Genomic DNA, 63,202 nt, shown 5'->3' with positions numbered 1-63,202 from the left:
GAAGATAATAAGGTGATAAGTAACAGTCAGCATGGATTTGTCAAGAACAAATCATGTCAAACCAACCTAAGAGCTTTCTTTGACAGGGTAACAAGGCTTGTGGATGGGGGGAAGCAGTAGATGTGGTATATCTTGACTTTAGTAAGACTTTTGATATTGTCTCGCATCTCCATCTCATAAACAAACTAAGGAAATACAGCCTAGATGGAACAACTATAAGGTGGGTGCAAAACTGGTTGGAAAACCGTTCCCATTCTTCTACTGTACTCTGTGCGGATTTAGGCCTCAGACAGAGTATTGTGTCCACTTCTGGGCACCACATTTCAGAAAAGATGTGGACAAATTGGCAAGAGTCCAGAGAAGAGGAACAAAAATGATTAAAGGTCTAGAGCAGGGGCTCTCAAACTGGGGGTCGGGACTCCTCAGGGGGTCACGAGGTTATTACATGGGGGGTTGTGAGCTGCCAGTCTCTGGCCCTCAAGCAGGACGGAACAGTCAATAGTCTGGGAGCCCTGGCCCTCCAGCAAGGCAGGGAACCAAAATGTCTAAGGTCTCTGGCCCTCAGGCAAGGCAGAGCAGTAATCAGTCTAGGAGCTTTGACATCCTGGCTCTGCCCAATAGTCAGATAAACGCAGGCCTCTTGGCTTAAGGTTGAGAGGTGGCCACCCAGTGGTGGGGTTCCCAGCAGGGGGATAGGGGGACCTGGGCATACCCTACTCCATCGGGTCCCAGCCCAGGGCACTAACCGTGGTGGAGTGTTCTGCTACTGGGTCAGCAGGGAATCCAGCCACAATATGCTGACCTGGATTCAGGCAGCAATGCAGCCGGACTACAGTCAGCTGTCCCTGGGCTACTTCCTCCCCTCCCCTCAGGGTGTGACTGGATCCTGGGATCATCCTCCATCTCACTGGGATATACGGCCAATGGTAGTCCCAGCAGCTCCTCAGTGGCTGGCAGCTCAGGCGAGTCCTCGATGCAACACAAGTCCTCCTCAGTGGAGGAGACGTATCTGTCTCCCTCAGGAGCTCCAGCCCAAATGAGCTGCAGGGCCCGACTTTTGTACTTCTTGTCCCGCCCCCATGCTTCCGGCAGGGTGGGTGTGGTCTTCCTGGCTCTGCCCACTAGGGAGCAGATGGTGGTTCCTCCTTGTCAATCTTAGAGGGAGGCCGTGTCCCCTTGCTATACGATGATTCTATGCAGGATAAGTCCATCGATGGCTGTTAGCCAAGATGGTCATAGATGCTACCCCATGCTCTGAGTGTCCCTAAGCCTCTAACTGCCTGATGCTGGGACTGGATGACTAGGGATGGATCACTTGATAATTGCCCTGTTCTGTTCATTCCCTATGAAGAATCTGGCATCGGCCACTGTTGGAAGCCAGGACACTGGGCTAGATGCACCATGGGTCTGACCCAGTATGGCCGTTCTTCTGTTCTTACATTGTTTAGTCCATGTTAAAAAAAATATGTGTACAGCTGTTTTGCTGAAAAGCGCTAGCGCCCCCACGCTTTGGAGCAGGGGTTTGCAAAATGGAAGGTGAGGTGGCCCTTGTATCTTTTGCCATTCCCGTGAAAATCCACCTACATTCGGCCCAGTTATAAGCATCGACTGTATTTATGTCTGTTCAGTCTCTGTGCTGCCCATCTGTAGTTCTAATCTGTCTGCGGTCTCTCTCTCCCAGCCGCTCCAGCCGCATGTGGACCAACGGACTGGAATTCCTGAGACCTGCTTTCTATTTCAGGTTCCTGCTGCATCACCTTGGGTAAATCACGTCCCTGCTCCGTGCCTCAGTTTCCCCTCTCTCTGTCTTGTGCCAGGCAATGTTTCTCACTAGGTGTGGGTGCAGCACCCAGCACAGGGGGGACGCCAGACCTTATAGTCAGATGAACGGGAAGAATCTTGGTTGATCAACACTAAATGCTCTGCCAGCTGAGCTGAATTTTCCACACACTTCTGGGGAGTGGGGCTGAGGACCCTCAAACACCCAAGACACTCAAGTCTCTCCAAGCTGAGCTAAATTGCGTGCCTACCTGGAGGAACCAGGAATGGGAGTGTGGGCTTTCACGCAGCCTCCTGCTTGCTGAGCTAATGGAAAAGCTCCTTTCAGCTTCTCTCAGGGAACTGCAGCCACTAGAGGGCGACACTGTGGAAAACGGATGGACGGGGCACAGGCCTCTAGGGGAGTGACATGGATCCAAGCGGGGAGCCCCAGCTCATTCTGGTTAGAGCCACAGTCGCTCGGTCAGTGGGCTCGGTGTGGAGAGAGGGGAACACCGGGCTCCAGCCAGCCGGGAGCTGCTGGGGTGCCTCTTCCCAGCCTGGAACTGGCTGCTCCCCACCCCAATCTCTGTCGCTCTCCTTGCTCCCCCTCCTATCCCTCCCCCCAAATCACAGGAAGGGGTCTCTGGCCTGAGCTCTGCTGAAGGTCTCGCTGGATGGACTGTGTGACCCCTTCTGGCCTCAGCCGTCTATGAAATGTATTTTATTTATTTTAGCCACCTGGGGGAAAGAAAGTCTCTGTCCACATCAAAGGGTCGGCTTTTTACACAAACATAAGGTTGCTCTTGTTAAAAGCTAGGATCTGTACCCCCCAAATCTCCAGCTTTAAACACCAAACATGCAGAGATTTGTTTTCATTGAAAAAAATAATCATGAAGGTGGCATGTTTCGCATATGCCAGTAGGTTGCCCGGGGAATGAATCTCTCTGTGTGTGCCCAGCTCAGGCAATGCCAAAGAGAGCTGCCCCCAGTCACACCCACCCAATCCATTGCCAATCAGCCTCCCCTGCCCTGGAGTCTGCCTCCGTGTGTCCCCAGGGCGGGGGCAGCCTGGGCAGCCCCCCAACATCCGCCCAGCCTACAATTGGCACCCTGCCAATGTGCCCCTCCGGCCCTGTGGGGAGACAGCACAACGGTTTCTGTGCTGGGTGCTGGGGCGCAGGCTCGCTGCGGAAGGAGCCGGCTCTGGGGACTAAGGACTGAACAAGGGACTGAGGAGAGGCCCGGTGGGGAGTTGTTCAGTGCGGGCTGCTGGACGCAGGAGGCTCCCTGAACTGCGACAAAAGAGGGGGTCAGAGGGCCCTGTGCTCCGGGCTGATCACGGGGTTTCTATGCTGTGTCCAGACATCTAAGAACCCTGCTGCTTTTGCAGTGCTGGCTGAGAGTCACTGCGGATGCTGAAGCTGGGGGTCAGGGCATTGCGCCGTTTGAGGGTACAGGTCTCTCCCCGGTGTCCAACTCTGGCAGACTCGCTGCAGGGAGCTCACGGTGTGTAGCAGGGGTGCTGAAGGCTCCACGGTTCAGACCAGGAGGTGGTGAAGCCAAGTGGCTGACCCCAGTTAGAGCCGTGTGAGAGCACCAGGCCTGTGGATCTGTGACACCCCAGGCGCCAGCTTCCTCCGGGCCCCAGGGGTGCTCAACCTCCTGCTCCGCCCCAGGCCCTGCCCCCACCCAACCCCTTCCCCACAAGTCCCTGCCCTGCCCCATGCCCACCCCCACCCCAGCCCTTCTCCCACCCCATCCGACCTCTTCCCCACCTCTTCCCACTCCTGCCCCACCCCTGCCGCGCACCCGCCCCAGCCCTTCTCCCAAGCCCCCACCCTGCCTCTTCCTGCCCAGTTCTGCCCCCTTCCCCGAGCGTGCCCCATCCCCACTCCTCCCCCTCCCACCTAGTGCCTCCTGCATGCCGCGGAACAGCTGATGGCCGAGGGCGAGAGGCGCTGGGAGGGAGGGGGAGGAGTTGATCCGTGGGGCCACCAGCAGACAGGAGGTGCTGGGGGGAAGGGAGGGAGCTGGCTGCCGGTGGGCGCTAAGCACCTGCTCATTTTCTTCCATGGAGCACCCACGGAGTCGGTGCCTATGCGTGACACCTTTGTTTTGACGAGGCTGTTTGATGTCACTGGTTTCAGACACAGGGCCCAGTCCCTGAAGGGAAGAATGGCAGGGCATGAGGGATAAACGGGAATCGTGAGTAGGAGCAGAGAGGTTATTGTACCTCTGCATTTGGCCTTGGGGTAACCCTTGCTGGAATCCCGTGTGACGGACTCAAGGAGCTCAATGTATTTAGTTTAACAAAGAACAAGTTAAGGGGAGACTTAATCCATAGGGAACAGAAATTTCATAACAGGGGCTCTTCAGTCTAGCAGAGAAAGTTCTAACAAGAGCCAGTGGCTGGAAGTTGAAGCCAGACCAATTCCAACTGGAAATAACTGGAGTGTTGCAGGGCTGGTTTTGTTCAACATCTTCATTAATGATGTGGATGATGGGATGGATTCCACCCGCAGCAAGTTCATGGATGACACTAAGCTGTGGGGAGAGGTAGATACGCTGGAGGGTAGGGATAGGGTCCAGAGTGACCTAGGCAAATTATTGGGCCAAAAGAAATCTGATGAGGTTCAACAAGGACAAGTGCAGAGTCCTGCCCTTAGGACGGAAGAATCCCATGCACCACTACAGGCTGGGGACCGACTGGCAAAGCATCCGTTCTGCCGAAAAGGACCTGGGGATTACAGTGGATGAGAAGCTGGATATGAGTCAGCAGTGTGCCCTCGTTTCCAAGAAGGCTAACAGCATATTAGGCTGTATTAGTCGGAGCAGATCGAGGGAAGTGATTATTCCCCTCCATTCAGCACTGGTGAAGACACATCTGGAGCACTGTGTCCAGTTTTGGGCCCCCGACTACAAGAAGGATGTGGACAAATTGGAGATAGTCCAGCGGAGAGCAACGAAAATGATCAGGGGGCTGGAGGACATGATTTATGAGGAGAGACTGAGGGAACTGGGATTATTTAGTCTGCAGAAGAGAAGAATGAGGGGGGATTTGATAGCTGCTTTCAACTACCTGAAAGGGGGTTCCAAAGAGGATGGATCTAGACTATTCTCAGTGGTGGCAGATGACAGAACAAGTAATGGTCTCAGATTGCAGTAAGGGAGGTCTAGGTTGGCTATTAGGAAAAACTTTTTCACTAGGAGGGTGGTGAAGCACTGGAATGGGTTCCTAGGAGGTGGTGGAATCTCCATCCTTAGAGGTTTTTAAGGCCTGGCTTGACAAAGCCCTGGCTGGATGATTTAGTTGTGGTTGGTCCTGCTTTGAGCAGAGGGTTGGACTAGATACCTCCTGAGGTTCCAACCCTAATCTTCTATGATTCTATGATCGTGTGTAACATTCTTAACAGGGAGGGTAAATAACTTTTGGAACAATTTACTAAGGGCCACAGTGAATTCTCTATCACTGGCGATTTGTAACTCAAGACTGGGTGCTCTTTTCTCAAAGATCCACTGCTCTGCTTCAAACCAGGATGAATTCAAGGCAGTCCTATGGCCCGTGTTAGGTCAGGCTAGATCAGGGGTTCTCGCAGCAAATGTTTTGGTGGCCTCAGAGTGCAGCCACCAACTCTTGCTGGTGGCTGCTCTGACAGTTTTTCCTAATATACTTAATTAACTTTAGGAAAATCAAATCAATATGCGCATTCCCATGTCCAAATCACTGTAATTTATTTACATTTTTTGCAGACTCAGTAATAAAAATAATGTACAGTTGTCTCTATTCTTTACTGGACCTAAACAGAACAGAATCACAAATAATGTGCTTTCCAAGTTTTGCTTGTTGGGTAGATATTTTTTTCAGACTTGCTAGCTCATAAGTCTGCTACTGTGAAATCTGATAGCTGTATATGCGTTAATATCACTTTTCACAGCAGACTTACTCAGCCCCGGCAAGCTGGGGGACAAATTAAGCCCTAGATGGGGAAGTGGAGGGGGAGCAGGGAGGTGGAGGGCTGAAGCAAGCAGCGGTGGGCGGGGCAATGGTGTGGGGGGGTGCCTGTGGCTGGAGCCTGGGGTCTGGCTGCGCAGCTGGGAGCTGGAGTGGTGTCAGGGGCATAGTGCGGGGTAAGCCCAGGGCCAGAACTCTTTAGAACGTGGGATTTTCTCCTAACACCACAACCAAGTCACCTCTCGATCTTTCTTTCAATAAGCCGACCAGACTGATCGCTAGCTGCCATCACTTCCTGCTAGGGCTTGCAGCTCCTAAGAACTGACCTCACACAGCTCGGGGTCCGTACCAACCTCTCATTCTCTCTAGCCACAGCGCTTGGCCTCCTCACCTCATGTGACAGGGAGTTCCACAGGGTAAATCTGCTGGGGGAGGGAATTTATTTTGTCCTTTTCAATCAGGGTGAAGGGACTTACTCCCACACCGGCCCTGAGCGGGTTGACTTAGGCCAGGCAGACCCAATTAAGCGGCAAACGGGAGAGATTTAGGCTATGAGGCGGCTGCTAATTGGATGCAAGTTCATTTGTGAGGGACCAGGGCAGGGGTTTACATCAAGCCAAGAGACTGGTACCAGGGAGAGGGCTGCAGGGTGAGGAAAGGAAGGGCAGGAATCCATGAGACCTAGGAGAGAGGGGGCTGACTAGGATGAGGGGAAGCAAGGTAGGGAGTGGTCCAGGGGTGAGAGCAGTGAAGTTAGGAAGATGCAGACCTTGACTGCTTGGTAAAGGGCCCTGGGGTGGAATCCAGAGAAGAGGATTCCCCTGCCGGGGGTACTGCAAGGAGAGGCCAGCTATCAGGCTGTCTGGGTCAAGGCAGGAGGGACAGGATCAGGGCAGAGGGTGTGAGAACAGTTGAGTGTGGTTTCTCTGGAGAGATTTGGAATGTATCCCACCCTGGCAGAGGAACCCGCTTAGTGAGCTGGCCGGAGGAGCAAGTCATGAAGAGGTAGCAGCCAGCGAGAGAGGGGCCACGGACTGAGAGTGCCAGAGAGTAACAGGATGCAACCACTGGAAGGGGTGTCAGCCAGGCAGAGGTAATCCCCAGAGTGGCCAGGAGGAGGCGCTGTCGAGCGGCGAGCAGAACGCCCCATGACAATAAATTGTGCAAGTGATTTCATCCCCTCACGAGGCCTGAAAGCCTGGCCCCGAACCACACCCCAACTCCCTTTCCTGCCCACAAACGCACCCGCTGTATTTGGGGACGGTTTGAAATGCCCCGAGACCTCAGGCAAGGCAGGCGAATGACTCCGAGAGCTTGGCTTTATTAGATGTTACCCAGCAGCACCTCGAGGCCCTGACTGAGACGGGGACCCTGGTGCCGCACGGAGCCCAGCTGAGATCAAGGCGCCTCATGACTCTGGGAGTGCCACCTTCACAGTGAGAGTCAAGCCGTGCACCAAACGGCTCCCAGTAGAAATAGAAAATGGCAGGATAGTTATCCCCACGTTACAAGTGGGGAAACTGAGGTGGAGAGAGACTCAGCCCTTCTCACTCTAATGCACTAGATCCCACCCCTTCCCGCTGCTGGGAGAGAACCCAGGAGTCCTGGCTCCTGCCCCCTTGCTCTAACCCCAATCCCTTCCCGCTGCTGGGATAGAACCCAGGAGTCCTGGCTCCCGTCCCTGCTGCTGTAACCCACTAGACCCGACTCCCCTTCCACCACTGGGGATAGAACCCAGGCATCCTGGCTCCCGCCCCCCTGCTCTAACTCACTAGACACCACTCCCCTGCCACTGCTGGGAGAGAACCCAGGAGTCCTGGCTCCCATCCCCCGTCCTGTAACCCACTAGACCCCACTCCCCTCCCACCACTGGGGATAGAACCCAGGCGTCCTGGTCCTAGCCCCACACGGATACTCTGAAGGGATGTTCCAAGTCCAGATTGTCATGTGGTGTGTAGATCTGGAGCAGTCCATGGGGAGGGGATGTGGGCGGGGCTATTGTTTGGGGGCATCGGGGGGAGGGGAGGCATCGGTCTGGGCCGGCTCGGCCCCATCACCCTCCATCCTCTGCTTGTACTGGCGCTTGAAGAAGCCGAACTGGAAAGAGACAGAGTGGAGAGATGGTGAGAGCCAGCCGGACAGAAGCAGATGGACTCACACCTGGTGGGGGGATGGGATGTGGGAGCCCCCCAAGTAAATACCCTCTCCCCTCCCCCACCAGCTGGGAGGGCCAGAGGCCCCGCCCCCAGGGTGATGGGCAGTGGGGGAGGGGTCCAAGCCCTGCCCCTCTCACCTTGTAGAGGGCTGCGGTGATGAGAGCCAGCAGGATCAGGCCCCCCACGCTGCTGCCCACAATGATGGGCAGGTAGTTATAGACCTCGGAGCGCTCCACCACCGTCTGCACCTGGGGGAGAGGGACTGTGAGATGGGGACCCAGGAGTCCTGGCACCATCACCCACCTCTGCTCTAACACACCAGACCCAGAGCAGGGACAGGACCCAGGAGTCCTGGCTCCCAGCTCTAATCACTAGCCAATGCTCTCTCTATCCCGGGCGCAGTCACTCTGGTACCTGGCGCTGGACGAATCCCTCCTTCTGGGTGTATTTCTCCTCCTCGTATTCAATCCGGGCCTCACTCACCAGACTCACTTTCTGCTGCTGAGTCTGGAACAGAGAAGTATCAGAGGGGTAGTCGTGTTAGTCTGGATCTGTAAAAAGTGACAAAGAGTCCTGTGGCACCTTATAGATTAACAGACATATTGGAGCATAAGCTTTTGTGGGTGAATACCTGTGGGATTGTTGTGCATGAGAGTGTGAGAAACTGACATGCAAGTTTCTAGGATGAGGCTAGTTCTTATCTGCTGGTAGGCAGTAACGGGATAATAAATTAGAAGGTTAGACAGAATGGCAATTACCCAATGAAGTTACAGTTGTGCCTGTGTGTACCTTATTAACCAATTAGCAACTGCTTGATTGCTTGAGCTTAATTGTATATAAGAGCATGCTGGAGAGAAATAAAGGACTTTGCTGCCAATCACACTGATTGTTGAGTTTTGTTCATGTACGCCTGCGATGCAACAAATGGTGACCCCGACGTGATTCGTATCGAATGAAAGTGTCGGTGGCCTGACCCAGGCGGAGAAGCCCTGAGCCCAGAGGTGAACGGCCAGGAGCCTGAGCCCAGAGGCGGGCAGTGCTTATCCGACGTGATTCGTATCGAGTGATGATAGTGTCAGGAGCCTGAGCCCAGAGGCGAACGGCCAGGAGCCTGAGCCCAGAGGCGGGCAGCTGGGAGCCGCGGCGGGGAGTGCTGGAGAAGCCCCCGGGCGTCCGAAAAGAGAGGCGCACCTGAGCCCTGAGGAGAGCGGCTATAAGCCGCGGAGGAGAGGGGCGGCTATAAGTCGCGGAGGAAAGCGGCGGCTATAAGCCGCGGAGGAGAAGGGCGGCTATAAGCCGCGGTGGAGAAGGGCAGAGCAGCTAACGTGAGTACCGCTGTATCAGCTGAAGAAAAGATAACACAGAAGCCTTTATTGCACATTATGAAGCGGCAGGGAGAAAGGCTCCCCTTTGATATGTTATCCCGCCTGCTGCGGTGGGGACAGAGAAGGGAACCTTTTGTTAAGCCGAGTACAATTTTTAATAAAACTGTGTGGGAGCGGCTAGGCTCCAAGCTTTGGAAGTCGGTGGCTCAGGGCGATAAGGAAGCCTTTTCCCTGAGTCCAGTATGGAATAAGACAAAGAAGATAGTAAAAACTCTCGTGGCCGAGTCAGGAGTCCAGGCGGCCCTTTTTAAGCTTTTCCGCCCAACGCCCGAAATGCCTTCTGTGTTGTCGGTTGGAGCCAGGGAGTTTTTCGGTGGCAAGGACACGGTGATACCTTTGGCTTCCGACCTGGATAATGGTGCCCCTGTTATGGTTCCACTACCCTCCAATACGCCCGAGCCTATGAAAACAGCTTTGCCGTATGCACCCTCCCAAGCCATGCCGTGTCCACGGGACCTGGGGTGTCACGAATGCGGGAAATAAAGGAGGCTCGGGTGAGACACGTGCCATCACAGGTCTATCCCAATTTGATTACGCCTATTCAGTTTACCCAGTTTAATGCCCTTTATAAGAAAATGGAGCGCCGGGGTCAACAGCTGCAGGCCATTAATAATAAGTTAGATCAAATGCAAGGTCTTCCAGGATCATCGTGGAAAGAGGGGGAGCTGGAGAGGCTCCGGACCGCCCTTCGGGCACTCGATGAGGACGGGAAAACTTTGGAGTGCATGGCGCAGGCAGAGGCTCATGCCCGTGGCCCCGGAGGTCGTTCGGACCTACAAGCAAGTAAGTTGTTTTGGCAGCAGCCCGGAGAAGGCGTCCTACGCTGGCTGGTCTGAGCCGGGGACAGTGCCGGGAAAACCGTTATGCTTCTCCGGTATGAGCAGCAACAGCTGGGTGTTCTGACACAGGCTGCACAGATTAAAAGAAGCCAAGCAGGGAAGGAGAGAGAACAAAATGATTTAACCGAAGAAAAGCTCATTTTTTTCTCGCCCCAGTCAAGGACGCACATTGCTAACAGCTAAGACTTGGCGAACAGCCCAGACTAAAGAGAGCTTGACTGGGCCCAAAAAAGCTAATGAGAGCTGCAAAATTCTGCCAGGCACTAATGGAATGTGTTAGCTGTCTCCTTTCACAGGTATGGAAGAGCTGCTCAAAGATCTTAGCAGCCCTGGAACCAGGAGTCTTGGAACCAGGAGACTGACTGCTTGGACCCATGATTTTTATTGCAAAAAGACCCCTTTATATTAGGAGGATTCTACTATTGATGATTGGCCTATTTTTTTTTTATTATTAATTTTATTTGGCTTTATTGTGCTTCTAAACAGCAGGAAAAAAGGACAAAGTGATGTGCTGGCTAACCTCTCCCTTGTCCGCTGCAGGGTAGCCCCCATTGTGTTATTGGATTTTTTTTGTTGTTTTTTGAAAGAAGCAAAATTACTACAGGATGATGTTCTGGTAAATTTCCCCCGTAGAAGCTGAACCACGACGGTGGTGGAAAAGAAGAAAAAACATTCACGTTGTTGATATTGTCAAAGTCCAGAAATTCCTGACTAAAAAGACATTGAGAACTGACCCTGGTGAAGAAACAAAGAATTGTATGCTGGCAGGAAGAAATTTGGGACTCCTGCTGAGCAATGTGATATTAATTGGATTTTGGGTTTTATTTTACAGGCTGCGTCCTGTGTTTTGGATACATTTTTTTTTTAGCATGTATTGCCCCCCCCTATTTTGGTAGCCCTCCCTAATTGGATTGTAAATGATATGCCCTTATTTTGTTTTATTGTTGAAGCTCCGCTAAGCCCAGTATAGGTTGGAGTTGGTGAGTTACATGTTGTTTTTCATTAGTTTCATGACCCAGAAGCTATTGGCAGAAATGGTATGGGCTATTACTGAGGCTGCGGAAGCGTTGCCGTGGGAGCTAGTATGTTTGACATTTTGAATGACCAGCTGATGGCCATTCGGAGTGATTTTGAGCACCAGGATAGCCCACTGCCCTTACAGATACATTAGGAGTACCATCTGATCTGGGGCTGTAAAGATATACCTGGACACTATCTGGGTGGAAGTGTGATTATTTGCAGTGCTCCTCCCCAGCATGTGGACCGGTTGGGTTGGGGGGTGAGGGCTCTTACATACCGAACCCTGCCGGGTTCATGGGGAGGATGATTGTGGAATTAATTACCCCAGCTTTCTAGAGTTTCATTGTTTGTTGTTTTTCAAGTTTGAGAAAACTCAGCCAAAGGGTTTGTTGAGTATTCTCAAGGGGGGAGTTGTGGGTTATTTAGGAATAAATTTAGGTAACATGGGAGAATGGCTTTGAATTTATGTGACCCGAAGTACCTTTATGTAAAGTGCTTTTGTTAGCCTTATTAGATTTTTGTTAATTTTGTGTTATGTGCTGATTATTGGCCGTTGTAGATTGCTTGATATTAGATGTAGCCCCCATGGTGGGAAAGTACAGATAATTGCTTGCTGTAGAGACTAGAAGGGTGGGGGCTAGTTAAGAAGTACACCCTCCTAGCTAAATTGATAGTGGAATAAGTTGGTGTTCATGTAAGGAACGGTTTAGCAAGAGGAAAGAGGGATTGGGCCCAGGTGGGTAGGCAACAGACAGAGAATCTGAAGAGGAAAAAAGGATCGGGCCCAGGCGGCCAGGCTACAGACAAAAGCTTGGGAATTTCAAATATTCAGGGGGATACTTGGAATGGTGATTTAAGTTGAGAAAGGTTGTTGTTGGAGTACAAGCGAGTAATTTAAGGCAGAGTAAAAGTTAATTTTGTGGTTGCTAAAGGGAATAATAGCTGAATTTTGTAAAAATGCTAAGAGAAAGGTTTTTGGTGTTTTGAAATGTTTGTAAATAATTTTAGGCAAAGAAATTAGTTTGCAATTGTTTGGCCATAAATAATTTTGTTGCATTAGCTGAAGAATGTATATAGTGCTATGTAATTGAGATTGTATTAGGTTTTATGGGCATATAAGTGGTGATGTTTTTGTTCTTTAGTGTTTAAAAGCAGAAGTTAATAGTAAGAAATTTTAAGCTGTGATTAGCTTTGGATTTTAGAGGTAAGCTAGGAAGCAATTGTATTATTGTAAATGATTTAATTGATGATGTAATTTCCTTTTTTTTTTGCCTGATAGTAATGAGGGTATTTGTATATTGTATGTAATGATTGCTTGCCCAGTAGGGGTAGTTTTGTTTTTGTTTTTTAGATATTAAAGAAAATTGGTGTTAGCTGCATAGCATTTAATGTACCATGCATTTATTTATAGAGTTTACATTTATGTTTTATGTTTTATGTTTGTTTGTGATATGTGTTTTCTGGCCAGAATTGTTGTGGTGTTGTTGAGATGTTTATGTGGTTTATGTTGTGTTTTCTGCTGTGAACCCCCCCCCCCCCTCAGTGTCAGTTTGATCACCTGACACATGAGGATGGATTAATAATAGAAATTTTGTCACAATTTGGTGTGCAATAGAGAATGGGGGAACCCTGCAGAATTTATATTATTTATTTGTTTTACCCTTGTTGTTTTATGTTTGTTTTGTTTGGTGTTGTTGGTGTTATATGTTGAGAATTGCATGGTTACAGGTGAGCCCTACAGCATAAGATAGATTATTTGTTTTGGTTTTGTTTTGCATGCCTTTTGCTATAAAGTTTGGTGTAGTTTATTGGATGTTTTTAATTTTTTTTTGTGTTTAAGAATAGGGGGGAGATGTCCGGTTGCATCTTCCCTATGCTGCCTTGGTGGAAAATTACAGCAGCGTGGTTACAAGAACAGAGGGATGAGATAAAGTTGTTATGCCAGAGCGAGGCAAATGCCAGGCGGCCTAGCTGAGATTGTTTTCAAGGTCCCAGGTGGATTCCGGCGAAGTGGGCCCGGCCTTGGCTGATTTTGGCGCAGAGTGCCATAAATACTACGGCCTTTTGCTTGCCCCATGTTGCTGCAGTGGAAGCCCTTATTGGAAACCTGCTTTGTGGGTGTTTTCACATTGGCAGAACCCTCCTGGCCCCTTGGGCCACTTGCGTTACCTGGAGGAGGGATGTATAGGTAAAAGTAGGGCACTGCAGAAGATATTGTTACGGTTTAGTTAGGCAGCTGGTGTTTAGATTTGCTTTTAGTTTTGCTGTGTAATAAATTGTAGTAATGTTATGCTATGAGCTGGGAATGTTTTGCTGTGCCTTCCCTTTTTATTATGAGAAAAGGGGGGAGGTGTGGGATTGTTGTGCATGAGAGTGTGAGAAACTGACATGCAAGTTTCTAGGATGAGGCTAGTTCTTATCTGCTGGTAGGCAGTAACGGGATAATAAATTAGAAGGTTAGACAGAATGGCAATTACCCAATGAAGTTACAGTTGTGCCTGTGTGTACCTTATTAACCAATTAGCAACTGCTTGATTGCTTGAGCTTAATTGTATATAAGAGCATGCTGGAGAGAAATAAAGGACTTTGCTGCCAATCACACTGATTGTTGAGCTTTGTTCATGTACGCCTGCGATGCAACAAATACCCACTTGTGTCCATTCACCCTTTTACGTAGGGACTGTCCAGTTCGGCCGATGTACATAATGGAGGGGCGTTGCTGGAACATGATGGTGTACCCAGAAGCCTCCTGCTGCAAGACAAGCCCAGGAAAGAAACCAACAGGACTCCACTGGCCACCACCTACAGTCCTCAGCTTAAACCTCTCCAACGCATCATCAGTGATCTACAACCCATCCTGGACAACGACCCCTCGCTTTCACAGGCCTTGGGTGGCAGGCCAGTCCTCGCCCACAGACAACCCGCCAATCTTAAGCATATTATCACCAGCAACCACACACTGCACCATAGTAACTCTAACTCAGGAACCAATCCATGCAACAAACCTTGATGCCAACTCTGCCCACATATTTACACCCGTGACACCATCACAGGACCTAACCAGATCAGCCACACCATCACCAGTTCATTCACCTGCATGTCCACCAATTTAATATATGCCATCATATGCCAGCAATGCCCCTCTGCTATGTACATCGGCCAAACTGGACAGTCCCTACGTAAAAGGATAAATGGACACAAGTCAGATATTCGGAATGGCAATATACAAAAACCTGTAGGAGAACACTTCAGCCTCCCTGGACACACAATAGCAGATCTAAAGGTAACCATCCTACAGCAAAAAAAACTTCAGGACAAGACTTCAAAGAGAAACTGCTGAGCTTCAATTCATCTGCAAATTTGACACCATCAGCTCAGGATTAAACAAAGACGGTGACTGGCTAGCCAACCACAATAGCAGTTTCTCCTCCCTTGGTGTTCAACCCTCAACCGCTAGAAGAGGGCCCCATCCTCCCTGATTGAACTAACCTCATTATCTCCAACCTGATTCTTGCTTGCATATATATACCTGCCCCTTGAAATTTCCACTACATGCATCCGATGAAGTGGGTATTCACCCACGAAAGCTCATGCTCCAATACGTCTGTTAGTCTATAAGGGGCCAGAAGACTCTTTGTCGCTTAGAAGAGAGAAATTTACCATCCCTGACCAGAAATGACACAAACCAGCCCAGAGCGTTAGCCCAGAGGACCCAGAGCAATTTACAGGCTGTTCACACTGGGGCAATCCCTTGCCCAGCACTGAGATGCAGCCACCTCTGGGGAGGGGAAGAGAAGTTGTTCACATGGCGTGCAAGGGGAATCCCTCATCTGGTGCCAGGAGGCAGTGGCAGCTCTCATACCTGGGAGACCCATTGGAAGCTGACGTTCCCTTTGATCATGAACTCCAGTGGCTGCTGCATTTCCAGGGAGGCGATTCTGCACCGGATCTTCTTACAGGTGGCCACAGAGCAGTCCTGGGGGGTGGAAGGATATCGCCGGGTGAGGCAGGGGGTGTGCAGGGACCCAGCATGACCATGAGGGTCTGGGTCTGTTTATAGCAGGGGTCCCTCACCCAGCCCAGCTCCCCACTCGCTGTCTGTGTTAGTTGTGAGGGGAAGGGGCTGCTGGGATCCACACCAGCCTGTACTCACCAGCAGGGGGCGATCGCTCATCTGCTTCACAAAGTCCTTTGAACCGGGCGTTTCAGCCAAACTGACGCACTGAGCCAGCTGGGGCTGGGGAGGGAGAGAGACATGATGTTAATGGGGTCGGGAAGGGGACACGGGGCCTTTCCCCTCTAGGGGGCACCAGCTCTAATCCGGCCCTAGGACAGGAGACTGGCTGGTTTAGGGGGTGGGGACATGGTGTGTTTCTCCTGTAAGCAGCCTGTCCCAGCAGGGGGCGCTGTAGGGCAGAGAAGGCGTCACTGGGCCCATCTCACACACACACAAGGGCAGGGAGAGGCAGGTACCTTGGAGGACGACCTCAGAGGCGTCCCACACCTGGACCCGCTCAGCTCCACGGGAACTGGGCGTGACCGAGATGGGGACGCCGCTGCCGCAGGTTCTTGACCTGAAAGAACCAGACTCTCCATAGGGCACTGCAGGAAGAGAACCGAGGAGCTCTGATCCCCAGCCCCCGCTCTAACCCTCAGACCCCACTGCCCTGCCAGAGCTGGGGATAGAACCCAGGAGTCCTGGCTCCCTGCCCACCCCCACCCCTCCATGCTTTAATCCACTAGATCCCATTCAACCAGTTTTACTCCCTTCCTCTTGCCCTATTGCCCCTCTCACACTCTGCACCACCAGCCTCACCTCGTACCGATGTGTCACTGGCACACTTGTCCCTGCCTCCTTGGAGGAGAAGTTGACGTACTTGGTCGACTCCTCGAGGCTGGGGGAGGAAAAGGATGGAAAGAAGGAGAGAGGTGGGAGTGTGATAGATGGGGCTGGAGAGTGGGGGTGGGGTGCCATGTCCAGAAGGGGGTGCTGTGCTACAGGGAGGTGCTCAGTAGGGGGCGCTCTCCTGCAATCAGCGCTGGCACCTATGACCCTGTGTGGCGCTACAGGGCGCTGTGCTGCAGGGAACAGGGGTCCCAGTAGGGGGCGCTCTCCCCCCCATCTCCGTACTGACCTACCTGGTGAGGATGATGAAGATGCCGTACTTGACTGGCAGCTCCGCCCGGTGCATCATGCGCTCGGTGATGGGGCCGCCATTGTCACTGGGGGGAGGGGAGGGCAAAGGAGAGAGATGTGAGGAGACGCAGGCAGGTAACTGTGCAGGGAGGCTGCACCACAGGCCTCTGCCTGGCCCTGCTCTGTGCACGGCCCCCTCCCACTGCTCCCCACCCTGCCCCCCGGCCCTGCCCAGCCCCCTCACCTGCTGGCCTTGGCCGTGATCTGCAGCTTGTTCCCCAGGTCGGCCTCAGAGGAGATGTCGAAGGTGGCGATGAAGACGGCCTGGAAAACACAGGGCGGGTGAGAGTCAGGGCCTGGGGAACTGCCAGAGACTGCGGGGGCGGGGTCAGGACACCTCTCAGGATCAGGACGACAAAGGCCCAGTGGTGTCACGCTGGGTCCGAGGGGACGGGCAGGGGGGCAGCCATGACAATGACGCTGGCTCCTTCTCCTTTCCTTGTCTTTTACTGAGCCACGTTCCCCCCCCCCACCCCGAGTCACTTCTTTTTTAGGACCCAAAGGGGGAGGGAACAGCCCCTCCCCTCATTATTTTCTCCCCCAGTGAGGTCTGATTTCCAGCCCCCCCAGGTCTGGCCCTTGGTTTGCAGCCCCGGCAGGGCCTGACCCCAGCCCGGAGTGACCTCAGGGCTCTGTTTGCACTGACTCCCCGGGCTCCCCGGGCGCTTTCCCCAGCACATCTCTTGTCACGGGCTGGGCTGACCCCAGGGAACTGCCCCTCTCTGCCCACAGCTGGGCTCACCCCTGGGGAGTTCACAGGCCAGGGCCCGTCCCTACCTCGGCCCCGCTCCAGAAGATGGGGTGGTTGATGTGGCAGGTGCTGTTCCTCTGAGTCTGCTCCTCGGAGCCCACGGCCGAGCTGCACTTAACGGCCACGGCCCTCCTGTTAGACTGAGCACAGGGGAACAGACAGAGAGAGATGGGCCCACAGGGAACCCCCTGCTGAGACCCCACCTGCCCCTGCAGCACAGCGCCCCCTGCTGAGCCCCCACCTGCCCCCTGCAGCACAGCGCCCCCTCCTGAGCCCTGCCTGCTTTCTGCACCTGCTGGTCTCATATCCTGCCCCACATGTCTGCAGTGCTTGGGGGGACTGGGTGGTACCTGGAGCAGCAGGACCCGGCGGTAGGACAGCGCGGCCGGGTAGAAGAACTGCACCGTGGTGCTGTAGGAATTCTCGCCGTGATTCTGGATGGAGACGGTGGTGTTGAGTTCCGGGGTGACCCCCACCACCAGGGTGCTCAAGCTAAGGGGGAGACAAAGGGGGGAGCTTCCTCAGGGCAGTGCCTTGACAGCTCTGTGAGCTTCCTATAATGGTTCCCACTCAGAAGCCACATGGAAATCTGGCATGATCTGAGGCCTGATGGAGTAAATGGGCCCCACCATGGAGTGTGGAGAAGGAGGCAGCAGGGGTGACTTACCTGAGAAATTGAAGGAAATTTGTAGTTCATCAGTGCAGACTTTGTCACTGCCACAGTCCTTCTCAAACGGGAGCTAGGAGAGATCCGGGAAGGGGGAGGAGAAATCAGGGAGCACGGTGGGTGTGAGGGAATTGGAGCAAAACTCAGTCAACATTGGCACTCACCCTACAATCTTAATTGTCACTCTCACCACCAGTACAGTCTGAACTAACACCGTCACCATGATATACCATCACACTCACAATAACTGCCCCCAACACTGTCCCTGCACCACTGCATTCACAGCCTCAACCACCACCAGACCCAATATTGATTTGACAGTGTCACCAGCAGTGTAGCTGCACCACCCTCTGCCAACACTATGAAGTGCACAACCAACTCTTCCATCACCACAACAGCCAATAAAGTGTTAATCAACACTGTTACCAGCATCATAACCACTACCATCTCAGCCAACACTGTAACCAACACCATTACAATCTCATCAACCACCACTAAAAATGTAGTCTGAAACAACACTATTACCAACAATGCACACACTGCAATCGCAACCGATGATGTCAGCAACACCTCTATAGTTTCAACCACAACCACAATTAGAATCAACACAATCTGAACCAACATTGGCACAATAACTCACCCACTCTACCTAAGACTACACTTCGGCCAACATTACCGTCTAAACCGCAACCACCTACCAGTACAGTCCTAACAGTGTAACTTACAACACAGCCACAACATCCTCAACCAACACTCACCAACACCACTACAATCTCCCCACCACCAGAAATACATTCTGTATCAACATCAGCCTCAACAACACAGCCACTATAACTCTGCCTCACACAGTCACCAAGATCAGTATAGTCTGAACCCAGCAATGTTAACAACAACAAAACCACTATAACCTCACCTCACACTGCCATCACAACCACTACAGTCTAGTTTAAACCAAGGTTTCCAACACAATCACTACAACCTCAGCCAACAACCACACCAAGATCACCACCGTCTGAATCAACAATGTCACCAACAACACAACCTCTAAAACCTCAAACACTCACCCACACCACAATCTCACTCATTAACACCAAGCATTGATACAGTCTGCACAGGCACTGTAACCAAAGGCACACACACTAAAACCTCTGCAGACAGTCACAAACTCCATTGCCTGGCCCTGGAGGCCTTACCGAGCCTACAGACACCAGTGCGGAGTCCTCGCTCAGGATGGGTCTGAGGCGACCGGCAGCAGCGATGGGCTCCCCGTCAGGGTGTAGTTGAGCGCAGGGTGATGGGGGTCAGTGTGTCCTCAGGGCAGAGCTGTGGAGACAGAGAGACACTTAGGGACCCATGAGCAAAGGTGGGATCTATAGAGAGGTTTGTTCTCTGGGTGATTTGGGAGCAAGGGGCAGGGTTGGAGGGCACACACAGCAGGAGGGGAAGGAGCTGGGAACCCCCACACTCACAGGTAACTTTATCTGATGCTTCTCACATTTCTTCTCAATGCCGAGCCGCAGCTCCCTGCTCAGGACGGGGCCGGTGGAGTCAAAGGCGGCTCGGATCTTCGTCCGCCCGGGGTCCAGGGACAGGGTGTACTGGATGGTGCTGGAGATCCCATTGCCTACCACAGAGGAGAAATGAGGGTCAGAGAGACGTGAGAGCAGGATCATTAATGGGATACAGATATGGGGCCTTTCCCCTCCAGGGGGCACCAGCTCCAATCCAGCCCTAGGGCAGAGGGACTGGCTGGCTCAGGAGGTGGAAATGGATTATGGTTTTTTTCCGCTCTAGGGGACACTGTCTCTAATCCAGTTCCAGGAGGGGGCACTGGCTGGCTCAGGGGTGGGGAATGCGACCCGGGGCCTGTCCCCCTAGCGGGCGCTGGTTCCACTCCACCCCCCGGGCCGGGGACTGGCTGGCTCAGGGGGGAGGGGAGCAGGGGGTGGGTTTGGTCTGACCTAGGCTGTCCTTGGTGCTCTTAGTGACGGTGAAGCAGACCTCTGCCCTGCTGGCCTCCGTGTTGAGCTGCTCCTGCTCCTGGCAGTTGAAGGCCGAGGTGGGGATCGTGGGGGGCTGGAAGCTGATGGAGACCCCGACTCTGAGCACCGGCCGGGACCTGCCATGGGGGGAACAGAAACATCACCCAGCTGCTCCCTGCAATGGGGCGAGGCCCCCTCCCTCCCCAAAGCCTCCCACCCAGCCTGGATGTGCTCACAGCACCCCAAGATGATGGGTTATGGACAGGATCGGCGCCAGGGTTTCTGGCGCCCTAGGCAGAATTCGGGGGGTGCCATTTTGTGCGCTCCCCACGGGGCGCGCAGGAGCTTCTGGTTCCACTCCCATAGTGCTGCCGAAGAAGGACCCTCCGCCAAAATGCCGCAGGCAACAGCGGCAGTCATTGAGCTGCTCAATTGCCTGCCGCTGTTTCCCGCGGCACATCGGCAGAAGGTCCTTCTTCGGCGGCGCGACGGGAGCGGAACCGGAAGTTCCTGCGCGCCCCGTGGGGAGCGCACAAAATGCCGCCCCCGGAATCCTGGCGCCCTAGGTGACCGCCTAGGGTCACCTAATGTAAGCGCCGGCCCTGGTTATGGACACACAGCTCTGCTAGAGGAGATGCTGGGGGCAGAGAAGGGAGCAGCAGAGCTGTCATTGTGCCATTCTCCAGCAGGGGGCAGCAGTGATGCACACCTACTCCCAAACCCCCATGTACTGCCACGTGGAGCAGCACAACAACACAGAGCAACTCACTTCAGCAGCAGGATCTGCCCTTGTGCCCCCACCGCGATGTCTGGGAGTCCGTCCCCCGTCAGGTCTGTCCCGCCACTGACGGCCTGGGCAAAGTACTGCAGCCTGCTGGGGAACAGTGACCCCTTGATGCGCTGTGGGGCAGAGAGAGCAGTAAGGGGTGGGGAAGGGGCGGCTGTGCTGTATAATGGGCACTAGGGGGCAGCAGAGGGTGAGGGAAGGGAAAGCAGCTGCTACAGGCTAATAGGCACTAGGGGGCCGTGGAGCCCCAGGATGTCTCTTTCAGGATCTGTGATGACCCCTCCGTGCAGGAGCTGGGCTCACCTGTCTGTACTGGGGACTGAGGCCTCCCTTTTCCCCATGGAAGATGTACAAGGCCCCATGATTGTCATTCTCCAGGGGGGCCCCAATGGCCACGTCCGTCCATCCGTCCCCGCTGATGTCCCCGATTTCAGACATGCTGGCCCCAGCGACCGAACGCCTGCTCCGTCTGTCCTTGCAGTGTCTTGGTGCAGATCAGTGTCATCCCCTGCAGGCCCCATCCAAAGAGACATGTGGGGAAAGGATCAGCACTGACAGCCAGCAGAGAGTGCCCCCTACTGACCCCCTTTCCCTTTCTCTGCAGCACAACACCCCTTGGTGCCGCTCTGGGGCATTGGGGCCAGCACTGACTGGCAGGGAAGAGCGTTCTCTAATGATCCCCCCACCCTGCTCCCTGGAGCACCAAACCTGCTACTCCCATGCTAATAGTCCCAGCATCACAACCCCTTGTCAGTGCAGGCAAAGAAGAACCCCAGGCCATCCATCTTCCCCCTGGCTGCATCCTCTTTCTTACCGACCAGTTAATCGGGCAGTTATAGACCCGTCCTCCATTCAGACGTGTATGGTACATGGGGGCTCCAATTAGAACCAGATCCGTGTTCCCATCTCTGTCGAGGTCCACAGCGCACAGTGTACCCCCGAAATACGAGCCAATCTGGAGGGGCAGATAAGTCACCCCCTCAATTTAGTCACTTCCTCCTTCTTCTCCCACTGGGACCCTTCTCACCCTATGGGACTAAGGATTCAGTCCCAATACTCATTCCATCCTTAGACTCACCCTCCTGCTGCACAGCAGGTGGCGCTATCGCTGTAAGTGTTCTTGAATGCATAGGCAGTTAGATCTTGGAGAGATGCTGAATGCTAGTTGTGGTGCAATTCTTTTTAGAGGTTGTGCTAGCACGAGTAAAGTTTATTCACTGACTGAGCCACTGTTATAAATTGTGTTCAGCTGGAATGTATAGGCAGTTAGATCTTGGAGAAATTCACTTGTTAGTGTAGTGTGATCCTTTTCAGACACTGTTAATATCACTAGCAACGTTTTTTTCCTTGCCCGAGTCTTTCTGGCCCAGATCCACAAAGGGACTTATGTGCCTAACCCCCAGACTTAGGTGACACTGTGATCCACAAAACCTCTGCCTGGCTGCTGCTGACCCCTATAGGTGCCTAACCTGAGTTGGTGCCTAAGTTTTTGCAGTAGAAGCTCCTTATGTTGCTGCCTCAAGGGCAGGGCATGTGCACTGCTGTCTTACGCTAAGCAGCCAGTTGCCCATTTCACACAGGGGACAGGGAGTTGGGGGGAGGTGGATGGGGCAGGGGTCCTGGGGGGGCTGTCAGCGAACAGGGGGGTTGGATGGGGCAGGAGTCCCCGGGGGGTGGCTAGGGAGTGGGGGCCAGGCCACGACCCCCTCCACTAACCGGCCCTCCATACAATTCCAAAACCCGATGCGGCCCTCAGGCCAAAAAGTTTGCCCGCCCATGAGCCAAACACAAATATTACACAATGTCAAAATCTTACAGGCTTCCTCCAGCCCTCTCCTTCTCTCACACCCACACTCCCCATATTAGCAGTAGTGCTCCCCATACCTGTTCTCCTGACAGCTCCGATCTGGGTGTCCATTCCCCACCCTTGGTATCTCGGCTGAACAGGACGACTTTGCCGGTGTGTTGATAGCGAGGGGCCCCGACCACGTAGCTGCTCTGCCCATTGGCTGTGATGACCTGAGACGAATAACCTCAAAGGAAGAGAGGGACGTGGGGAGGTGAGATGGGAAACAGCCGTACAACAGTGCTGCACAGAACTTTCCCAGAACTGAGATGCAGCCAGCTCTGGGGTGGGGCACGGGGGCTATTTAAATAGGTAAGGGAAGCTCGGTGGGTTTGTTCTTACCGAGGTAAGCATCATTCATGTCAGTGGAGGTTCTGGATACGTTGATGAAGCTCGGCTTCCTGCTGCTCCCGTACAGGTATATCCCACCGGACCAGTCATAGGCTCCCACCGCTCCCAGCACAGGCCCGTCCTAAACCAACACACACGGCAAAGGGGACTGATTACAGGAAACAGACAGCGCAGAATGTATTTACTAGACAAGGCCAGAACCTGCAGCACAGCGCCCCCTAGCAATGTGCTGCGACACTGGGGTCGGTGCTGATGGACAGGGGAGTGAGCACCCCCTACTGGGCCCCTACTGGCCCCAGCTGGAGCATAGAGCCCCCCCCTAGTTCCCACCCTGAGTGGGAGGGGAGGGTGCCCCCTGCACTGCTCCCGCAGCGCTCTGGGCTAGTAAAGGGTTGTCTCCCCTGCAAGCACTAAGCCAATCAGCTCCTTCTTAGCTCGAAAGCGCTGTCAGGGCCCCAGCGCACGGCAGCGTGAGACACACACCGGGGCCAGGCGTCACTCACAGGGGACAGCAGGGAGCTGAATCCTTCCTGAGCCATCTCCAGCTGGAAGGAGCTGCCGCTCTGGGACTGGGTGCCTGGGGGCAGAGACAGACAGACAGACAGACATGGGAGGGACCATCATAGACGGTAAAGGCCCCTTGTCACATGCCCTGAGCCAGCCCTTCTCCCCACTTCGAGGCTGGATTGGATCCAGCGTCTCCTAGGGAGAAGGCCCCATATCTCATTCCTCAACCCCTTGAGCCAGCCAGTCCCCTGCCCGGGGGTCCCCGGATGAGAAAAGCATTTGGGGGATACGTGGAGATAGCTCAGTAGATAGATGTTGGATGGGGAAGAGAGAATATTTGGGGCCTATGTGAACTCTGGATTCCCAGCTGCTCCCCATCCCATCTCGGCCTTGAAAACCCATTTCTAGAGCCCGGCGCCAGTGCAGCCCTCCCCGACTCTGTTACCTTTGAAGGTGAAGATCTTCTCCTGCAGCTGGCTCTGGATTCCTTGGAGGGCGACAAAATTGTCCACCCGGAAGACGTGCTTGCCAGTGGGCTCAGAGGCGATCACATGGAGCTCGTGTTGGGCAGCAGCGCTGGAGAAGGTGTCGCCAACCTTCACGGAGTAGAGGGAGGTACAGGAGAGACCAGGGCATCGACGTCAGTCACAGCTGATAGCCCTGGACAAACCCACCCACCCCGAGCCCTTCTGGGCCCTAGAGAGACATGGTTCAGCCAGCGCCATGAGCTGCTCTGGTGAGTGGGAGCGGGGACGGGGGTCGCTGGAGCAGCTTGGCACAGGTGTCACTGTGACGTGAGGAGAGGTGCCCTCATGCCTGGAGTTATGAAGCCTGCCTCATTTCAGCACCGAGTTGTGTCAGTTGTATCAGCAGTGGGGCACAGGAGTCTTCTTGCCATGGGGATTGTCAGCAGTCTGGGGCCCTGCATGACTCAATCTCCAGGGCGTAGTGAGGGGTGAGTGCTGTACTGTCTCTGGGGGACGCCTCAGGGCAAGGGGTGAAGGGCTGGGATTGGGACCACTGCGCTAGTCTGGGTGGGTTGTACGCAGTCGGTTCAGTGGTAGAGTCAGGCACCTCCTGGTTGCTGGGCCCGACAGAAGCAGCAAGCAAAGGTCTAACAAGGTCCAGTGGCTGGAAATGGAATTTACACCCATTCAGCTTGGAAAGAAGGTGTCAGGTTTAACCATGAGGGGAATTAACCATTGGAGCAGCTCATCACGGGCCGTGGTGGATTGTCCATCCCTGGCAATTTTTAACTCAAGACTGGCTGGTTTTCCAGCAAGGATTATTTGGGGCAGTTCTCTGGCCTTTGCTACACGGGAGCTCAGACTAGATGATCGCAAAAGTCCCTTCTGGCCTGGGAATCTATGACTCTAAATCCGAGTTTTGCCTTGGCAAAGGGAAGGTGATGGGCCGGGCCCCCTAGTGCTCATGTGCTCTGCGCCCAGTGCTCTGTAGCATCTGTAAAGGCCTGTGTGTGTTCCTGGTGTGCTGACGCATGGCTCAAAGAGGGCAGAGTTAAGGTTGTGAGGGTGTTTGCCTTAACTGTATTTAATGGATTTCAGAGGCCTAAGTGCAGCCACTCTCCATGTTTGGGAAGGGCAGGAAGCAGCCCTGGGAAACCTTAACACTGCATTAAGGAAGTTGATGGAATAACCCTGCTTCTATAAATAAGAAGAAAACAAAGAAAGAAGAAGTGGGACCGCTAAACACTGAGGATGGAATGGAGGTTAAGGATAATCTAGGCATAGCCCAAAATCTGAACAAATACTTTGCCTCAATGTTTAATGAGGCTAATGAGGATCTTAGGGATAATGGTAGGATGACAAATGGGAATGAGGATATGGAGGTAGATATTACCACATCCAAGGTAAAAGCCAAACTCAAACAGCTTAATGGGACTAAATTGGGGGGGCGCAGATAATCTTCATCCAAGAATATTAAAGGAACTGGCACATGAAATTGCAAGTCCATTAGCAAGAATTTTTAATGAATCTGTAAATTCAGGGGTTGTACCGTATGACTGGAGAATTTCTAACATAGATCCTATCTTTAAGAAAGGGAAAAACGTGATCCGGGCAACTACAGGCCTGTTAGTTTGACATCTGTAGTATGCAAGGTCTTGGAAACATTTTTGAAGGAGAAAGTAGTTAAGGACATTGAGGTCAATGGTAATTGGGACAAAATACAACATGGTTTTACAAACGGTAGATCATGCCAAACCAACCTGATCTCCTTCTTTGAGAAAGTAACAGATTTTTTAGAGAAAGGAAACAGTGGATCTAATTTACCTCGATTTCAGTAAGGCATTTGATACAGTTCCACATGGGGAATTATTAACTAAATTGGAAAAGATGGGGATCAATATGAAAATTGAAAGGTGGATAAGGAACTGGTTAAAGGGGAAACTACAACGGGTCGTACTGAAAGGTGAACTGTCAGGCTGGAAGGAGGTTACTAGTGGAATTCCTCAGGGATCGTTTTGGGACCAATCTTCTTTAATCTTTTTATTACTGACCTTGGCACAAAAGTGGGAATGTGCTAATAAAGTTTGCGGATGACACAAAGCTGGGAGGTATTGCCAATACAGAGAAGGGCCGGGATATCATATAGGAAGATCTGGATGGCCTTGTAAACTGGAATAATACTAACAGGATGCAATTTATAGTGAAAAGTGCAAGGTCATGCATTTAGGGATTAATAACAAGAATTATTGTTATAAGCTGGGGATGCATCGGTTGGAAGTATCAAAGGAGGAGAAGGACCTTGGAGTGTTGGTTGATCACAGGATGACTATGAGCTGCCAATGTGATATGTCCGTGAAAAAAGCTAATGCGGTCTTGGGATGCATCAGGCGAGGTATTTCCAGTAGAGATAAGGAGGTGTTTGTACCGTTATACAGGCACTGGTGAGACCTCATCTGGAATACTGTGTGCAGTTCTGGTCTCCCATGTTTAAGAAGGATGAATTCAAACTGGAACAGGTTCAGAGACGGGCTACTAGGATGATCCGAGGAATGGAAAACGTGTCATATGAAAGGAGACTCAAAGAGCTTGGCTTGTTTAGCCTAACCAAAAGAAGGCTGAGGGGAGATATGATTGCCCTCTATAAATATATCAGAGGGATAAATACCAGGGAGGGAGAGGAATTATTTAAGTTCAGTACCAATGTGGACACAAGAACAAATGGATATTAACTGGCCATCAGGAAGTTCAGTCTTGAAATTAGATGAAGGTTTCTAACCATTAGAGCAGTGAAGTTCTGGAACAGCCTTCCAAGGGAAGCAGTGGGGGCAAAAGACATATCTGGCTTCAAGACTAAGCTTGATAAGTTTATGGAGGGGATGATATGATGGGATAGCCTAATTTTGGCAGTTCAAGTAACCCTAAATTTGGACCATTAATCCTAACCTGCGTCCCCCTGAGGCATAACACATTTCAAAAACAATCTGAGTCAGTAGGGCAGTCAGAAAACCTGACCTGTAACTAGAAAACTTCGATCAACCTTAACAATAGAGAAGCTCCAGCTCTCCTATAATGTCACACGTTGACCCAGTTATAATCCAGGGTCAGGTCTTCTCCCTTATCTGATGGGAACCTGGACACGGGCTCAGATCCATACTAGTTCTCCGCACAGCCGCGGCTCACCCCGATGGCGTAGCGGACGATTCCAGCTCTCTCAGCCTCTGGGATGGCGTCTGCATAAGAAAGCGGATCTTCATATTTCTCCCCATCTGTGATCACAATGAGAATCTTGGTGGCCTCATCCCGAGCTCCTTTCCTAGAGGTGAACAGCTCCCGCCTGGAAAAGGGGGGTGGAGAATGCATGGGATGGTTATTGATATGTAATAACACCTAGTGCTCGTCCACTGATTTTGCATTGTAGATCTCAAAGTCCTTTACAAAGGAGGCCACTGTCATGTCCCCATTTTAATTTAGGGGAAACTGAGGCACAGGGCAGAGATGTGACTTGCTTAAAGTCACACAGCAACAGAGACTCAGAGCTGGCAATAGAACCCCAGAATCCTGGCTCCCAGCATCCCCCCCCTGCTTTAACCTACTGGTCCCCATTCCCCTCCCACAGCTGGGGATAGAACCCAGGAGTCCTGAGTCCCTGTCCCTTAGCTCCCATGTCCTTGCAGCCCATTCCATGTGGAGTCAGCATGGGGAGGAGGGCAACACCTACACCACTTTCCGGATGGCGCTGGCCGTGTGCGTCGTTCCCCTGAGCTGCACGATCGACCTGACAAGGTCATCGGGGTTGCTGCTCCTCCTGTACTGTAAGAAGTTGAAGTGCTCTCTAAATTCGTCCGAGTACTGCATGAGAGCGAACTGCAGGATACATGGGAGAAGAGAGAAAAACAACCCAGGGGGTGGAGGGTAAGTAAAGCAGGAATCAGACTCAGTTAATGGCTGGGGCAGGCGGTCAGGATGTAGCTGGTTCTACAGGAATTTTTTCCTGGTTTTGGATGCAAAATCCATTGCTGCTTCCTGCAGCACAGCGCCCCCTAGAGCCGCACTGGGGCAATGGGATCAGCACTGATTGTGAGGGGCAGGGTACGTAGTCAGGGTTCAGCTTCTGCCTGTTACCTGCGTGTCGGTGCTGCGGAAACGCTTCATGATCTCAGAAAGAAACGTCTTCATCTTTCCAAAGTCATAAGGTCTGATGCTGCCCGAGCCATCGATGAGGAGCGCTATGTCTGTGACTTGTTTGGGGCACTCTGAGAGGGACAGGAAAGAAATACGTCCGACTCCTGACTTGACACCACAAACATGGAGAAAACCCAGTAGAAAGAGCTAGACTAGACCAATGGGTCATAGAATCATAGAATATCAGGGTTGGAAGCGACCTCAGGAGGTATCTAGTCCAATCCCTTGCTCAAAGCAGGACCAATTCCCAACTAAATCATCCCAGCCAGGGCTTTGTCAAAACTGACCTTAAAAACCTCTAAGGAAGGAGATTCCACCACCTCCCTAGGTAACCCATTCCAGTTCTTCACCACTCTCTGAGTGAAAAAGTTTTTCCTAATATCCAACCTAAACTTCCTCCACTGCAACTTGAGACCATTACTCCTTGTTCTGTCATCTGCTACCACTGAGAACAGTCTAGATCCATCCTCTTTGGAACCCCCTTTCAGGTAGTTGAAAGCAGCTATCAAATCCCCCCTCACTCTTCTCTTCTGCAGACTAAACAATCCCAGTTCCCTCAGCCTCTCCTCATAACTCATGTGTTCCAGCCCCCTAATCATTTTTGTTGCCCTCTGCTGGACTCTTTCCAATTTTTCCACATCCTTCTTGTAGTGTGGGGCCCAAAACTGGACACAGTGCTCTAGATGAGGCCTCATCAATGTTGAATAGAAGGGAATGATCACGTCTCTCAATCTGCTGGCAATGCCCCTACTTATACAGCCCAAAATGCCGTTAGCCTTCTTGGCAACAAGGGCACACTGTTGACTCATATCCAGCTTCTCGTCCACTGTAACCCCTAGGTCCTTTTCTGTAGAACTGCTGCCCAGCCACTTGGTCCCTAGTCTGTAGCGGTGCATGGGATTCCTTCGTCCTAAGGGCAGGACTCTGCACTTGTCCTTGTTGAACCTCATCAGGTTTCTTTTGGCCCAATCCTCTAATTTGTCTAGGTCCCTCTGTATCCTATCCCTACCTTCCAGCGTATCTACCACTCTGCCCAGTTTAGTGTCATCTGAAAACTTGCTGAGAGTGCAGTCCACGCCATCCTCCAGATCATTAATGAAGATATTGAACAAAACCGGCCCCAGGACCGACCTTTGGGGTACTCCGCTTGATACTGGCTGCCAACTAGACATGGAGCCATTGATCACTACCCGCTGAGTCCGACAATCTAGCCAGTTTTCTATCCACCTTATAGTCCATTCATCCAGCCCATACTTCTTGAACTTGCCTGCAAGAATACTGTGGGAGACTTTGCTAAAGTCAAGGAATAACACATCTACTGCTTTCCCCTCATCCACAGAGCCAGTTATCTCCTCATAGAAGGCAATTAAGTTAGTCAGGCATGACTTGCCCTTGGTGAATCCATGCTGACTATTCCTGATCACTTTCCTCTCCTCTAAGTGCTTCAGACTTGATTCCTTGAGGACCTGCTCCATGATTTTTCCAGGGACTGAGGTGAGGCTGACTGGCCTGTAGTTCCCCGGATCCTCCTCCTTCCCTTTTAAAGGTGGGCACTACAGTAACCTTTTTCCAGTCATCTGGGACCTCCCCCGATCGCCATGAGTTTTTAAAGATAATGGCCAATGGCTCAGCAATCACATCCGCCAACTCCTTTAACACTCTCGGATGCAGCGCATCCGGCCCCATGGACTTGTGCTTTTCTAAATAGTTCTGAACCACTTCTTTCTCCACAGAGGGCTGGTCACCTCCTCCCCATACTGTGCTGCCCAGTGCAGCAGTCTGGGAGCTGACCTTGTTCGTGAAGACAGAGGCAAAAAAAGCATTGAGTACATTAGCTTTTTCTGCATCCTTTGTCACTAGGTTGCCTCCCTCATTCAGTAGGGGCCCACACTTTCCTTGACTTTCTTCTTGTTGCTAACATACTTGAAGAAACCCTTCTTGTTACTCTTAACATCTCTTGCTAGCTGCAACTCCAAGTGTGATTCGGCCTTCCTGATTTCACTCCTGCAGCCTGAGCAATATTTTTATACTCCTCCCTGGTCATTTGTCCAATCTTCCATTTCTTTTAAGCTTCTTTTTTGCGTTTAAGATCAGCAAAGATTTCACTGTTAAGCCAAGCTGGTCGCCTGCCATATTTACTATCCTTTCTACACATCGGGATGGTTTGTTTCTGCAACCTCAATAAGGATTCTTTAAAATACAGCCAGCTCTCCTGGACTCCTTTCCCCCTCATGTTATTATCCCAGGGGATCCTGCCCATCAGTTCCCTGAGGGAGTCAAAGTTTGCTTTTCTGGGTCCATCTAACCTGGTATCCTGCCCCTTCCCTGCAACCCCGGATCAGACCATGGGGCCCTCTGTTGCAATATCCTCCCTTCCCTGCCATTGAGGGGTCCTGAGAGTAGAGCATGACATGCACTGGGATGGAAAAAATACACCCCACCCCCCTCCCAGAGATGGGACAGAACCCAGGAGTCCTGACTTCTAGCTCCTATTGACATCCTGAATCAAACCAATGAGCCCACCTAGCCTGCGATCCCACCCCATCTCAGACCCATGGGCCCATTTAGACCCATCTCCTCCCCGCCCCACCATAATCTCTGAGTGCTAGTTCCTCCCCATGGGCTGCCCCTCAACTGCCAGGGTGTCCGGGATGTGCCGGAGCTGCCGGAGGCTCAGGTCCAGGAGGAAGCAGTAGCCATTGATGTACATGTTCTCCCCGCAGGCCCGGTGCACCGTGGGGCCGCACACCTGGCGCACGAGAGAGGACGGGTCAGTTGGTGATGAGAACCCTGGGGTGAAGCAGAGAGCCCAGGGCCTGCTCCCATATGGATATGCAAAGAAAGGCCCTGCCAAGGCAGGGGATCCCTGGGAAAGATGGGACCCCAGGACCCAGCACTCAGACTCCCAGGAGCGACATGGGGACATCACCTGGTTCCCATGCTCCCTGCTATGGCAGCAACCGGTCACTGTTGCCATGTCAACATCACCCAGCGGTTGTCACACTCCCTGTTATGTCTGTGCACCATCATTACCCTCCTGCAACATCATTCTGCAGTTACTGTCACCATGGTGGTGTCATCAATCTATCACCCTCCCTGCTATTTCATTGCACTGTCTGGTCTCCCCCCTTCCACCAGAACATCGTCACAGTCACGGTAGTCATGGTGATGTCACTTGCTTACCGTCGCCCTCACAACACCATCACAAGTCATTCTAGCGGCACCGGGCTACCACCACCTTACACAATGTCCTAGGCCATTCACCCGTTGCCATGGCAACAATGCCCCATTCATCTCCATTCAGAATGCTGCTGCGACCACGTCACCCCTCTGTTTGCAGCCCTCCCCTGGCTCCCTCTTCTCTATCACATCAAACACGAGCTGCTGCTCTTCCCTTTCTAGGCCCTTATCGGCTTCTCCCACCCCCACCTATCATCTCCCAGTTTGTGTTGAGCTGTCGAGGTGTGTCTCTGATTGGCCCCTCGTGCCGGCCTCCACCACCCAGTTGTTACGTTTTCCAACCAGTCCCTTCGTGCTGTCTCTCGTGCCACCCCTCACACTTGGGATGAGCTCCCTGGAAACAGCCACAAAAACTACCGCCTTGTCTCCTGCACAACCCTCCTTCAAGCTCTCCTTTGCCATGAGGCCTACAACGAAACTTAACAACGATTAGGCCGCTGGTGTGCTGAGACCACTGCCGATCACAGTGACCAATATCGTCTCATTGTTTCCTTGTTCTTCTCCCATCTGTCTGCCTGTATCTAGCTGTTGTCTCGTCTTAAACTTAGTTTGTAAGTCCCCTTGTACCGTGTTGTTGTTCTGTGTTTGTACAGGACCTAGGACAAAGGGGTGTACCATAATACACCCAATAAATAATATTTTGAAAATGCACAGTTTCAGTCAGGGTGACCTCCCCCACTTACCACCACCACCATGACATCACCACACAGTTGCTCTAGCTGTGGTGACCTCACCCATTCCTACAATATCAATCCATCCTCCCTCCAAATGTTGCCCAGTTATCAACCTCCCTGTGACAGCGCACAGGCGTTCACATCCCACGGTCACATCTTCCTTTGTGATGGTAGCTCCCCAGGTGCTCAGGAGGCTATGATGTCACCTGGTTATCACCCACTCTGTGACATCATCATGCTGACACTCTATCTCACAAACACTGTTGAGGGGAGGACCAGTCTGTGGAATTCTGGGCAAGTGACTGAACTTAATTCTGGGTGTACCCTGGTATAAACAAGCCGCTTCAGAACCCCCCAACCCCTCTGGATGTGGTACCCACCAGGAGACTGGAGTCTCGAGCAGCCAGAGACAATCCGAGGGACATGTTTACTGCATCCAGGGGCCCTGAGAGGAGACACACACCAGCACCAGGTTGAGAAATCTTGTGGCTGGATATTTTAGCCCATCATTTCTCTGAGTCATTCCCCCCCCCGCCCCCACATGACTCTTCTGACTCAATCTCCTTCCCAGATAGGTGGGGGAGGAGAGGAAGTAATTGTACATACCCCTGCAATTGAATGGAAATAGAACCCAGGAGTCCTGATTCCCAGCCCCCATTGTTCTAACCCACTAGACCCCACTTCCTTCCCAGAGTTTGACACAGAACAAGTTCTGATTCCGAGCCTCCCCACACAACACCTCTCTAACCCCCTATCCCCCACTCTGCTCCCAGAAACTGGAATAGAACCCAGGAGTCCTGGCTCCAGGTCCCCTCTCCCCACAGCCTGCCCCACTGGACCCCATAGCAGAGGGTGGCCCTACTCTGGATGGGGATCTCCTGGCAGCGTCTGGAGCCCGGGTCGCACTTGTAGACTTTGCCAGTTTCATTCACGTTTCCTGTCTGCAGCGGGGCCCCGGCAATCAGCCTGTGTGGGAGAGAGAAGAGAGGGGCTCAGGGGCACCCCATCATCCCTGGGGGGGGCAGGTGGGGCAGGCCAGCCAGACAGGCCCCTCAGGGGTGGGCAGAAGTCATGTAGGGCCTTGAGCCCACGCTCAGCACTTACCCCCCGGCTCTGCCACTCCCAAACTGCACCACGCTCTGCCCAAACCCCGCTGCTGCCTCCTGGAAGGTGATGGGTACCTCCACGTCCATGCTGAATCCACGGCTCGGTGCCAGCACTGCAGGGGTTAAACACCCATCCATTAGAGCTTCCCCTATGCAGAGTGGGGCCAGTGGTGGGGCCTTAGGCACCAGCCCCTCCAGGCTGTGGGACTGGGTCCCAGCCTCCTCGACTCCAACCCACCAAAGCCCACTCACCTCCCAGATTAGGGGATGGAACCCAGGAGTCCTGACTCCCAGCCCCTCCCCTGCACCCTGTTCTAACATCTCTTTGCTCTGTGTTTGTACTGCCCCTAGCACAGTGGGGTGCTGGTCCCTGGCTGAGCCCTACAGGAATACGTAGAATTGGAGTCCGGGTATCTGTGTGTCTGTCTGCGGCATGATGCACTTTGAACATCACATCTGATCGTGTCCAAAATTTCAGGGAATGTTTCAGGTCTCAAGGGGGCAGAGCCCTGTGGGTTTGGGGAAAACCAGAAAACTGGAAGGAGGGAAATGGGGGACACACAGACCCCCTGGCATCTGATTAGCAGAGCCTGCAGCTACAGCCAGCTCGGTCTAGAACACCTTCCGCCATCCCTCCTCCCGGCATCGCATGTGACACCCTGAACAACCGATCAACGCAGAATGGTGAGAGAGAAGGAGGCATGGGGGGGAAGAAGGGGGCAATGGGGGAAAGAAGGAGGCAATGGGGGTGCATACTTGATCCTGGCATGGGGGTGGAGATGGGGAAATGGAGCCCCCAGAACCCTTGGCAGGTGGGGGAGATTGGGGTCCTCTTGTATGGGAGAAGGGGAGTGGGAAAGAGATCATGGGGGATTGGTGGGTCCGTGGGAGAAAGGGAGTAATGGGCACACAGAGACCCTGGCAGGGGGTGGGGGACTTCAGGGGGGGGGTCCCACAAAGAGAGGGGGATGGAAGGATGTGAGGAGCTCCCAGAATGTTCAATGAGCTCAGCCAAAGTGTGAGGTCTTCTGGTAAGTAACCATGACAACCCACAAAACCCCCTCCCCTCCCAGAGCCAGGGGGAGAACCCAGGAGTCCTGACGCCCACCCCACCCCCTCTGCCACTCTCCTTCACTAGCCCCTAGTGCTTTCTCATTGCTGGAGGTAGAACCCAGGAGTCCGGGGGGTGGGTTGGCAAGACTTTCCAGAGGAAGGAAGTGTGTGTGGTGTGTATGTGCTCACAGGGAGGGTCCCAAGCTGCTCTGTCTCCAGGCGGGGCCTCAGCAGGCATATTTCCCCACATACAAACACATGCTAAAAACAAAATAGGAGCCCTTAGGATGAGTAGACAGCAAGTGTGAAAATCAGGACGGGGGTAGGGGGTAATAGGATCCTATATAAAAACAAAATCCAAAAATCAGGACTGTCCCTATAAAATTGGGACATCTGGTCTCCCTAGGCCTCCTTGAGCTGCTCTAGGCTCTAAGCAATTGTTCGGTCTTCTGCCTAGCGCTGACGCTGGTACCAGACTGGCGCCCCCACGCCTACAGGGCTCTGCAAAGCAATTGGGAAACAACCCATCCTGTGGTGCAACCCACTTGGGAGTGGCACCGGTCAGGTGCTGCAGAGGCTGGGGAAGGAGAACTGGGGGAGGTGGTGCTGGGCTCTTGGGTCCTACCCCCACTTCTGGGAGGGGAGAGAGGTCTGCTGGTTAGAGCGGGGGTGGGGCTGGGAATCAGGATTCCTGGGTTCTATCCCCAGGGCAACTGCAGGGGGTAAGTTACAGTTGGCCCTGCTTTGAGCAGGGGGTTGGACTAGATACCTTCTGAGGTCCCTTCCAACCCTGATATTCTGTGATTCTATGAATTACTTTCCTCCATCCTAGATAGCACAGCTGTGCTGCTCTGAGGAAGTGAGCAGCCCAAGAGAGTTGTGTGGGGTGTTTTGGGACAGGGTGTAGGGGAAGTGACTTGGACAAATGTGTCTCTGACTAAAAGTCTAGAGGAGTGGGGGATGGGAGAGCCAGGACCATTGTCTGGATGAGTGAAGTCCAATTGAGAAACTTGGAGAGAGACACTCCTTTCTAAAGCGAGTGTGGGGTCCGGTGGGTTGGAGCCGGTGGGGTTGGGAATCAGGACTCCTGGGTTCTCGCTCCAGCCTTGGGAAGGGAGTGGGCTCTGGTGTGTTGGAGCAGGTGGGGCTGGGAGAAAGGAGTTCAGTGTGAGAGAGAAGCAGAAGGACAGATATGTTAAGCTAAGTCAGTGCCAATCCACCCCCAACTAACCCCACCCAAATCCCCCAAGCCAGACCTCCTACAGATCCCTGATGGGTCCCCCCTGGATATCCCCTCCAGCCACTCCTGGAAACCGCTGGGTGAGATCAGCATCTCTGCACAGCCTGCACCAGAGAAGCTGGGCAGACGGGGTCTGTCTGGAAGTGCTTCGACCCCACTGCTGGGGGTCCTGGGCAAAGCTACCCACCCAAACCTGCTGCCAGAAGGGCTGAGGCTCAGTGGGGGAGGAACAGCTGCTCTGCACTGCACCCTCTGCACAGTCCTAAGGAAAGAACCCAGGAGTCCTGACTCCCAGCCCCTCCCAGCTCTGACCCACCAGACCCCACTCCTCTACCAGAGCCAGGGTCAGAACCCAGGTGTCCTGACAGTCCAGCTTCTTCCATCCCCCTGCCGGAGATGTACACAGTGAGCATCTTGCATGGGGGACTTCAGCTTTTCCCCATCCTGCTGGCCGGTACTTACCTGTGCACAGGTAGATGAGCAGAGGCAGGGGGTCCATCCTGGGCCGGGTGAAGGAGGGCAGTGTAGGGTGCAGGGAGCTGTGTGAGATTTGAGGGCACTGCCTGCAGAGTAAGCAGCGGAGTGCCAGAGTAAAGAGAAGTGCAATCAGTGTCGTGTGAAGGGAGGGTGAGACCAGCCCTGGGGAGGGGACTGGACTGGACTCAGAGGAGATGCAGGGAGAAGTCAAAGAAAGAAGGGAAGAAAACTAAACTGAATTAGACAGATGGACAGACAGACACATCAACAGCTGCACTGACATAGGTGGACATACGGTAGAACGTCAGTGTTATAAACACCAGAGATACAAACTGACAAGTTATCGATACATCTAATTTGGCACCGGAAGTGCAATCAGGCAGCAGAGACAAAAAAAAAAAACCCCAAACAAAAACAAAAAAAACCAATACACTGCAGTACAGTGTTAAACATAAACTACTAAAAAATAAAGGAAAGTTTCAAAAAAGATTTGACAAGCTAAGGAAACTGTTTCTGTGCTTGTTTCATTTAATATAAGATGGTTAAAAGCAGCATTTTTCTTTGCATAGTAAAGGTTCAAAGCTGTATTAAGTCAGTGTTCAGTTGTAAATGCTTGAAAGAACAACCATAACGTTTTGTTCAGAGTTACAACCAACCTGTGTTGCCAAGGGGTTCGGAACTCTGGGGTTCTACTGTACAAAGCAGCATTGAGGCAGACACACCGCTACGCTGACAGAGGCAGAACCACAAAACTACACAGACTAGAGACAAGCAGACAGAGATACACTGACACACACACACATGCCTACACTCAGACTCAGGCAGAAAGACAAGCATGACACTGGGACAGTCACACACAGCTACATTCAGACAGAAACACATTCAGCTACACTGAGCCAGCTCCCCCCCCCACAACTCCATTCAGACCAAAAGCCACGCTGAGACAGACACAAGCCCCCAGCTACACTGAGACATTCAGAGGCACACAACTAAATTTGCAAACACACAACTACACTCGGACAGGGAAACACAAAGCTACGCAGAGAGACACACACACCCCTACACTGAAACAGAGAGACATGAAAACCTACACAGGGAGAGAAAGACAGACCCCCGGCTACACTAAGGCTTGGTCTGCAGTACAGAGTTAGGTTGACGTAAGGCAGCTTAAATCGATGTAATTATGTCAGTATCCACACTGCAGCCTTGTCCTGTCCACGTAAGTGCCGACTACGCTGACATCATAACTCCACCTCTGCGAGAGGCGAAGGGTTTATGTCAGTGTAGTTAGGGTGACGCAGTGTCTGTGTAGACACTGAGGGCTACTTACATCGGCTGGTGGCCGTTCTTTCTGTGCTGGAGCCATGAAATTGACAAGAAAGCCGCTCAAAGCTGGGGCTGGGGCCTGGGGTGGGTGGAGGGCTCTAGCCCCCGGGCTACCAGTTCCCTGATCCCATCTGGGCTGCTGCCTGGGCTCCCCACTCCTCACTCCAAGCCTGGGTGCTGCCCGGGCTCCTGACTCTCTACTGGAAGCCTGGCTGGTATTAACTTCCTATCCATTTCCTGCCTTAGCACTGATGCTAGAATTTCTTGGGTTGCTGCCAACTTAATCACCAGTGGCTTATTTATCTGGAAATTTCAATGCTGGAGCTTGCATCAAGGCTTGTTTTAAATGACAGAAAGTGTTTTCTTGTTCAAGTCCCCGCTCCCATGCTCCTTTCTTTTTTAGTAAATGCCACAAGGGTCCAGTTACAGCAGCAAAAGTCCATGTGTTTTCTTAAACAGTTAAACTCTCCTAACATCACCCTCAAGGCATGAGAATCCTCTGGCCTTGGTAAATTCATTAATGATTTCGCCTTTTGTTGATCTACATGAATTGCTTGTTCCCCTAGGGTCACCCCCAAATAATTCACTCTCCTCTGCACTAATTGGGCTTTCTCTTTATTAGCCTTGAAACCCATTTCCTGGATGAGCTTTAACACGTTTTTAGTCCACTCAGCCACCTCCTCCTCAGTGACCCCACCCACACTAATATGCCATTTACATATGAGGTGACATTTCTCCCAATCCTCTTTGGATAACTGATCCAGCATTCGCACCGCACGTTGGTGCACAATAGCTGGAGCTCAGAGTGGGCCCTGGGGAATTTTTAAACAAGTCCTGTTGTCCCTTAAAAGTCAACGCAAAGCGGGCCCAGGAATCGGGATGCAATGGGATGGTGAAAAAACAGTTTGTCAAATCTACAACAGTGAACCATTTAGGAACCCCCCTGTATTCTTGCCATCACTTAAAGTAGATTTGCTACTGTTGGAGCCAGAGGGTGGGTGGTTTTATTAATTTGTCTAAAATCCACTGTCAATCTCCAATCTCCTGAGGCTTTTAATACAGGCCAAATTGTATGCGGAATTCCCCTTTTTAAATACTTCCTGTTGTTCTAACGATTCGATTATTTTCACAATTCCTGTCTCTTCTTACATGGGATATTTACATTGTCTCTGCGGTGGCACTTTGTCCCCCATGATTTTAACACAATTTTACCACATTTTGCTTTATTCTTAATCCATACCTGGGGAACTCCTTTACCCACATCCTGCTGATCCAGTATAATCTCCTCCACTGCTTCTGCAGCACAGATTCTTGGAATGTACCCTGCTGTCAGGACGCTTTCCGTCCAGCCGGGCACATGCCACAGAACTGCATTAGTTAAATCCAAAACTAACCGATTCCTCTTCAAAAAAGGAGTCCCCAATATTACTGGCTCAGCCGCCGGATCTATCTGAAGCATTTGTTCTTTACAACAAACATCCCCCCACTCTCTCTGGGTGTAGCTATTTCTACTGAATGATACATTTTTCCTGTCACTCCTTCCCCAATAAAGGAGGCTCCTGTAATAATCTCTGACACATATCGAGTCAAATCACAACTTCTATTTACACCAGCCCCACTAGCTAATTGGGCACCTTTGGGTCCATTACCTCCCACACTGACTGTTGTCCTTGGCCTCCCCCTTGAATCCCATCTTAATCCAGTTACCATCTTCCGCTCCTGAGGGCCCATTTCCAGTGGGAGCAACTTATCATCGGGGCTTCCCTGTACAGCAGGTTTCTCTGAACCTCGGCTTGCACAGCTGCAACCTTTTCCTGCTCCTTAAACATTTCTTCTTCCATCCTTTGCATTGCTTTGATCAATTCATCAGTATGTCTCCCATTCCACTTATCCACATCTCCTCCCCTCAATTTCAAATGCCTCCAAGCGATATTCCAAGTCACATCTGCTCCCTTCTGGGGCTCATTTTGATTATTCCACACTCTACCTTTATGGGGTGAGGTGTTTTGTCCTCTACCGCGACCTTTTCCTCTCTCACGGTATCCTGATCTATAAGCACTCTCATCTGAATATGTTATTGCCTCATCAAAAGGTACTCTGGGTTTCAATCCTTCCACCTGGCTTCCCTGGCATCATTCACTGGCAAACTATCCAATGCTCCAGTGCATTCATAACAGTTAACCCCTCATTCTGGGCTGCTTGGTTCAGCAAATTAGTAGACATCACTAATAAATTTCTATCCAGTCCTTCAAACACGTCATTCCAAAATTCCCTCTGATTCAAATCAACTGCCATCAAAGAATCAGCTGTGAGATGTCTGGCGACCTCTGCCCTGGGATTAGTCATCAGTTGTATTTTTTCTAGCCAATAATCCCAATGTTATTCTCTTTAACAGGTAATCCCTGGGTGAATCTCCAGGCTTCATGTAATCTGCACTGGATAACACCTTCATGGGTCTTTGACCTCTCTCTTTTCCTAACAGCATAATAAATCGTGGTATCAGTTGGTGGGTTTCTGGCTGCCTGTACAAAACATTTTTCACTCGATCCACTGCCTGTCTAATCTCTCCAGTGGAAGATGTCCTGATTAACCTGTAAGATTCACTCATATTTAAGTATCAGAGGGGTAGCCGTGTTAGTCTGGATCTGTAAAAGCAGCAAAGAATCCTGTGGCACGTTATAGACTAACAGACGTTTTGCAGCATGAGCTCATGCTGCAAAATGTCTGTTAGTCTATAACATGCCACAGGATTCTTTGCTATTCTTAGGGTATGTCTACACTACCAGATTAGTTCGATTTAACTTAATTCGAATTTGTGGAATCGACCTTACAAAGTCGAATTTGTGTATCCACACTAAGGACACTAACTTGACTTTGTGAGTCCACACTAACGGGGCAAGCGTCGACATTGGAAGCGGTGCACTGTGGGAAGCTATCCCACAGTTCCCGCAGTTCCCGCTGCCCATTTGAATTCTGGGATTTCCCCACAATGCATGCTGGGGGGAAAAATGTGTCGAGGGTGGTCTTGGGTAACTGTCATCATTCAACGTGCTTTCGAACGTCTCAAGGGGAGATGGAGGAGCTTACTGACTCGCTCGGATCTCAGCGAAACCAATATCCCCATTGTTATTGCAGCTTGCTGTGTGCTCCACAATCTCTGTGAGAGCAAGGGGGAGACCTTTATGGCGGGATGGGAGGTTGAGGCAAATCACCTGGCTGCTGATTACACTCAGCCAGACGGCTGTGCAATTAGAAGAGCCCAGTGGGAAGCGCTGTGCATCCGGGAGGCTTTGAAAGCTAGGTTCCTCAGGGAGCAGGGTAACCTGTGACTGTTCAGTTTCTTTACAGAGAAGCTGAACCTGCCTCTGCTTCAGTTACTGTTGTCTTTCTTCTGTGGTTACATACCCCGTTCACCACGTTTCCCTTCCAACACACGTTTAAAAATAAAGTTAATGGAACATTGTTAATTAACAACGTTTTCTTTATTAATGAATTCACGTTAAAGGGTTGAAACAGGGACGCAGACTGTGGTGGGTAGAGTGTGCAGTGATGTTAACACCGCTTCTACACTCGAGGAATGACAGGCTCCTGCTCCTAGAGCGGTCTGCAGTGCCGGACTGGTTGTTTCAACGGAGCCTGCCATCCCTCCTTTTCGGGACTCTGTGTGCGGGGCTACGTGACCTTGTGGCGGGGGAGGACGGTTACAGATTCCCCTGCTGCGTGGCTCTGTGGTCCGGGACAAGGACCGCTACATAAGTTCTGTAACCGCCCTCCCATGCCACAAAGTCACGTACCCCCCACCCACACAGAACATGGAAAACACCTCCCAGACCGACCAGGGTGCCTACTGACTGCACTGTGTGTGTGACCTGCTGTTGATCCTGCCCCGTGTCTGTACCCTGGTAAAGGTGACTGTCCTATGCAATTAACAACCCCTTCCCCTTCACAGACAGTCTTCTGTAGAAAAACTTGACGGAAATAGTAATTAACAGCAAACTACTTTTAATAATCAACTACACAGTTAGGGGATGAAACTGGGATTGGGGCTTGGTGAGCCAGGAAGGGAAGGACTTCTCAACATTTAGGGAATGAGAGCCTTCTTGTATTTGTGCACTCTGCAGGGGTGCAGTGACAGTTTTCACGGCCCTGTCACCCCTCCTTCTTGTTACTTTGGGTGAGGGGGTTTGGGACTTTGTGGCAGGGAGGCGGTTGCAGATACAGTGCAGGGGGCTCTGTCCTCCTGCCTGCGTCCTGCAGAACATCCACAAGGCGCCGGAGCGTGTCAAATTTTCCCTGGGCATTTCTTGTGTGGCTGGTCAGAACATCCAAGCTCAGACTGCTGTCCAGAGCGTCAACAGAGTGGTGCACTGTGGGATAGCTCCCGGAGCTACTAAGGTCGATTTCCGTCCACACATAGCCTAATTCGACATAGCCATGTCGAATTTAGCGCTACTCCCCTCATCGGGGAGGAGTACAGAATTCGAACTAAAGAGCCCTCTAGGTCGAACTAATTAGCTTCCTGGTGTGGACGGGTGCACGGTTAAGTCGAATTAACGCTGCTAAATTCGACATAAACTCCTAGTGTAGACCAGGCCATATTTAAATTCTCTGTTCCTCCTAACTCTTCCCACTGTACTAGCCATGTAGTTAAATCTTTTATATCCATTGGGCCTAATGACTTTACCATCAACTGTAAGGCTGATGAACTGACAGGAAGTATTTGTGTCTCCTTTGACTCTGTCTTCCCTGCTGCATCGTTAATGGTTGATCTCTGTTCGATCACTGCTATAGACTTTTCTGGCTTACGCTCTCCTAGCAAGTTTCTTATTTCTTCCCTTAAGCCCTCTCAAGGTTGATCAAATTCCCTTTTCTCTTGACCCCCTCGCAGATCCTCTCCATACCAAATATCATTGGAATCCAAATCCAAATCTCTCTCTTTTTGACGCACAGCCGTGACCTGCAGTTCCTGTATTTTCACTTGCTTTTTCAATGCTGCTACAGTTTTCTGGCACAGACTGTCAGAAACACTTGCAATCTCCTCTTCCTTTTCCTTAGTCAAACCTCAAAATTAACTGTTTCGTTCCTATCACTCGGTGGTCTAATTTATCTTTGTCTGCTTTAACCTTTTCCCAACCATCATTCTTTTCTCCAGGTCCTATTTTGTTTCCCCATTTGTTCTAACTGAGTTTGCATTATCTGTGCCTGCCTCACTTCCTGCTCCAAATTTTCCTGGCACATTTTAAAATTCTCTTGTAATGTTTGCAACTCTGCACAGACTTCCCCTTACATGCAATTCCCTTTTTACAGCTTGCCACAACAGCCATACTACAGCGGTTTGCTTTTACTGGCATTAGGCTTGAGCAGCTGCACATATTTCTCAAACATGTTTTCTAAGGTATCAGATATTACATCTGGTTCCACTGCACTTTCCATCCAAGGGCACGTCCCAGATGCAATTATCTCCTTCTCTAACAGAGAAGGGGCTTTAACTTCAGTCCACTGGGGTGCCTCTTCCACCCCTTTACTTCTCTTCTTCAACAGTGTTGTAACATTCTAACACTAACACCACGTGGTGTCTCCCCACGTGTTTCTTTTTCTCACAAATTTTTCACAGATTTCACTAATAAGGAGTCACCCTTATTAGTCTTAAATAATGACTCCCCAACATTGTAAGACCCCGTCTCAAAATCCGCCACTCCTGAATATCTCCCTCCCACCCCACATTCTTCATCACATGTTGGACCCCGCAATAGAGGTCTCCCTACGGGATGGGGAGCAGGCAGATACTGGACACCATGTTAGTATATAATACTCTAAATGCTCATTACTGATTACAAAACAAACCTTACTCAATCCACATTCATACCCCAAACATACTATGCCAGAGTCCAAAGGTTAGAATGGTCCTGATGGCCAGTCAAGATTCTCTCTCATCATAAGATGCGAGGAGCCAGTGAAAACCACATCTATATCCACACGGGGATCTGGATCAATCAATCTGTTTTGCAGAAATCATAGGCAACCATTTATAGTCCATTCTGATGCATCATTGCTTTTTTGCCTTTGTTTACTAGGCCTTCTGCCCACACAACTCCAAAGAGACAATCCTGGGCGAGCTGCCATGATCCAAAGTGTGCCATTTTCTCCAATTCTTATACAATTTTATATCAGTCCAGCTGGTGGTGTTTCCTTTTCTGCTGGTTCTCTGTATTTTTCTTGGAACATAACAATATTGTTTTTATACAAATAGTTCTACTAGTCCTTGACCTTAAGCCCTTGCTTTGGTTGCCAACTTGCAACACACATATTCATGTCAAGCATGCGTCATTCATACCAGGCCTGACTGACCTATAACATATTACATGGAGATATGAATCACAATGGATATTGATATATATATATATACACATATATCCCAGCACATAGTCAACTTTACACACTTCTAAGCTGATACAACCTCACACAAATCCACAGTGGAAACGCCACGTTTCCCCAATGAGACAATCATGCACAAAGCTGCACTACACAGACAGAACTGCACTGAGAGAACCACATACACAAACACACACAATTATACCCGACTGCACTGAGATCCTCCCTCACCCACAACTGTCCAGAAACCAACGCACACACACACCTCTTGGGCCTGCCTCTTTCTTTTTACCCTTTAGTAACAGTTGTATAGATAATCAATCATCATCATCAAACATGCATAGTCTACTAAGGACTGTTCCCACCAGCCAGAGTGACCATGGTTGATGGTCTTGTCCCAGGCATTGTAGAGTGACGTTCCTACATCTAGATTAATCCTGAGAATTCACCAGGTGGGGTCAGGATGCGCACCCCTCTGCACGTCGATGGAGAGTTGAGAACGTGATATACTGAGGTTTCCGTCCATCCTGGCAACATTGCTGAAGAGAATGCGATGCTGCTTGGAACATAGGAAGGAAGGCCAGATCTTTGAGAGACTGTGACATTTCAAACCACTTTATGGCCAGGATTTGACGCTGACAGCATGTATGGAATTTCTCTAGCTGCTACAAGTCTGCCCGTAAGAGGGTTCAGGTTTTTGACCCACACATTAATGCAAGTAGGACACAGGTTTGATAGACTATGAATTTGGTCTCAGTGCAGAGAAAGGCATTGATAGGCAAGACATGGCCTTCGTGGCCTCCTAATTATCAGAGAGTGTCTGATCTCTGCATGCAGCCTAGGTAGATAAACTCATCCGCACTCTCTACAGTGCTTGACCTGACCTGCTCTGGGGGGTTCTGGTGGCCCAGCTCTGAGGTTTTGGACTTTGGTCTTCTGCCACAAGATGTTCAACTGGGAGCATCTTGGAACCCTTGAAGACCAGGGCTGAAATTCTCCGGCTTCTCCACGAGAAAGGCAACATGATTGGCATAGTCTTGGCTAGTGGCCACATCTTGGCCAACCTGGATTCCATCATGTGGAGCGGGAAGTCCTAATCTCCAATTGAGAGCTCAATGGAATAGTGACCTAAATAGGTACTACAGATTGTTACATCACCACAGCCACCAAAAAATCACCAAATTGAGACAACAATATCTCAGTGCCAGGTGAGAGATCTCTGTACAGACAGCCCTTGCACCCTGGGCAGGGGGACTGGGGGACTCCCATCACAATGGGGCCTTGATTTTGATTCTGGTAAAAAAAACGTGTTTTTTTTTAAATATAAACTTTGTCAATATCTTCAGGTTCTCGATGCTTATTTCGATTGTTTATTTACCCCCAGACAGTTTTCTGTTGAGGTTTTTGATCAGTGGAGAACTGTCAGAATTGGATTAAAAATTAATGAAAAAGAAAAAGAAAACACAGGCCTGTTTCAAACACCCCTCCCTTAAAAGCTGCATAGTGAGAAGGCCCCGATCCTGCCACAAGTAGTTTCATGCATTAAGTCTCTCTCAACTCCTCATAACGTTGATTGAAACGGTTGGGGAGACATCTCTGCATTATGACATCTCACAAAGCTGCAGGAGAGAGATCTTTGGGTTATGACAACTCATGAAGCTGTGGGAGAAAGATCTCTGGGTTATAATGTCCTGTGAAGTTGCGGAGAAAAGAGCTCTCTCTTTCCTGCTAAGACAAAATCTTGCCAATCTCTTTACTTCCCCCTCTGTGTTTATAAAGATCCCCCAAATTAAAATAGACACGCCCTTCCTGCAAAAAAAATTAAAAGGATAAAAATATTACTTTAAAGGGGCATTTTAACAGCAGTCACTTCTCTGGGTTTCCTTTGGTTTTAGAAAAGGTTTCCCAACATGAATCGAAGAAACAAATAACTGACTTAAGGAGAGGATGAGGGGTGGGTGGAAGACCTGGCTAAGCAGAGAGTAGGGATTCCAGCCGGTTACTTTGAAGATTCAGTGGCCACCACTGTCAAAAGCAGCAAGTTTTTTATGGGAGTCAAATGGGGGAGACCACCTTTCAAGGAAAATGATTCCCCAGAAAGCGCTGAGTGCTCATCCTCTGAAAAATCAGGCTCAGACTGAGCACCTCAAACAGCACCTCTGGAAGTGGTTGCATCTTATGGCCAGATGAGGGATCCCTGTATAAACAGCCCCCACATCCCACTGCGGAGGTGGTTGCACCTCAGCGCTGAGTGAGGGACCATTGTACAACCAGCTGTTACACCCCAGCCCAGAGGTGGCTGCAGCTCAGTGCTGGGTGATGCACTCTGATGTGAACAGTCCCCCTTACCTGACCCCAGCCATGGCTGCATCTCAGTGCCAGACAAAGGATCCCTGTACAAGCAGTCCCCTTGCCCCACTCCAGAGGCAGCTGCATTTCAGCACCAGTGGTAGCAATAGGGGGACATTTTAAGGCAAAATGTCTATTATTAACAAGGCCAGAGAGTGAGACACACAGAAACAGGCTGGGAAATACAGACAAATGAGAAATCAGTGAATCAGCCTGACTTATATCTTCCCCAATTGTAATCTGGGACCCAGCTGTGGCCCCACACACACCACTTCTCTGATCCAGCACAGGGGAAGGGGAAGAGGCGAAAGTACAGATGGAGCCAGGAGACCCTGTTCCTCATTGAGAATATGCAGTGAGACCATCTTTCATCTCTTCATGCCTGTAAACCCGCACAAGAACAAAGCCCTTTCCAGGCTGTGCCTTTCTACAAGGACCTCTTGTCCCATACTGACATGCAACTGCATCTGGGGTGGAGCACCAGGGGCTGTTCATACAGGGATCCCTCACTCAGTGCTGAGATGGCTGTTCATACAGGGAGCCCTCAGCCAGTGCTAAAATGTGGCTGCCTCTGAGGTGGAGCATGGGAGCTCATTACACTGGGATCCCTCACCGAGTGCTGAGATGCAGCCACCATTAGGATGCGGGGAGGGGGAGCTGTTCATGCTGGTTTCCCTCACCCAACCCTGAGATGCAGCTGCGTCTGGGGTGGGGCGTGGCAGTTGTTACTGTACCTTGAAATTGGTTGTGCAGGGTGAAGTCAGTCTTGTGATCAAGGGGGTCCTGAGATACCGCTCCCCGTCCCAATAAAACTGCTCAGCAGAGTCTACATACAATTTTTTGGAACAGATCTAAGGATCAAACCTTTGCCCTGACCATGCCCCAAACAGTCTCAGTCACTCAGGGTTTAGCCTGGCACCCGCCTCCCTGTTGGGGAGACCCACACTGCAGACAGCATTTGAAAACGTTGGCTCTCGAGCGAGGCACATACCTAACACCCACAGCATGTGCAGGCCGACAGCCCAAGGGATCTGCCTGCCAGTTGTGACTCGTCACGGCTGAGATTTCTCTCACCAGCCTGGTATGCAACTGCACACGCCAAACAGTTCACATCATGGCCTGATCCCCATCTCATGATAAAGTGTAAGCGGGGGAACGGTCCCACTACTGTGGGGAACTTTCCTGGCTTACACATGACCCCGGTGAAATGGGCTGGTGAAAGGATCTGAGTCCTCGCTCCCACTGCCTTTACCCAGAGCCCCGCCTGACCTCGAGGGCTCCCCTTCCACTCTCCTGTGTGGCAGAGTCCTCGTAACCCCAACAAGGCTGGGCCCAGGATTCCTGGGGGGCTCGACCCCCAGTCTTGTCGTGATCACTTAGGGCAGGGGCTAGGGTGTCCCCACTCCGGGGTGCTCTCTTCACACCACACGCTTCCCTGACCCACAGATCATCGCATACAGTTCAAAGCAAATACGATTTATTAAACAGCAACTAATTAAAAAATAAAAGGGAAAAATGGGGAAGGTTAATGGAAAACCCATCACCCCGCTCTGGGGCACGGGGACTCCAAAACCAGTGTGTCTGGAAGGTAGGGGATGTTCACAGTCTGTTCCTTGCACCTCCCAGAGCTCCTGCCCAGGCCCTGGCTGTGCTGCAGGGACGCTGCGGGTCGGACATGTGCTCTGGCAGTGGCCACACGCCCTCAGGCTCTAGGTGGCAGGACTCTTCTCCCCAGTGTCACCCCCGCCCTGTTGGGGTTACGATCCCCCTCCCAGTCTGGCCTGCAGGGCCCCTTGGCTGGGGGTGTCTCCCTGCACTGGGCCCACTGCCCAGAGTCCCCCTCGCTCTCCCCAGCTGCTCCCCACACCCAGCTCCAGCCCCATCTCCACTCTGCCTGCAGCGCAGCTCCTTGGGCTGCTCCTCTGACTCCCATTGGAGTGGCTCCGCTCCCCAGCTCAGCTCAGGCTCCTGCTCTCTCCTTAGCTCGGCCGGTCTCTTCCCATTGCTCCTGAGGACTGTCAGTCTCAGGGTCCTGATTTCCCATCGATCCTTCCCCTTCCTTTTGGTACTGGGAGCTGGCCAACCAAAAAAAAAAACACCACCATAAATCCACTATCTTTCAGTTAGGGGTTTTTTTTGGTTCGTGGCGGCGCGCTCGGGGGTGTTTTGGTTCGGGGCGGAGCTCTGGGGGTGTTTTGGTTCTGGCGGGTGGCGCTGGGGGTTTTTGGTTGTGGGCGGAGCTCTGGGGTTGGTTCGGGGCGGAGCTCTGGGGGTTGGTTCGGCGGCGCAGCTCTGGGGGTTTGGTTTGGCGGGTGGTGCTCTGGGGGTGTTTTTGGTTTGGCGGGCGGCACTCGGGGGTGTTTTTGGTTGTGAGGCGGCACTCTGGGAGTGTTTTTGGTTCAGCGGGACAGCACTCGGGGGTGTTTTTGGTTGTGGGTGGTGCTCTGGGGTGTTTTTGGTTCGTGGCGGCGCTCTGGGGTGTTTTTGGTTCGGCGGGGCGGCGCTCGGGGGGTGTTTTTGGTTCAGTGGGGCAGTGCTCTGGGGGTGTTTTGGTTCGGTGGGGTGGCGCTCTGGGGGTGTTTTGGTTCGGCGGGCGCGCTCGGGGTGTTTTTGGTTCGGCGGGCGGAGCTCTGGGGGTGTTTTTGGTTCGGCGGGTGGCGCTCGGGGTGTTTTTGGTTCAGCGGGCGGAGCTCTGGGGTTGGTTGGCGGGCGGAGCTCTGGGGTTTGGTTGGCGGGCGCAGCTCTGGGGGTTGGTTCGGCGGGGCGGAGCTCTGGGGGGGTTTGGTTTGGCGGGGTGGTGCTCTGGGGGGGTGTTTTTGGTTTGGCGGGGCGGCACTCGGGGGGGTGTTTTTGGTTGTGGCGGCGCTCTGGGAGTGTTTTTGGTTCAGCGGACGGCGCTCGGGGTGTTTTTGGTTCGGCGGTGGTGCTCTGGGGGTGTTTTTGGTTGGTGCGGGCGGCGCTCTGGGGTGTTTTTGGTTCGGCAGGGCAGCGCTCTGGGGTGTTTTTGGTTCGGCAGGGCAGCGCTCTGGGGGTGTTTTTGGTTCAGTGGGGCAGTGCTCTGGGGGTGTTTTTGGTTCGGCGGGCGGAGCTCTGGGGTTGGTTCGGCGGTGGCGCTCTGGGGGTGTTTTTGGTTTGGCGGGCGGCACTTGGGGGTGTTTTTGGTTCGGGGTGGCGCTCTGGGGTGTTTTTGGTTCGGCAGGGCGGCACTCTGGGGGTGTTTTTGGTTCGGCAGGGCAGCGCTCTGGGGGGTGTTTTTGGTTCGGCATGGCGGGGCTCGGGGGGTGTTTTTGGTTCGGCGGGGCGGAGCTCTGGGGGGGTGTTGGTTCGGCCGGGGAGCGCTCTGGGGGGTGTTTTTGGTTCGGCAGGGCGGTGCTCTGGGGGTTTGGTTGGCGGGCGGAGCTCTGGGGGTTTGGTTCAGCAGGGTGGCGCTCGGGGTGTTTTTGGTTTGGCGGGGCGGAGCTCTGGGGGTTGGTTCAGCAGGGCGGCGCTCGGGGTGTTTTTGGTTCGGCAGGGCGGAGCTCTGGGGGTGTTTTTGGTTGTGCGGGCGGCGCTCTGGGGGTGTTTTTGGTTGTGGGCGGCGCTCTTGAGGATTGGTTCGGCAGGGCGGTGCTCTGGGGGTGTTTTTGGTTCAGTGGGGAAGTGCTCTGGGGGTGTTTTTGGTTCGGCGGGCGCTCTGGGGTGTTTTTGGTTTGGCGGGCGGCACTCGGGTGTTTTTGGTTCATCGGGGCGGCGCTCTGGGGGGTGTTTTTGGTTCGGCGGGGCGGCGCTCGGGGGGGTGTTTTTGGTTCGGCGGGGCGGCGCTCGGGGGGGGGTGTTTTTGGTTCGGCGGGGCGGCGCTCGGGGAAGGGGGGGGCGTGTTTTTGGTTCGGCGGCAGCAAAAGTGTTAGAGCCGGCCCTGACAGGAGTAGCTCACCCAGTGCTGAAATGCAGCTGCTTTTGGGGTGGGGTACTGTAGCTAAGTATGAGCTGTGCTGCAATAACACACAAGGGGCCCTGGCTCAGGACGGGGGTGCAGCTTTCTCTGGGTGGGGCGCAGGGGCTGTTTATGTGAGGACCCCTTGCCTGGTGCTGAGATGCAGCTGCCTGTTAGGTGGGACACCTCACCTGTTTACACAGGGATCCCTTGCCTGGCGCTGACATGCCTGGTGGATGGGGCGTGGCAGAGTGGCCTCTGTATGAACAGAGTTTATAACCCTTTTGTAACAGTCTGAACTTCTCTCTCCATCGGTGTTTATCTGCCTCACCATCTCCTGCGCTTCCGACAAACATCTGAGCCTGATCTTCTTCAATCGGAATTTCCCTTTCCTCTGCCCTGGAGCACGCGCCTTCCTGAGGGCGTTTCCAAACCCTGGGGGCTGGACAGCTGCAGCGTTGCTTGAACGGTCTTGGCACTTCTCCCTTCCAAGTGATTCCACCCCCCCCCCCCACGCCTCCCGCTCTTTGTGCTAAAAGAATGCAAACAGCCACCCCCGTCACACAAAAGGAAGCTGCACCCGGCCCTCAAAGAGCTCTGCCAAGGGCAGACAGGCTAGAGAAAAGTGGAACGAGCTACAGTATGTGCTTGCTAAGTGGCTGATTGCTGGAGCTGCTTAGAAAGTGAGGAAACAATTCTTCAGCACTCCACATTGCATCTGTGGCCCCCGTTACCCCTGTGCCGTAGCTGCAACTCCTAATCCTTAATGTATTTACCCTCACATATCCGTACCCATTTCACAGATGGGAACTGAGATCCAGAGAAACTAAAGGTCACACAGGAAATGTGTAGCAGGGCAGGAAACTGAATGTATATCATCTATATGCCAAGCTGGTACCCTAAGCACTAGCCCAGACACTCTTTTTGTTTTGCAGGTTTTGAAACAAGCCTAATTTTGAAATGTTATTTTTAACCAACTTCTTCAAATGGAAGGATGTCGGATTGGAGGGAGGTGTCAAGGGGGCTTCTGCAGGGATCTGTTCTGGCCCAGTGTTAACATCTTTATTAATGACCTGGATGTAGGAAGAGAGAGCTTGCTGATCTAGTCTGCAGATGACACAAAGCAAGAGGGCTTGCCAACACTGGAGGATAGAGCTAAAATTCAGAGGGCTCTTGCTACATTGGAGAACTGTCCTACAGCCAACACAATGAAATCCAGCAAAGACAAATGCAAGGTGCTGCACTTAGGGAAGAAATGCACAAATACAGAATGGAGGGAAACTGGCTTGGCAGCAGCACTGCTGAGAAGGATCTGGGAGTTGCGGTGGGTCACAACCACAACATGAGTCAGCAAAGCGATGCTGTTGCAAAACAAAACAAAACAAAACAAATAGGTTGCATTAACAGATTATAGCACGTACGTCAGGTGCTGGTTAGGCCTCGGTTGGACTGTCTCCAATGTTGGTCACCGCTGCACCAAATGGATGCAGAGAAACTGGAAAGGATCCAGAGGTGAGAGACAAAGATGATCAAAGAGGTGGAATGTGAGCCCCGGGGGCAAAGGCTGAAGGAACTGGGTATGTTTAGTTTGGAAAAGAGGAGTTTAAGAGGGGGACAGGAGGACCGTTTTCAAATACTTGAAAGGCTGCCATAAAAGAGATGGAGAAAAGTTGTTCTCTCTTGCCAGAGGGCAGGGCAAGAGGCAATGGGTTCAAACTATAGTACAGCAGGAGAGATTTAGATTCGTTTCAGGAAAATCTTCCTATCTGTAAAAACAGTAGGACAATGGAACAGACCTGCCAAGGGAGGTTGTGGAAGTTGCTTCACTGGAAGTTTTCAAAAGAAGGCTGGAGCCATCTGTCTGGGATGGTTCAGACACAACAAATCCTGCATTTTGGCAGGGGATTAGACTAGATGACCCTTGCGGTCCCTTCTAACTGTGGGGTTCTATGATTACTGACACTTTTTCACACACCAAAAACCTCAACAGCGAACTGGCTCTCGGTAAATAAAAAAAATGTAAATGATTCTGGAAACAACCTTGATAAAAATAAGTCACAAAACCCAGAGAATATTGACAGCTCTTACCAAAACTTCACATTTTTCTTTCTGGAATCAAAATAAGGGCCCCATTGTACAGCAAAATCCCTTTACCCAAATCCACCTATCCACGGTCTGGTTTAAAAGGCAGCAATTGTTAAGGTTTCCTAACAATCCCTATTAAAAGACCCTGTTTTCAGTGACATAACTTTCCCAAACTTTAATCATTCTGGGGTGAAACTGGATGGCCTCTGGATTCACCCTCAAATTAGTGCTAGCTGAAAAACTGAATTTCCACTTTGTGGAAAATTTTGTGATTTTGGGAGTTTTGTTTTAAACCTGACTTGAGACAAAAAGCTAAATTTTTCAAATGTTACACTAGACCAAATACAAAGATAATTCTGTCTGCAACATTGAAAGGGTCAGCTTTAATGATTTGACACATTTTGATTTGAAAAAATGCCCAAATGAAATGTTTTGAGTCAAAAATGTCAAACCTAAAATGTTTTGACCTTTGTCATCTTGGAAGATGAAGGCCACTAGTGGCCATTTTGATTTCTAATCCCACTGCTTCATTGCATAAAAAGGAAGGTAGGAATATGCCAGGTTGGAAAAAATGACCTGCTAAAGTTGAAAAGAAACAGGAAACTTGGAATGAAACTCTAATGTCAGAATGAAGTGAAACAGTAAAGTAAAAAATGAAATAAAAGATCCATTTAAAAACATGTTCTGATATAAATTTGTTGAAAATTTTGTTAGCATTGACAAAAAAACTAAATGAAATTTTTAGTTCTGACAAATTGGTAATTTTTGACCAAAAAAAATTAATTGGCCAATTCCCTACCAGTTCTGTTTCAGATGTCCTTAATAGTTCACTTAAGGTAGGGAGACTCTTTTCTTGCTTAGACTTACGGGATAATTTTGCCATGCACTAACGTACTAAGTTGTCCTCAGCTTCTCCTTCTAAGAACCTTCAACTTCCAGTCTAGGCTTTCATTCTGAACATTTGTTTGTTTCTACCTCCTGTGTGGGGATTTACCCCTATTATTTTTAACTTCAAACTCTCACTCAAATTCTGTTCTCCTGCAGTTTCTCTTTCAGTTCCTGTCTTCTAAGAATCTTTCCCTGTCTTTCTCCAGGCCCCGTCTCGCATTTGTCTTCTTGAAACTGGCTCTTTTCTCTTCTCCACCGTCCTTCAAAATACAACGCTATTCAGAGCCACAAAGAATCGTCTCACAAGACAGCTCTGTTTCTTCTGGGAAAGGTGCAAAAATTGCCTCATTTTATCTCACAATATTCCACTCAGCACACACCTTATTTTTAACACAGGACAAGTTCATACTCCTTGTTAGTGCAAAGGGGTATACTGTAATTCCCCGACCCATCTGAGCCAGCCAGTCTAGAACTGGTGTCTTATAAATGAATGGCCCCATATTCCATTCCTTGCCCTCCCTGAGTCAGTCACCGCCAGCTTGGCTTGGAGCTGGTGTTCTCTAGAAAGGCAAAGCCCCATATCCCATTCCCCACCCCCTCAGCCAGCCAGTCCCTCTGCCACGGAGCAGGATCAGAATGAGCACCCCTGAGTGGAAAGGCCTCAGTCCCCATTCTTCACCCTCCGCCACCAACCACCATTCCCTCTGCCCTGGGGCTGGATTGGAGCCAGCATTCCCTAGAGGGGCCATATCTCATTCCCCACCCTCTGAGCCAGTCAGTCCCCTCACATTGGGTCCAGACCACAGCTGGCACCCCTAGAAAGGAAAGGCCCCATTCCCCATCTCCTTGAGCCACCAGCCCCCCTCCTGTTTCAACATATTTATTGATGTTTTAGTTACAGACAAGAATACTGACAGACACCGACAGAAGCAGAAATACAGTTTGCTGCCTCTACAGACGAGCTGAATATGGGGCTAGCAGATTGTCCCTCAACTGGGATCAGGTTGGGTGAATTAGCAATTCTCCTCTGAACTGTTCCCAGAAAGGACAAGATGTTGACCAAACAATGAACCAGGTTTATGACCAGAAACAGTATTCCAGGGCATTACTGCCTCTGCTCGGGCAATGGACCCATCTGACCCAGTATCCTGCCTCCTGGCAGCCCCAGATCAGACCCATGGGCCCATCTAGCCTGATATTTCACCCGCTCCCTGTCACTCTGGATCAGACCAATGGGACTATCTTGCCCAGCATCCTGTCTCCAGCAGAGGCCATCGTCAGCTGCTTCCAAACAAGGTGCAAGAAGCCTCATCATGGGCCATTATAAAATAAATTACTCACCGTGAAAGTTTCTTCCTCCCTCTGCTACATTAGTGTCCGGTTTATGCCCAGAGGCATGACGGCTTAGATCTCTTAGACATCTTTGTCTCATACAGTGGTTTTCAACCTTTTCTCATTAGCAGACCTCTAAAAACATTTCAAATGGAGATATGAACCCCTTTGGAAATCTTAGACGTAGTCTGCAGACCCCCAGGGGTCCACAGACTGAAAACCACTCTTTTACGGTAACAAGCTTTCATAGACCCTGAGACATAGTTTGTGGACTGACCACGGGTGGAAAACCACTGGTCTAGTGGAGATGCATATGTTCCATATAAATCCTTTCCCTCAATCCTACCGAAGTCTCAGCCCCATTATATCATGTGTCAGGAGTTCCAATGGCTAATTAAACCTCATGTTTTTAAAAGCATTTAAAGTTCTACTCATTCAAATTGGCCAATGGGAAACATGCACAAACAAAAACAGAGCAAAACAAACAACTGCCTCCTCATTCTTAGACACATGCACGGCAATTATGCTGGAGATTTAATACAGGCAAATATGACTCATGTTCACTGCTTGGGACACAGACAGAGATGTGTGATTTTGGGTTATTCTACCACAAGCAATTGAAACTCCAAATGCAGGTGGAACCCACAATGTGGGCTTATACCACCCTCTAGTGGCTAGAACAGAGCAAAGATTTATGAGTCTATTTCCTCTAATGTACAGAGCAAGCAATAGAGGCTCATTTTGTTCTGATACAGAGGTTCCCAAATTCAGTTCCCTGAAGATAACTCAAACGAAGGGCCCCAACATTTTAGGCAAGACACAGATGGCCCTAGACAACACAGACACTCCAGGAGGATTGAGTCACCCAGCCAGAGCCCATAAGGAAAGTGAAATCAGCTTTTGAAATGGGATTTCTTGGACCTCCCTTCTAAAGCTGGGTCTGAAGGGGACTGTGCATTAATGATTCCTGCAGAGCAAGGGGTGAAGGGGGAAATTAACCTGACTTGAGGCATTGCACCTCCCCCTACTCCAAGGAGCATTTAGATATCTCTTTAGTAGGGCCCTACCAAATTCACAGTCCATTCCTGAAAATTTCACAGCCACAGCATTTTAAAAATCTTGACTGTCACAGTTTCAGATCTTAAATTTCATGGTGCTGTAACAAAACATGACTCTGACTTTAAAGTCTATGAGTCTATGAATGTGTGTTTGAAAATGGCAAAAGATAAACACACAAAGCCCTTAAGACTCAGCGTTTCTCAAACTGGGGGTCTCGACCCAAAAGGGGTTTGCAAGGCTACTGTAGGGGGGTCACGGTATTGCCACCCTTACGTCTGTGCTGCTTTCAGAGCTGGGTGGCCGGAGAGCAGCGGCTGCTGGCCAGGTGCCCAGCTCTGAAGGCAGCACTGCCACCAGCAGCGGCACAGACGTAAGGGTGGCAATACCATGATTCCCCAAAATAGTCTTGCACCCCCTTTTGTGTCAGGACCCCCAGTTTGAGAAATACTGTGTACTGCTGTGTACTTCTACCCTATAGTATAGGGTACTTTTATAGTATAGGGTAAAAGTAAATAAAAGAGCAGATTTCATGGTCCATGATGTGTTTTTCATGGCCATGAATTTGGTAGGGCCCTATTCTTTATATTCCACCAACTGTCCACTAAAGCACAGATCCCTTTAGGGGTTGCTTTGGCTTCTGGTTCCTTCCCTCTGCCCAATATGTTCCAAGGGAAATACACGGAACACCTCCTTCCACCATAATCTACCTGTTGCTGCTTCTGTATTTCCTCCTCTTTTCAATCCTCATCATCTAATTTCCTAACCCACTTACTTATTCTCCAAGGTAAAAATACCCAGTCATCTATGGACAGGTTTGTGAAAGTCCAGAAACAGCCTCAAGTCTTCCAGGAAACCAGAACTGATGCTCGATTCCTCTCTAGTTAATGATGGGTATAAAGCTGGAGTGACCATCCCCACCTCCTCCACTGAAGTTAAGGGAGTTAGGGCTGGATTCTGATCTCAGAGACCTCAGTGTAAATCCAGAGGGAACCCACTGATGTTAATGAAGTCAAGGCAGATTCTGATCTCACTGGCCCTCGTATGAATCTGGAATGACCCCACTGATATCCATGGAAGATGAGTTACAGCTGGATTCTGACCCCACTGACCTTGGTGTAAATCTGGAGCAACCCCACTGATGTCAGTGGAATTATACTGATGTAAAATGGCCATGTAAGTGAGGGCAGGATCAGGTTCCTGGCTTCAATCCCCCTAGAAAGAAGAACTAATGATGGAAACATTGGGGCAAATCTTCACCTAGTATATATCACTAGAACGCCATTCACTGCAGTGGACCCATGCCAATTCACACCATCTGAGGATCTGACTATTGTATCCAGTCCTCAAGGGGAGTATTGGTCACCCTGGATTCAAATTGCCCTGGGAGACGAGAGTTGACTCTACTGGAGGCAATGTATCAATTCACCCAAAGTAGTTAGGAAGGACCTTGAGTGGAGACATTGTATCACACTGATCTTGGTCTAGAGATATCACTTGCGAAGAACTGGCCCTCTTGGATACAGTTGTATCAAAGCAACCAGGACAGAAGAATTGACAATGGTGGAAACATTGTACCAAGTTCTCTGAAAAGAGGAAGAGTGACTCTATTGGAGACAATGTATCAATGCACCCAAGGAAGGAGACATTGTATCAAAGGAACCCTGGCCTACCCTCCAGGGAAGAATTGACTCTCTTAGAAACATTGAATCAAATTATTTACGGAAAGGAGAAATGACCCTGGTGGAAACATTGTATCAAATGTGCCAGGTTAAGAGGTATGTGTGATCCCACTGGAAACATTGTATCAGATGGACCCTGCTAGAGACATTGTTTCAAATCCCCCAGGAGAAGAGCATTGACTCGTAACACTGTTAATCAGGCTGACCCTGGATAATACACTGTATCAAATTCTCCAAGGGACCAGCGGTGACTAGTGGCACCACAAACCCAAGCTGACCCTGAGGGAGATATTGGGTCAAGTTCCCCAGAAGAAGAGCATTGACTCTACTGGTGGATGACATCTCAAGCTGACCCTGGGGGCAACACTGAGTCAAGTTCCCCAGGAGGCCACATTGGGATTCCTGGTCCACGACTGGAGAGTTGAAGGTCCCGCCTTCTGCCCCAGGCTCACAAGATCTCCCTGGTGTGCGTGCGCCAGTGCTTGACCAGGGTGGAGCTGCGCCCGAAGTCCTTGCCACACTGGGTGCAGTGGTAGGGTTTCTCATGGCGGTGGCTCCGCTGGTGGTCCGTGTAGTGGGAGTTCTGGGAGAAGCCGCGCCCGCAGTCCGGGCAGACGTAGGGCCTCTCGCCCGTGTGGGTGCGCTGGTGGCGGATGAGGTTGGAGCTGCGGCTGAACTTCTTCCCGCACTCGGTGCACTTGTAAGGTTTCTCGCCGCGCTGGGTGCGCTGGTGCTGGAAGAGGTCAGAGCTGCGGCTAAAGCCCTTCCCGCAGTCAGGGCAGATGTAGGGCCGCTCCCCGGTGTGGATGCGCTGGTGCTTGATGAGGTCCGAGCTGCGGCTGAAGCTCTGACCGCAGTCGGGGCACTGGTAGGGGCGCTCCCCGGTGTGGGTGCGCTGGTGCTTCACCAGGTCGGAGCGCTGGCTGAATCCCTTCCCGCACTCGGTGCACGTATTGGGCCGCTCCCCCGTGTGGGTCCTCCAGTGCTGGATGAGGGTGGAACTGCGGCTGAAGCTTTTCCCGCACTCAGTGCACTGGTAGGGCCGCTCCCCTGTGTGCACCCGCTGGTGCTGGGCCAGCAGGGAGCTCCGGGTGAAGCTCTTCCCACACTCGCTGCAGATGGTCGGGTGTGCCTCGCGGTAAGGGGGTTTCTTGGGGGCTGGTCTGGGCTGAGTGGGTGCCAATGGAAGAGGCAGCCCTGGGGGCCTTTCCCACTGAGATTCCAAGGCTGAAGGGGTTTGTGAGCCAGGAGAGTGCTCAGAGGTTTGCCGCAGGGCTGGAACCTGGGATAAAGTCTCATCAGACAATGCCCCATCTGGGTCCTCTTCAATGGACTCATTCCCACCAGGCAGCATCCCATGTGGCTCTTCTCCCATGGAAGCATCCTCATCGGGTGATGCCCCATCTGGATCTGCTCCCACAGGCCCATGCTGCAGGGAACTCTCCTCATCCATCCTGCCACCTGATGGGAGAGAGAGAATCCAGCCAGGGCTCATTCTCTGGGGTTGCCAGGTGTCCAGTTTTCAACCAAACACCTGGTTGAAAAGTGACACTCCCAAGCCGGGTGAAAATGAGTGAGTGAGAGAGTGAGGGTGGGGAAGAGTGAACGACAGAGGGAAGGGGGATGAAATGAGTAGGGTGGGGCCTCAGAGAAGGGGTGGGGCAAGGATGTTTGGGTTTGTTTGGTCAGAAAGTTGGTCTGCTTGGTTGACAAACCCCCCCGGGGTGGCAAATGGGTTTGCCACTGAGCAGAAAACCTGAGGGGCAGGAAGTCAATTCCCTCAAACACTTCCCCAGTAGGGAGAGGAAAGGCTGGTTCTGCCCCAATGGGTCAGCTGAGCCCTCAGAGAAAGGCTGGGAGAGGGGAGGGTTCCTGCCAGGGGTGGCAGCCGGGAGTGACACCTGCCGTGAGGACAGGGCACCTGCTGCAGATGACACTGAGCCAGACGAGACAGAACTGGGGGACTCCCGGCAGTTTTGCTGAGATCCCAGCTGTTCCCTTCACTCCTGGCCACTCTCTGAACCAGTGTCACTCATTGCTCACCTTTGCAGGAACCTTTCAGGCTCTCCTGTTCCTCAGCACCCTGAAGATCTGGGACACAAGGCCCTTCCTCTCCCTGCATCACGGCAATCACGGGGGAATCCTGCTGGCAGGGAAGAAAACAGGTGAGTTTGTTACATTTCCCCAGAGGGCTCTGTTCAGAAGCTGCTGCCTGGTTTTAAACCTGGCCCTGTTCTGTGCACAGGGGTGGGGGCAGATCCAAGCTGAGGTGAAATTTCACAAGGGCCCTTCCAGTGATCAGTGCCAGAATGATGGAGGAGTCCTGTCTCCCAGCCCTCCCCCTGCTGTAACCTCCCCCCCCAGACCCCACTCCTCTCAGAGCTGGGGAGAGAACCCAGGAGTCCTGGCTCCCCCTGCTGTAACCCCTCAACCTCCACTCCCTTCCCCTCCCCTCCTGGAGCTAGGGAGAGAACCCAGGAGTCCTGGCTCCCCCTGCTGTAACCCCCAGACCCCACTCCCCTCCCAGGGCTGGGGAGAGAACCCAGGAGTCCTGTCTCTCAGCCCTCCCCCTCCTGTAACCCCCCAGACTCCACTCCCCTCCCGGAGCTGGGGAGAGAACCCAGGAGTCCTGGCTCCCAGCCCCTTTGCACAGCGGCGTGGCTGCTTTCCGCCCCCCATCTCACCCTCGGAAGGACTCAGCCCCAGCCGTGGCCCTGCCCTTTGGCGGTGCTCGGGGCTATTTAAAAGCAGCATCCCTGCAGCTGAGCTGCTCCCTGCCCCCTTGGCAGTGGTGCGGGGCTCCGCGCGCGGGACCGGCAGCGACCCCGGGAAGCGAACCCACCCCCACCCCCAGCAGGGGCAGAAGCTCCGCCCGCTGGGGTCCGGGGCGAGGATCCGCTGCCAGCAGCAGCTCAGCTGGAGACAGGATGCAGTGCGCCTGCAACCCAGTCCCCTGGAAATCTTCCCTGCCGCATCGTTCCTGCTCCTGGGCTGCCTCCCTCTGCCTGCTGCCCTTGGAAGAGCTCGGACTCCTGGGTTCTCTGCCCAGCTCTGGGAGCCAGGACTCCTGGGTTCTCTGCTCAGCTCTGGGAGGGGAGTGGGATCTGGGGGGTTAGAGGAGTGGGGGCTGGGAGCCAGGACCCCAGGGTTCTCTCTTGTAAAAAAAAAAATGAGCTGGTTTAATAATGTCTGGGGTTATAGGAACAGGGGCAGGGAATTTTTGTTTAATGTCTTTTTTTTAATCAGAAAATGCATCTTTTATAGTTTTCTCTGCCTCTTGAGGCGCAGCCACATGGAAGATAACAGCCTTCTACAGCTGCATGCTAATACTCCTTTATCTCAAGCAGTAGAGGCCCATGCTGTGGACTTTAAGGGTCTAGAATCAAATTCTGCTGCTAAGTAAGCAGGGGAAGCTTTGTGAAACTTGCATTGTTTGCTACCCAGAGATTGCCCCATTATGTTAGAGCCTAAAAGTGAAATGGATTAGAAACAAACATGAAATTGACTAGACCAGATTCAGTGCCTCACCTGCTTGAAATGCAAAAAGGAAAGCATGTAGTCAGCATGAATTCATCCTGTTCTGCACGTTGGGTTGTGTCTTATCCCTGTTGCAAAGCAAATGTAAGATGCCCCCATGGAGGTGAGTGGTGGATCTGATCTGTTGTCTTTTAGACTCACTTTGCCCAAACGTGCCAAAAGGTCACGGAGAATCTCTTCTAATTTAGGCCAGTTCAGCCATGTCAGGTGTGTTTACTGTGTGTGGAGTAATAATAGATTAATACATTTTAAGGCAAGAAAGGGCCATTAGGATCATCTTAATCTGACCTGTTACCACAGGCCAGAACATTTCTCCTAGTAGCTCCTGCATCCATTTCATAACTGCTGGTTGAGCTAGAACTTTTGAAGGGAAATGTCCAATCTTGATTTTGAGTGATAAAATAATCCATCACATTCCCGGATAAATCATGGTTAATCACCTTGACTGTTAAAAATCAGAGCTTTTATTTCCTGTTGTAATTCACCTCCTCCCAGCTCCCAGGCTTCCAATCGTGCTATACATTTGCCTGCTAATATTTAATGATATCAATTACTGTGTTTCTTTATTCAGAAATAATTCCACTGAGCTTAGTTGAAACTGTCCAAGAAAGGCAAAGGCATTTTTATCCAGAGACACTCCACCCCAAAGGATTACATCATCAGAACAGACACTCATTGGTGATCGGATCCCAAAGACAGGAAATTTGTAGAGAGGGAGGTTTCTGTAGGTGCATAGAGAGGGAGCATTTTCTCCCTTCTCTGGGATGAGATGCCCTGTTCCAATGAATATGCACAAGATCGGGATGTGCCAATATTTCCCCAGGACTCTTAACTCTGGATTTCCTGATTAAAATAATCAGTTTTACCCAGGCATCAGTGCCTTGTGAATTTTTAACAATGAGGGGAATTAACCAGTGGAACAATTTACCAAGGGATCGTGGTGGATTCTCCATCCCTGGCCAGTTTTAAATCAAGATTGGATGCTTTTCTAAAAGATCTTCTCTAGTTCAAACAGGGATTAATTCAGGAAAGTCGTAACGGCCTGTGTTATACAGAGGAGATGATCTAATGGTGCCTTCCAGTCTATGAATCCTTCCGTACACTTTATTCTAGTAGTGTCTAGTGATCCTAATTTCATTCAGGGCCCTTGTTGTGCTGAAAAGGGGGGGTCCAGGTCTGAAAAGGGGTAAGATTAAACACTGAAGAGCTGAAAGCGGTCTGGGGTTTCATATCAAATTACTGCTGACTTAAGCCCATGGCAACAACAACCAAATCTTTTTATCATTGTATTAAAGATACCCAAAAAGAAGGAAAACCAGTGAAGGCTGTGAAAAGTCAAGTCTTAAGTAAGGCTTTTATTTTTACCGTCCCCCTTATTCCCTTTCCTTTGAGCTGTAGGGTTTCTTTTTAAGCGTGTCTGACAGTCTTTTAGTGGCCAAGAAGTGGTGGCAGTTCCATCGCATTATCATTAACCAATCACAACACATTTTATTGACTGCAGCAATAAACGCTCCCTCCTGCTTCTCGGCTCTTTCAGCTCCCTGTCACGCCAGCCAGTGACTTCCTCTGGAGCTTTGCAGAACCCTTCGCAGGATCCTACTGCAGCAGAGGGCCCAGCCCTGGTGCTACAGAAGCTGCAGCATCGCATTGCAGCAGAAAGCTGAGCAATATCTAACGCAGGAATGGCAGTGTCCCATCCACAGCTCACGGTGCATCCCTGATCTCTACCACTGGGGCAGCCCCCTTGGGTCCTAGGCTCAGCACTGCAACGGCCTCCTCCTCGGTGTGTCCCTGGTGGTGCTGGGTCAGCTGGTGCTTGTGGCAGAAGCTCCTCCCACACTGGGTGCAGCGGTAGGGCTGCTCCCCTGTGTGGAGGCGCCGGTGCCGCGCCAGGTTGGAGCTGAGGCAGAAGCACTTCCCACAGTCGGGGCAGCGGAAGCGGGTCTCGCCGGTGTGGGTGCGCTGGTGCTCAATCAGGTTGGAGCTCTGGCCGAAGGCCTGGCCGCAGGCAGCGCACAGGTAGGGCCGCTCGCCCGTGTGGGTGTGCAGGTGAGTCTCCAAATGCGGCTTCTGCCGGAAGCTCTTGTCACCCTCGGTGCAGCCGTAGGGCCTCCCAGAGCCCTTTCTGCACCCAGGGGCCCTCCCGAGCTCCCTGGGCCGAGGTGGCCTTGCCACGGCTGAGGGCTCGAAGAGGATGCCCAGGAGCCGGCCGAAGCCTCGCTCCTGGCGTCCGGATGTAGCAGATCTGCTGGGCGGGGGTGCCTCCTGCTGGCTCCCCCAAGCCCTGCCCTGGCTGGGGTTCTGCATGGCCCACTTCCGGGCTATCCCTGGGAAGGTCTGCTGGGGGTCCAGCCTCTTGAGGCTTTTCTCCTGGCTCCGCCTCCAGTGCCTCTCGCCTGCCGGGAAAGGAAGAGACATTCAGAGAGGAAGGTGGAACGATGCTGATTTACACCCTCCGGGCATCTGGCCCAACCGACTCCAGCAGAGTGACATTGATTTACACCTTCTGGGGATCTGGCCCCACTGATTTTAGGCCAGAAGGGGACCATAACATGATCATGGAGTCTGATGTCCTTCAGGGAACACACGGAGAACATTTCACAGAGTGATTGCTGAAGAGAATCCAGCCGGGGCTCATTCCCTGCGCCGGTGAGAGAGGGGTCAGTAAATGGGGTTTGTCACTGAGCAGAAAACCTGATGGGCTGGAAGCACCCCTCCCCCATGAACCTGAACCCTTCCTCGGGGTTGCCCCAACATCCCTGCTCAGCCCTCAGAGAAAGGCTGGGGGAGGGGAGGGCTCCTGCCAGGGGCGGGATCCAGGAGTGACACCTGCCATGAGGACAGGGCCCTGCTGGGGATGATACAGAGCGAGTGGAGACAGAACTGGGGGGCTCCCGCTGGCTTGGCTGGGATCCCAGCTTCCCCCTTCACTCCGAGCCAATGTCCCTCATTCCTCACCTGTGCGGGTGATCTCGCTTTCCTCAGAGCCCTGGATATCCGGGACCCTCGGCTCTTCCCCTCG

At 51.6% G+C, this 63,202-nt stretch overlaps 2 protein-coding genes and 1 pseudogene across 2 annotated transcripts in view; all 3 read right to left on the bottom strand.

Moving 5' to 3' along the window:
* Positions 1-7,486: 7,486 nt before the first annotated feature.
* Positions 7,487-35,726, bottom strand: LOC120395039 (annotated as a pseudogene).
* Positions 35,727-55,177: 19,451 nt separating this feature from the next.
* LOC120395035 (zinc finger protein 629-like) lies at positions 55,178-60,213 on the bottom strand. The gene is made up of 3 exons (XM_039519228.1): positions 60,172-60,213; positions 58,687-58,786; positions 55,178-58,104 (listed from the first exon to the last, which is right to left on the bottom strand). The coding sequence occupies exons 1-3, from the start codon at positions 60,196-60,198 to the stop codon at positions 57,092-57,094; spliced, it is 1,140 nt and encodes a 379-aa protein (XP_039375162.1). The 5' UTR covers positions 60,199-60,213; the 3' UTR covers positions 55,178-57,091.
* Positions 60,214-61,515: 1,302 nt separating this feature from the next.
* The window catches only part of LOC120395036 (zinc finger protein 7-like), a 3,271-nt gene continuing 1,584 nt past the window's right edge, over positions 61,516-63,202 (bottom strand). The window contains exons 3-4 of the mRNA XM_039519229.1: positions 63,139-63,202; positions 61,516-62,576 (exon numbers count right to left, since the gene is read on the bottom strand). The exon at positions 63,139-63,202 is cut by the window's right edge and continues 41 nt beyond it. Coding sequence (XP_039375163.1) covers positions 61,885-62,576; positions 63,139-63,202 — 756 coding nt within the window. The 3' untranslated portion in view covers positions 61,516-61,884. The remainder of the gene's footprint in view (positions 62,577-63,138) is intronic.

This window comes from Mauremys reevesii, unplaced genomic scaffold (genome assembly GCF_016161935.1).
Source record: "Mauremys reevesii isolate NIE-2019 unplaced genomic scaffold, ASM1616193v1 Contig9, whole genome shotgun sequence".
NCBI classification, from domain to species: domain Eukaryota; kingdom Metazoa; phylum Chordata; order Testudines; family Geoemydidae; genus Mauremys; species Mauremys reevesii.
Note: the sequence above shows the minus strand (reverse complement) of the source record. Positions and strands in the feature narration are given on the sequence as shown.

What these genes read in the sequence shown, in the direction of transcription:
- LOC120395035 (XM_039519228.1), bottom strand. Translation starts at nt 60,198, where the DNA reads ATGCTTTCCTTTTTGCATTTCAAGCAG. An exon ending in CCTTTTTGCATTTCAAGCAG is followed by an intron (nt 58,787 to 60,171) that starts GTGAGGCACTGA and finishes CCCTGCCAGCAG; the next exon opens with GATTCCCCCGTGATTGCCGT. An exon ending in CCTGAAAGGTTCCTGCAAAG is followed by an intron (nt 58,105 to 58,686) that starts GTGAGCAATGAG and finishes CTCTCCCATCAG; the next exon opens with GTGGCAGGATGGATGAGGAG.